Source organism: Salvelinus sp. IW2-2015, linkage group LG20 (assembly GCF_002910315.2).
Source record: "Salvelinus sp. IW2-2015 linkage group LG20, ASM291031v2, whole genome shotgun sequence".
In the NCBI taxonomy this organism is placed as follows: Eukaryota; Metazoa; Chordata; class Actinopteri; order Salmoniformes; family Salmonidae; genus Salvelinus; species Salvelinus sp. IW2-2015.
The window spans coordinates 29,249,664-29,321,752 of record NC_036860.1 but is presented as its reverse complement, the minus strand read 5'-3'; positions in this window follow the sequence as shown (position 1 = coordinate 29,321,752).

The window sequence follows — 72,089 nt, the reverse complement described above, 5'->3', positions numbered from 1 at the left end:
TGAAGGCATTTTCTTCTGTAATGAGGCCAGTGTCTGAATTAATTTGTTGTGGCAGAGAGGAGGAAGTAGAAAACCCTTCAGGGATTTGACAGTTTTCCAGAATTTTGCTGGGTTCCCATTACAATCCGAAAAAGCGGTTACATAATAATCAGATTTAGCCTTTCTGATTTGTCTTACACAATAATGTGTAGGAAAACCAGATTGGTTATATGTTTGTATGTCAAGTCAAAGATTTTATAGCTCAATGTTCTATCTGTGGTATAACATTAGCTAGCTAAGTTCGAAGGGAGACCAACTTGGATTTTAGCTAGCTACCATTAGGATTGCTAGCTATTGTTGACGAACTTTGTTAGCTAATGACAACATTGCCATCCATTTGACGACATGATAATGATTGCAACGTTGTTTCCTACTAAATATTTGCCTACTTTAGCAATGTCATATTTCAAATCAAATGTTATTTGTCACATGCACTGAATACAACAGTTGTAGACCTTACAGTGAAATGCTTACTTACAAGCCCTTAACCAACAATACAGTTTTAAGAAAAATACAGATTTTTTTTAAATAAAAAAGTTACAAATAATTAATAGGCAGTAGTAAAACAACAATAGCGAGGCTATATACAGGGGCTATCGGTACAGAGTCAATGTGCGGGGGCACCGGTTAGTCAAGGTAATTGAATTCATATGTACATGTCGGTAGAGTTATTAAAGTAACTATGCATAGATAATAACAAGAGAGTAGCAGCAGCGTAAAAGGGGTAGTCAAATAGTCTGGGTATTCATTTGATTAGATGTTCAGGAGTCTTATGGCTTGGGGGTAGAAACCGTTTAGAAGCCTCTAGGACCTAGACTTGGCGCTCCGGTACCACTTGCCGTGCAGTAGCAGAGAGAACAGTCTATGACTACGGTGGCTGGAGTCTTTGACAATTTTTAGGGCCTTCCTCTGACACCGCCTGGTATAGAGGTCCTGGATGGCAGGAAGCTTTGCCCCAGTGATGTACTGGGCCGTACATACTACTCTCTGTAGTGCCTTGGAGTCAGAGGCCGAGCAGTTGCCATACCAGGCAGTGATGCAACCCGTCAGGATGCTCTCGATGTTGCACATGTAGAACCTTTTGAGGACCCATGCCAAATCTATAGTGTTATTTAGGAGGATGATTCGAGGGGGGGGGGGGCTGCTGAGAAATGTTGATGGCTATATCGGTCCGCTAACACAAGACTAGTAAAGGCAGAGTGCACTACTATAATTTTTTTTTAAATGTATTATTAMAATTATATTTTTACTCCGATTTTTCAGGGGGTGCTGCACCACCCTCAGCACCTCTACTTCCCGCAGCTATGACTGTGTGTGTGTGTGTGTGTTTGTGTCTATCTGGCAGGCTGTCTGCCAGCCTGTATTGGAGTTCCAGATGTGACTGGAGGAGTGGTGGTGGCCATTGGTAGGAACTCATCATCATGAAGTTCATCTATACTGAATACAAATATAAACGCAACATGTGATGTGTTGAAATAAAATATCCCAGAAATGTTCCATACGCACAAGATKCTTATTTCTCTAAAATGTTATGCACAAATTTGTTTACATCCCTGTTAGTGAGTATTTCTACTTTGCCAAGATAATCCATCCAGGATTATCAGGTGTGGCATATCAAGAAGATGATAAAACATCATGATCATTACACCGGTGCACGTTATGCTGGGGACAATAAAAGGCCACTCTAAAATGTGCAGTTTTGTCACAACACAATGCCACAGATGTCTCAGGTTTTGAGAGAGAGAGCATGCAATTGGCATGCTGACTGCAGGAATGGCCCCCAGAGCTGTTGCCAGAGAATTGAATGTTAATTTCTCTACCATAAGCCACCTCCAACATTGTTTTAGAGAATTTGGCAGTACGTCCAACCGGCCTCACAAACACAGAACATGTGTAAACACGCCAGCCTAGGACCTCCACATCCGGCTTCTTCACCAGCAGGATCGTCTGAGACCAGCCACCCGGACAGCTGATGAAACTGAAGAGGATTTCTGTCTGTAATAAAGCCCCTTTGTGGGGAAAAGTCATTCTGATTGGCTGGAGCTGGCTCCCAAGTGCCACTCATGGCTGCGCCGCTGCCCAGTCACGTGCAATCCATAGATTAGGGCCTAATAAATTGTGTATAGAGCTGACATAATCCACTTTCCTGCATTAGAGTTGTCTGTCCTTCACAATAAATTTCTATCTGAACGTTCTATAGCGTTGCACCCTCTTGAATAAGTCCCAGATGTGCCAAAGAAGACTTCACCAGGGTCATAGAAAGATTGGTTGAATGCCATGTCGGCAAGTATCAATTGAATTCGACAGTTAAAGATACTGATGAATATGTTCGAGTTTATTCAGAAAAGCATATGCCTATTTTACAAACACAGAAACAGAGGGATTGTCAATCATCATACAAATGGAACAGTGGTTGTTAACATTTACAATCATGCAACAAGACAAGTGAAAGATTTGCAATGGCATCCTACTTCTCCTGGGAGACAGACCGTTAAAGGGTTATTTTTGGACCCAAGTGTTTTGAGCTGGAGAAAACCATCCACCATTACTGACCCACATGAGAGGGAGAGATCAATATGATCTGAACAACAATGAATCTTTCTTCAAAGAAAAGCAGGTTGCAAACTGTAATGGAACGCACAGTATTCAGTTTATATGGGTCACCTACACTGAAAAATTAAACAATCAAATTAGTAAATTGTGAGGGCAGATGGATGAAAAACATGAGAACTTCGTCAGGGTGGAATTACCCTATTACCTGCCCAATTGTTGAGGTGCAGTTTAATATGGCATATATTCAGTTACCTGTTGGTAGGAATGCTGAGGTGAAGATAAAGAATGCATGTTGGGACAGAGGGGGAAAATGTGAAACGTGAATATTTTCAACAGATGTTTTTTTTTTTTTTACAGCAGTTCCACAGGAGAAAAGTTTTTGTCATCTTTACCTTTGACCCTCATCACATTTAAACATACAGGGATGGTGCAGCTGGTTAGTGCAAAAGGCACAGAAGTGGTTGGATTGTTTCTTCTATGTGCGACTAAGATTTGATGAAAAAGAAGGTGAAATGGTTGCCATGTACAGTATTGCGGCACATAACATTTAAGTTCAGGGTGAGAAAACATAACTGATCTCCTGTGATGTGAGAATAAGGTCAAATTCATATGTAACATACCTCCTATACCATAATACAAATGTTGGTGATCGTGTGGTCTACTATACTAAGGTATAATACCAGTAACACCAATGTGAAATGATATCTACTCCTCTATAATCTGTACTTTGAACACAGCCAGTCATCCAAAGGCAATTGACCACATGAAAACGACTCTCTCACTTACTAAGGTTGCATTTACACAGGCAGCTCAATTCTAATATTTTTCCACTAATAGTTTTTTTTGACCAATCAGATTAGCGCTTTGCCAATAATTGGGCAAAATATTAGTATTGGGCTGCGTGTGTAAATGGGGTGCTATTCTGGTATTCTGATTTGAGAGCTGTGCTCTTAAATTCCTGGAAGTTTAGTGATGCCCATGCAAATCTTAACTCAGAATGCCGCCCTAAGGGCCCATAGATACACACAGCCCTGCTGCTGTTCCCATAATACTAGACAGACGTTCTTTATGAACCATAAAGAATGATAGAGGACTCGATGGCCCAAAAAATAGTTTTAGCATGGGCAGCGCCATTGAGGACTTTCACCAACTGGATGGGACAACTTATGGGTAAAGGAAGGAACACATAATTCCATCTAGGTCATCAGGAGGGATCAGCCAATGTATTATAGTTAGTGCTATCTGAGATCCTTACCTAACCTTAACTGTTTTACATTTGAACTTTAATGAAGTGACAGAGTTGGGACATCCCAAGGATACCGTTTAGACATTTCGGATGAATTGTACTCATGAGTAAACATTCCATAACTGCAGGTGGCAGTAAATCACTAACATTGGATTTATACAAACTCCAGGGGGCAGTATGCACCCTTCCAGATTATTTACCAACTCATAGTAGTAAAATTAGAAAATGGATTACTTCAAAATGGAGATGGCCTCACTGGCAGTGCCTGTGTGCACAGACGCCATAATGGGACAGAAATGATGAAAAGTGCTCTATTGTTCTCTTTGCCATGAACTGAAAACAAAACAAACAGATACAGTGCATTGGGAAAATATTCAGACCCCTTGACTTTTTCCACATTTTGTTACATAACAGCCTTATTCTAAAATGGATTAAATATTTTTTTCCCCCCTCATCAATTTACACACAATACCCCATAAATGACAAAGAAAAAACAGTGTCCTATACATTTTGGCAAATGTATTAAAAATAAAAACTGAAATATCACTTTTACATAAGTATTCAGACCCTTTACTCAGCCTCGAGTCTTCTTGGGTATGATGCTACAAGCTTGGCACTACTGTATTTGGGGAGTTTATCCCATTCTTCTCTGCAGATCCTCTCAAGCGCTGTCAGGTTGGATGGTGAGCATCGCTGCACAGCTATTTTCAGGTCTCTCCAGAGATGTTCGATCGGGTTCAAGTCCGGGCCACTCAAAGACATTCAGAGACTTGTCCCAAAGCCACTCCTGTGTCGTCTTGGCTGTGTGTTTAGTGTCATTGTCCTGTTGGAAGGTGAACCTATGCCCCAGTCTGAGGTCCTGATCGCTCTGGAGCAGGTTTTCATCAAGGATCTCTCTGTACTTTGCTCTGTTCATCTTTCCCTCATCCTGACTAGTCTCCCAGTCCCTGCTGCTGAAAAACATCCCCACAGCATGATGCTACCGCCACCATGCTTCACCATAGGGATGGTGCCAGGTTTCCTCCGGACGTGAAGCTTGGCATTCAGGCCAAAGAGTTCAATCTTGCTTTCACCAGACCAGAGAATCTTGTTTATCATGGTCTGAGAGTCCTTTAGTTGCCTTCTGGAAGGTTCTCCCATCTCCACAGAGTAATTCCAGATGTCTGTCAGAGTGAGCATCGGGTTCTTGGTCACCTCCCTGACCAAGGCCCTTCTCCCCTGATTGATCAGTTTGGCTGGGCGGCCAGCTCTAGGAAGAGTCTTGGTGGTTCCAAACTTCTTCCATTTAAGAATGATGGAGGCCACTGTGTTCTTGGGGACCTTCAATGCTGCAGACATTTTTTGGTACCCTTCCCCAGATCTGTGCCTCGACACTATCCTGTCTCGGAGCTCTATGGACAATTCCTTCGACCTCATGGCTTGGTTTTTGCTCTGACATGCACTGTCAACTGTGAGACCTTATATGGACAGGTGTGTGCCTTTCCAAATCATGTCCAATCAATTGAATTTACCACAGGGGGACTCCAATCAAGTTGTAGAAACATCAAGGAGAATCATTGGAAAGAGGATGCACCTGAGCTCAATTTCGAGTCTCATAGCAAATTGTCTGTTTACTTAGGTAAATATGGTATCTTTTTTTTTCAAACATTGTTAAAAACCTGTTTTCGCTTTGTCATTATGGGGTATTGTGTGCAGATTGATGAGGAAAATGTTTTATTTAATCCATTTTAGAATAAGGCTGTAACGTGACAAAATGGGGGAAAAGCATTTCTCACAGGGACGAAAAGGACACAACATGATAGGTAGGAAATGATAGGCATTTCAATTAATGGTTGCTGGGCTTAAAACTCAATGCCTCTCTTTTCATCTTTCTCTTAATTCATATCACCCTAGGACACTGTCCTTACTCTGTAATGAAGTGACACACTACAATGTGGTTAAAATGCAATATATTCAGCCCCAACTGTAAATGCACTAAACCAGGGCTGTCAATATAATTTTGCCCCATGGGTGGTATTCGGCCATCACTGGGGGCTGGAGGCCCGCACTGAAAATTGGTTACATTTCCTCAGCGTCCAAAAAACACAAAATAAATAGTCCTCTATCCATCGTTCGATGATCCCTGACTGCCTAGCTTTCGTTTTGGTGATTAAGCTAGAAAGATTAGAGAGAAGCATAAATGTAGGTCCAATATAATTTCTATACAGTTTTAATTTAGTGTCTTTTTTTTTTTACTCAAGCCAACGATTTCAATGCTGCTCGTGGGTAGTTTGAGTATAAATAAATAAAAATAACATTTAAACCGCCCGTATGTGTCACGTTCCTGACCTGTTTTCTGTTGTTTTGTATGTGTTTAGTTGGTCAGGACGTGAGCTGGGTGGGAATTCTATGTTGTGTGTCTAGTTTGTCTGTTTCTATGTCCAGCCTAATATGGTTCTCAATCAGAGGCAGATGGTAATCGTTGTCCCTGATTGAGAATCATATATAGGAGGCTTGTTTTGTGTTGGGATTTTGTGGGTGTTTGTTTCCTGTCTCTGTGATTGTCTACACCAGATAGGTCTGTCTCGGTTTGTGCACATTTGTTATTTTGTATTGTTTATAGTGTTTAACTTGTTCTTTATTAAACATGTTTAACACTAGCCGCGCTGCACTTTGGTCCTCTCCTTCACCCCTGGAAGAAAACCGTTACAGTATGATTGACACACCTGCACTAGACAAAAAGGATACCTACAGCTTAGCTGCATACTCTCAACCTTAACATGAAGACTTATGAACTTCAGAACTATCAAGACAGAGAGAAGATAGTGGGATTATGCAGTGCTATGGAGGGGTTGATGACCTGGCCTCCACAATCACCTGACCTCAACCCAATTGAGATGGTTTGGGATGAGTTTGACTGCAGAGTGCACAAAAAGAAGCCAACAAGTGCTCAGCATATGTGGGAACTCCTTCAAGACTGTTAGAAAAGCATTCCAGGTGAAGCTGGTTGAGAGAATGCCAAGAGTGTGAAAAGCTGTCATCAAGGAAAAGGGTGGCTACTTTGAAGAATCTAAAATATAAAATATATTTTGATTTGTTTAACACTTTTTTTGGTTACTACATGTTTCTACACGTGTTATTTCATAGTTTTTCTTCACCACTATTCTACAATGTAGAAAATCGTAAAAAATAAAGACCCTAGAATGAGTAGGTGTGTCCAAACTTGACTGGTACTGTATATATTTTTTAGAACACAAGGCATAAGGAACACTGGAAACACTGGAAAAAAAAATGTGCACATGTATCTATATGCCAACAGATGCAACAATGCCTAATTTATAACCATTACAGATAAATCCTAAATTGCCCTACGCGCGCACACACACACACACACACAAAAAGATGGTGCCATTTAAGATGAATTCATTGAAACCGTAATATCAATTTATATATCGTGGAACACAATCTTCAAAAAAGGCAGTGACCTCAGCAGTAACCTTTTTTTGTAGAGGCCTATGGCTGTGCAATGGCATAGCCTTGTTTTGTTAAATTTAGCAGGCAAGACCCTCTTATTTCCCAAACCCTTATCACAGTCAATACAGCAATTTTATAGTAAAAGAACATGTAATAACAGAAGTTATTCTTAAAGAGTGATCATTTGCAACGGGGCTGAATTTGTAGATTGAACAAGGGTTGCAAACCAAAATCGGTCTTCTTTTCGAAATGCAGACGTTCAATTTAGTTTATTCTGTCTATTCTTTGGAATTTTTTTAAATTGATGAACAATTCCACATTGAACACTGCATGGTGATGAATTATGACCACGACATCTGTTTGGTGAGTAGGCATATGCTTAATGATTCGGATGAAAATACATTGTCTTTATCAAACTAATGTTTTGGGATATTTTCAGTGTGGAACAACTCTATGTTTAGGGGGATTATAGCCTTGGCTAACCAATTCTCAATGGCACTAGCAGTTCGCAAAGTAAAATAGACGGGACGCAATTATTACAAAACTGCAGCTTGTTGTTATTTTTACACATTTTCCTATTTCAAATCAACGAATGTAGCTTGTGTATCCCAACAGCTAGATACGTTTTTATAGCCATTTATTTCTCTAGGCCTAACGGGAGCTTGTGTGCACACCCAGCAAGCGTGTTTTGGGAGCGGTCAGAACGCAATTGAGTGAATGAGACACTGACAGGAAAGGACATTTAGGATAGAAGAACAGTGTGTCAGTGTTGCCAACTTGCGATTTTGTCGCTATATTAAGCGAGTATTCAGACCCCGCTAGCGACACATTTTCAAAAAAGTGACTTGCGACAAATCTAGCGACTTTTTCTGGTGTTATTGGAGACTTTTGGAGAATGACGTGAAAGCACGTATCGTTCTTACTCATCTCAACGAGCAGCCTGGGCCCCACCCCCGTCCCAAAGCACTCACAGGCGGCCCAGTCCTCGCGCTGCAGTCAGAGCCGGAGATGTTCATCCCTCCGCGTCCAGACTGCAAATGAATCGCGCATGCGGGAATCCGCCGCTGGTTGATCCCGCCCTGGTTTACATTTAAAAAAATCTATTAACCTGAATTAGGGCCAGACTAGTTACCATCATTTTCTCACATTGCCATTGACAGTTATTTCTATTGTCTCTTGTTGGTCCATTTAGATTGTTAATGTAGATTGTATACAAAAAAAATGTTAAAAATGTTCATGTTTTACTGTGACTTGTTGTAGGCTCCTAAGTGGACCATAAGGTTAAAAACCAAACCAAATTAAGAATACTAAACTAAAAAACTAAAAAATTAAATGCTAAATTAAATAAAAAACGTAGTAACTCTGCCAGAGTGTCTCTTTTGGGTCACTTTTGCCGGTCCCAAGCCCGGATGAAGGAGGAGGGTTGGAATTGTGACATTTAAAAAATCAAGAATCGATAGAAGAAAGTTCATTTGTAGTTCTAAACATACTTAGGTTTTTTTTTACTCTCTTTTTGTCTCTCCCGCGACGTTATTCCTCTCTCCTACAGCGTCCATCACAATTACATGCACATGGCCAATTATGCAAATTATGTGATGACGTCATTTAGCGACTTCTAGCGACTTTTAGGACAGCCAAAAGCTACTTTCCTTACTGAGGAGTTGGCAACACTGAGTGTGATGCTTGGTTTAGATTATTTTTTGTTTTACTCCGCAAATGCATATGTAGAAATGGAACACCAGAGTCAAAGAAAATTAACGTCACAAAGCACATTCCATCCAAAAGTTTTACAGTATTAAAATTATTTGTCGCTCTGGTTAAAGCTTGAGTCCTCAATTACTCATGCCAATCCCTAATATGAAGTCATTTAGTCATAATAAAACGAAAATAGAGCCTATGTCCAAGCTGTGTACCAAAAAACAGTACTTTTCTTGTACAAGGATGTGGCGTTGGTGTACGTCTCTGGGATGCAGTGGGACGGCTGCCTGGAAGGCAACATTTAATACACTTTAATACCAGGCCCTGTTCCATTCTATTTTGTTATGGTCAGGTTACGTGGTCATGTAAAAACTCTGGGTCCTGTGTTAAGACTATTCTATTTGTACCATGACGTTTCACACCAATGCTTAGTATTGAGTTTGATAAAGCTCTGTGTTGCCTTGGACCATAGGACAACTGATATTCCAGTGTTTTCCATAAATACATGGAGTAGCCAACCAAATAGAACAAGTAGCCAGCCAGGGAGTTCCAGGCTGGGGGTGGGGTTCTGCAAAAAAAATAGCAGGATGAGCTCTATTTTGGTGGCATCTGGTACATTCTAATGCCTTGAATCAATCCGAAATACACAGCTAAATTATAAAATACTTTAATGAATTTACCTCCCAGATTGGTATAATGTGTTGTGGTATTGAGTAGGAAGACATGACTTTACAATTAAAATGACTGAAAATCTATGAATTTAATGTGGTGTTAGTTGTTTTGAATATGGTCTAGGCCTAGCCCTATATGATCAGAGGGGTATACTACAAAGCAGGTTCAATAAGCTAGCCAGCTAACTTTGAGAAATAGTCCTAAATAATTGATGATTTTCCGGTTCGGGGGGGGGCAGGATGTTTGGGTCTGAGGGTTTCAGACCTGCCAGTCAATCACTGTGGGTGGGATTTTGAGAGAAGGCAGTGGATTAGTGTACTAATGTAACGGCGTTCCTCCTCCTCTTCATCCGAAGAGGAAGAGCAGGGATTGAACCAAGGCGCAGCGTTGTGATAATACATGATTTATTTAAACAAGGAACGAAAACACGAAGAACACTTGATAACTAACAAAATAACAAAACGGAGTAGACAGACCTGGACATGCGAACTTACATACAACGAAGAACTCACGAACAGGAAAATGACTACACAAAACGACGAACGAACGAAACAGTCCCGTATGGTGCAAACAAACACAGACACAGGAGACAACCACCCACGACAAACAATGTGACAACACCTACCTTAATATGATTCTCAATCAGAGGAGATGAAAACCACCTGCCTCTAATTGAGAACCATATTAGGTACCCATTAACCAACATAGAAACAGAAAACATAGACTGCCCACCCAAACTCACGTCCTGACCAACTAACACATACAAAAACTAACAGAAAACAGGTCAGGAACGTGACAACTAATGTGTCTAGTGTACTTTCAATTAGAATTTATTGTGGCAAAAAAACAAAATCTAGTCTACGCTTTCAATTTAGTTTTTGGGAAAAATCTAAGGAAAAAAATGGTTGTTCTGTTAGGTAAGTATGGATTCCCTGTTGAGAAACAACATACAATTGCAAGAAAATGGTTTTTAAAATGCTTGATTCAGTCAGTTCGACACCCTTTATAAAAAACTAGTCACACAATCAAAGCACAGAAAATAGCCTATGCGCCCCGACTCGAAGGCTGTGTAGGCCAATAAAACACGCAAAAGAAAAATGGGAATGTGACACAAAGCAATAATTAAGTGGATTTCAACTCTCGTTACCACTTGCGTTCGGATAGTACTCAGATCCATTGACTTTTTCCACTTTGTTACATTACAGCCTTATTCTAGAATAGATTAAGTACATTTGTTTCCTCATAAATCTACACACAATACGTGGGGTATTGTGTGTAGATTCATGAGGGGGGGAAATTATTGAATCTATTTAAAAATAAGTCTGTAACGTTACAAAATGTGGAAAAAGGGGTCTGAATACTTTCCGAATACACTGTACATTACATGGGACGTGTAAATTCACTCACAGGAGACGATGAATAAGTATCATGCTCTCCCTCCTCCATAAAAATGTATTTGACTGATAGACAGCAGACTGACAAACCAGCAGTTTTCCTGTCATCACTCACTTTGTGACTGACAGGCGCCTGTCCTAACAATAGATCACTAGAAGACGCATATCGTTCATTCTAACGGGAGAAGGCTATACAGATTTTTCTGACCAGCAAATTGAAACTTTTAAATGAAAAGAAGCCTAGTTGATTTATGAAGTGGAACAAGTAGCCGGCTTATAATGAGTCGCGACTGCTATTTAGCCGACGTCCGAAAAAACACTAATATTCTACTAACAGTGTGCACTTAGTTGTCACGATGTTACTGACGTGAGGTTATTCACAGTCATGAGCAATTGACTGATACCCATTAGTCTTATTCAAAACATTTTATTTTCATTTTAAATCAGGCCTCGAGTGGCGCAGCGGTCTAGGCGCAGTGCTACAGGCGTCACTACAGACCCGGGTTCGATCCCAGGCTGTGTCGCAGCCGGCCGCAACTGGGAGACCCAAGAGGCGGCGCACAATTGGCCCTGCGTCGCCCGGGTTAGGGAAGGTTTGGCCGGCCGGGATGTCCTTGTCCCATCGCGCTCTAGCAACTCCTTGTGGCGGGCCTGGTGCATGCATGCTGACTTCAGGCACCAGTTGTACGGTGTTTCTTTTGTACGGCACCAGTTGTACGGCTTGGCAGGGTCGTGTTTCGGAGGACACATGGCTCTCGACCTTTGCTTGTCTGCGTCTGTACGGGAGTTGCAGCGATGGAACAAGACTAACTACCAATTGGATATCACAAAATTGGGGAGGAAAAAGGCGTACAAATACCAACTCTATATATATATATATATACACTGCTCAAAAAAATAAAGGGAACACTAAAATAACACATCCTAGATCTGAATGAAGGAAATATTCTTATTAAATACTTTTTTCTTTACATAGTTGAATGTGCTGACAACAAAATCACACAAAAATTATCAATGGAAATCAAATTTATCAACCCATGGAGGTCTGGATTTGGAGTCACACTCAAAATTAAAGTGGAAAACCACACTACAGGCTGATCCAACTTTGATGTAATGTCCTTAAAACAAGTCAAAATGAGGCTCAGTAGTGTGTGTGGTGTCCACGTGCCTGTATGACCTCCCTACAACGCCTGGGCATGCTCCTGATGAGGTGGCGGATGGTCTCCTGAGGGATCTCCTCCCAGACCTGGACTAAAGCATCGGCCAACTCCTGTTTGATTTGAACATACGGATTGTTTTAGTTTTGTAGGCTACCTATTTAATTTATGGATCAAGCCTTCGCAGTCATTCTGATCTCGTTCCCAATGATCACTGCTTTAGTTTATTATGTTGCTCTCCAGTGGTTCTGAATTTGCTATGCACCCTACTGTCCACATTCTTTTGTGCAATAGCCTTTTGATTTTAAAAGTTTGTGTGTACTAAACTTCCCCACCTACTCAGCCAGTCAGGAGCCGCTACTGCGTTGTGGCTGTGGCATAGTTCTTACTAAACGGTACGTGCTAAATACGACGATGAGTACATAGTATGCAGTTTAAGTATGTAGTATGGATAATCGGACACAGCCACTGTACCATGTGGAGGAAGTAGGGACTGAAGAAGCAAGTGGAATCACCGACCAGGCCGACCTGCCCCCCAGCACCGTGGCATAGAGGTGGGTGATGTTGCTCGAGTAGCCCCCGAAGGGCCTCAGTGGGTCCAGGGTGAGGGTGATGGGAACAGAGATGTTGATGGGGTCCGGATCCTCCAACAACAGCGGGGCCTGGGTGCTGGAGCCTGTCTGGCTGCTGGTCACCATGCTCTCCGGTGTGGTTGACTCGTTCAGGCTGTGCTTGAGCGTCTCCTTCTCCAACACTCAGAAGTCGATCTCGTTGAAGCGCAGCAGGAAGGTGTTCCAATCCTGGAAAAGAATGGGAGGGGACAGAGTCATACATCTATCCATCTGTGGCTCTGGTCTTGAATAGCAAAGCTTATAGCTGTTGATTCTTTTAAAAATTAATCATCACCAATAGTATGGTTAAGTTAATTGTGATGATCACGTCACAATTCATTAAATGAGCTTGGCTAAATGAGCCAATAACTTTGACGTATGACAGCCAGGTATAGTTCAGCTTCAGAAATCCTCCTACTCCATGGGTTTTGTCTGTGTTCCTGTAATAAACGGCAGCATTGATGTACCAGTGGGAGGTGAGTGTCCCTCCTACCTCAGTCATCTCTGGGGATTTGATCTCCTTGATCTTAAAGAAGTAGCCGATGGTGAGGAAGGCTATGGCCACGGTGCTGACGCTGGCCGTAAAGATGACCATCGGTGGACGGTTATTAACGTAGCTCCTCAGGTTCTCCAGAGGATTCAACAAGTACACCTGCCCACAGACAAGCCATGCATGCTTAATTTGATTTCATCCTCACACAATGCCAGGTCTTAAATTGTCAAGCTTGATGAAAAGTGTCACAATGACAACAAACAATGGACACAAACACTTAAATAGCCTTTGCTGTGTGGCTTACTGTGGAAAATAATGAACTCGCGATACGGAAGTCGTTTTCACGGCTCAAGAAACATATTGCTGCAAAGAGGGAAGAAACAGTATTAGAGCTTGGCCATCTGTGTCAGCAAGCAAACTAGTTAAACGGCGTGAGGTAATGAGGTAACCTTATTCATCAAATACATGAACACACATCTGATATAACCCCATAGTAAAGTGAGTGAGTAAATCAAACCACTATGCATGTTGACAAAGAGAAACTACTATGCTGCTTCCCCCTTCTTTGCATACAGGGAAAATAGTTGCCTGAAAGTCAAGCTTACACTAAATGGGGTGCCATGCAACCTTGCATAAGACCTGAAAGACAAGGGATACTGCTGTTGAAACATGTTGCACACACGTAGATTGTTGTTGTTTATTAGGATCTATTTTACCCTCATCACAGACTGCTTGTTGACTTGCCAGAAGATTCCGCCCCTACCGTTACTCTTGTTTGCACTGAGCTGCGCTGGGGTCAGAAAGCAATCATGGTAAACATTAAGACACTGTGGAGCTGGCGCGAGATATGGGTCTTAAAAAGTACCTCAATACAGGGATGGGATATGCCACTGCACACATTTTACCTTTACCCTCATCACAGACTGCTTGTTGACTTGCCAGAAGATTCCGCCCCTACCGTTACTCTTGTTTGCACTGAGCTGCGCTGGGGTCAGAAAGCAATCATGGTAAACATTAAGACACTGTGGAGCTGGCGCGAGATATGGGTCTTAAAAAGTACCTCAATACAGGGATGGGATATGCCACTGCACACATTTTACCTTTATCCACACTGCTCCAATTGAAACACTTCTAGTTTTCCCGGAAAACTGCCCTTTCCCCCTCATGCTAACTAGTATTAGCCACAGCAGCCATTCTGGAATGGCACGTTGCGTTGAACAAAGGAGCCGATTAGCTGACACTGCCATTTCAAAATTGCTGCGGTGGCTACTGCTAACTAGCTACTGCTAACTAGGGGAACCTAGCAGTATTTCAATATTCTTGATGGTGCAGTGTGGTTAAAGATCAAATTTAAAGTGCAATATTGACGTACGTTTTCCAACCCATATGTCACCCAGGCTCCACAGTGTCTTAATTTAACAATGATTGCGTTCCGACCCCAGTTCAAACAAGCGTAGCGGTAGTGTCGATATCTTCTGGCAACTTGTTGGCAAGGTTTTCGGGATCCAATTTGACAGAATATAGCCTAAGCAGGGGTAGGCAACCCTGGTCCTGGAGTGCTGCAGGCACTTCATGTTTTTGATTTAACCAACCTGGAATATCAGGTGTGTTGAATTTAGTCAATCAATTAACTGATAAATTAGCTCAGTTGGTCTGGTGTGGTGCCTAGTTGGGACAAAATCCTGCAGTACCTGCAGCACTCCAGGAACAGGGTTGCCTGGCCTAAAGGCATGACAGGCACACCAATCTACCTTGGTACAATTCTAGTTGAGCTGGTTTACATAGCTAGCTAGTTCCCTATGCCAAGTAAAATAACGAGCTAAGCAGCTAAGAAGTAATTAGCCCAATAATTTTTTGTAAACAACAGCTGGAGCACGATATCTAAGGAAGTCTCGAGCTATTGCTCGCCTGAGGTAGAGTTTCTCATGATAAGCTGTAGACCACTGTCAAGGTTGTGTGCGGAGAATTATCGGAGTCAAGCGCAGGACACAGGTGTTGAGCGAAACCACAGTGTTTTACTCACGATTAATGGCAAAAATTCCACAAATGGAAATAATCACAAACACAACGGATAAACCACAACCACTAACGCACAAACAATCACGGACAAAACAGAAATGAAAGCCAGAGGGTTAAATAGGGAACATGATAGGGTAATTGGAACCAGGTGTGATTAATACAGACAAAACAAAACGAAACTGAAAAATGGATCGATGGTGACTAGAAAGCCGGTGACGTCGACCGCCGAACACCACCCGAACAAGGAGAAGGGCCGACTTCGGCGGAAGTCGTGACAACCACACTACCTACCGAGAGAGTTCCATCTGTATTCTTTGTAGCTGTTTTACATACCACCACAGTCAGAGGCTGGCACTAAGATAGCATTGAATGAGCTGTATTCTGCCATAAGCAAACAAGAAAACGCTCACCCAGAGGCGGTGCTCCTAGAAGCCGGGGACTTTAATGGAGGCAAACTTAAATCAGTTTTACCAAATTTCTATCAACGTTCCAAACTTTTACGAAAGTTGAGTCACTGTGTAAGTTAACATTAGACCTGGCTCCATTAACAGACAGTTAATCAGATAAGAGAGATCGGTTTCCAATTTAGCCTAACATTATGTTTACATCTGTGCTAGTAATACACACATATACTGTGCAGTGTTGTAAGTTACAGTATACAAATGTTTAGCTAATGTGGGGCAACTAGTAGGCTACATCTGTCATTGTTCAGCAAGTTAACATTCAGCAATTTGAAATCCATTCACTCAGATTTTCGTACTTGAACTCAAAACGAACAATTGTTATTATCAATCTGTTAACGTTACTCAAAAGATTACCACAATTTGCAGATAGCCTGATTGCTATCGTAAAGGTGGGTGTAAGAAATTATAGCTAGCTAAGTTACTTACTGCAGAGTAGGGCTAGCCATGATCTAACTAGTAACTTAGGCTGGTAGTTGATTTTAAGGTACAGTTATGATAATGGGGATTTGTAATTAAGATTGAGATTGTACTAAAATGTGGGTAATTGGATGCTTAACCATAGATCCCTTAATTATAAATTTCCATAGAGATATGACACATTATTTAACGTGTATTTTAGACATTTCAAGATCCAGAGAAGAGGGTCCTGTACAGCCGTGTTTGAAAACATTTCCCAGAACTCAGCATGGTACTAGGAAAAGGGCTTTCAACAGCTCCTGGTATAAGGATAATTCATGGCTTGAATATTCTGTAAGTCAAGACTACTTATTGTTTCACCTTTAGACATTTTTCTCTGCCCAATACACCCGAATCTGCCTTCACATCACAGTCAAGTTTTTGTAACTGTAAAAAGGCGCTGTTTAAAGATTCTGGGTTTAAGCTCCATTCGAAGTCAGAGCATCATATCAATGCTATGTATGCTTGGAATCAGCATAAAAGGGCTATTGCAGCAACTCATCAATGTTAGATGTCATAAATGAGTACTGGAAGAAGAAAGTGGAGGAAAACTGTACTTCCATTAAAACAATTGCAGATGTTCTCCTATCAACTGCCACTCAAAATATAGTGCAGAGAAGTCATCGAGAGTCTGATGACTCTCACAACAAGGGTAATTTTTTGACAATCTTAGAAGAAATAGCAAAGCATGACCCTCTCATAGAGAAAATGATGAATGCATGTAGCAATGCTAAGTACACATGCCACCAAATCTAGAACAAAGTTCTTGAGGGCTTAGCTGAGGTGGTACAAAGTGAAATAATAAGAGAAGTAAAATAAAGTTAAATTTTTAGTGTAATTGCAGATGAAACCAAAGATTTAAAGAAAAAATAACAAATGCCTTTAGTTGTGAGGTACTATTACAACGGGGCCATCCACAAAAGCTTTTTACGCTATCAGTCAGCTGAAAGCTTAGATGCAGCAGGTCTCACAAAAATGATAATTGATTTAATTGAAAAACATGGTCTGAACTACAGAAATAATATTGTGGGGCAAGGCTATGACGATGCATCCGTCATGAGCGGAAAGCATTCTGGTGTTTCTGCACGGATTAAAAACAGTGCAAGATTTGCATTTTATGTGCACTGTAATGCACATTGTTTGAATTTGGTTCTTGTCGATGCTGTAAAATCAGTGCCTGAGGCAGTTCACTTTTTTGCTCTCCTGCAGAAGCTTTATAACTTTGTATCAGGCTCATACATTCATCTTATGTGGCTTGCAGTTCAGAAAGAGCTGTATCCACAGCAGCAGCCCAGGGAACTGCAGAGACTTACGGATGTAAGGTTGTCACGTCCTGACCATAGAGAGCCCTTATATTCTATGGAAGAGTAGGTCAGGGTGTGACTGGGGGTTAGTCTAGTTTATTATTTCTATGTGGGATTCTAGTTTTGTTTTTCTATGTTGGTGATTTTGTATGATTCCCAATTAGAGGCAGCTGGTAATTGTTGTCTCTAATTGGGGATCATATTTAAGTAGCTTTTTTCCACCTGTGTTTTGTGGGATATTGTTTATGTGTAGTTGTATGTCAGCACTCCATTGTCGTTTCGTTATTCTTTATTGTTTTGTTATGTGGTTCACTTACTTTAAATAACGATGTGGAACCCAGATCACGCTGCATGTTGGTCCGAGTATGCTTCCAACGATCGTGACAAAGGTGGGCATGCAGATACATGGTATGCCGTAATCTGAGGGACAGGCTTCCAGCAGTTCTGAGAGTGCTACAGTATATCGCACTTGAAAATAGTGGTGATAGATCAGTGGAGGCAAGGGGCCTTCTTTAGATTTACATTTCATAGGGCTTTTGGTAACCTTTTGTAAAGTGCTTGGTGATGCCAAATGTCTTTCTGACATGCTCCAATCAAGCTCTCTTGACCTATCAAGGGCTGTGGATCTAGTAGATGCCCTTACAGATACATTACAGGACTACAGAAGTGACGGTTACTTTGGAGAACTATGGAAAGAGATTGCAGAGCACTGCAAAATAAGTGTACAAACAGTGTGTAAAAGACTCATTGATGAGCACTGTAGGACAGATAAATTGTGACCAAAGTGATGGTGAGAGCTTCCAAGGAGCTATCTTTTATCAGGTGCTTGACAGTCTCACAGGCGGTTTTCAAAGAAGAATTGCGAGATAATGCAAGGGGTCCAGTCTCTCAACCCAAAGAGTACAACAGTATTGAATGAGGAGCATCTGTTTGCCTTTGTTCAGACCTTTGAGTCAGATTTAGAGGACCTCAAACATGAGGTTCATCAAACCAAGCGGCTTCTTGATAGGAGAGAGAAAAGTGGAAGGGACAGACCGTCTACTCTCCTTGACTTTGTTGTGTTTCTAGAACCTTATAAAGAGGTCTTCCATGAGCTATTTTGACTTCATAAGATTTCTGTTACACCAGTCAGCAGTGCTTCTTGTGAGAGAAGCTTCTCAGCTTTAAAACTCATTAAAACCCACCTTAGGACAACATTAGCTAATGACAGGTTAAATTGCCTCGAAATTCTCAGTGTTGAGTCAAGGAGGGCACGCTCCCTCAACATGAATGAGTTTGAAACATTTAGCCAGTTCTCACCAGAACCGTAGAATTATGATGTTTTAAATCTACCTAGGATAATTTGGCATTTTGGTAGTCCCGCTGGTCATGATTAAAACCTGCACTGTGTACTAGCTAGTACACTGACATTCTAAAATGATAAATCCAAAGTGTATTATGTTACACAGATTTAATTTGGTCTTGATCACTGCCTTCCTGAAGACAAACAATGTATACGAAATGCTTCAGTCTGGTTTTAGACCCCATCATAGCACTGAGACTGCACTTGTGAAGGTGGTAAATTACCTTTTAATGGCGTCAGACCGAGGCTCTGCATCTGTCCTCGTGCTACTAGACCTTAGTGCTGCCTTTGACACCATCGATCACCACATTCTTTTGGAGAGACTGGAAACCCAAATTGGTCTACACGGACAAGTTCTGGCCTGGTTTAGATCTTATCTGTCGGAAAGATATCAGTTTGTCTCTGTTGATGGTTTGTCCTCTGACAAATCAACTGTAAATGTCGGTGTTCCTCAAGGTTCCATTTTAGGACCACTATTGTTTTCACTATATATTTTACCTCTTGGTGATGTCATTCGGAAACATAATATTAACTTTCACTGCTATGCGGATGACAAACAGCTGTACATTTCGATGAAACATGGTGAAGCCCCAAAATTGCCCTCGCTGGAAGCCTGTGTTTCAGACATAAAGAAGTGGATGGCTGCAAACTTTCTACTTTTAAACTCGGACAAAACAGAGATGCTTGTTCTAGGTCCCAAGAAACAAAGAGATCTTCTGCTGAATCTGACAATTAATCTTGATGGTTGTAAAGTCGTCTCAAATAAAACTGTGAAGGACCTCGGCGTTACTCTGGACCCTGATCTCTCTTTTGACGAACATATCAAGACTGTTTCAAGGACAACTTTTTTCCATCTACGTAACATTGCAAAAATCAGAAATKTTCTGTCCAAAAAWKWTGCAGAAAAATTWATCCATGCATTTGTTACTTCTAGGTTAGACTACTGCAATGCTCTACTTTCCGGCTACCCGGATAAAGCACTAAATAAACTTCAGTTAGTGCTAAATACGGCTGCTAGAATCCTGACTAGAACCAAGAAATTTGATCATATTACTCCAGTGCTAGCTTCCCTACACTGGCTTCCTGTTAAGGCAAGGGCTGATTTCAAGGTTTTACTGTTAACCTATAAAGCGTTACATGGGCTTGCTCCTACCTATCTTTCCGAGTTGGTCCTGCCGTACATACCTACACGTACGCTACGGTCACAAGACGCAGGCCTCCTAATTGTCCCTAGAATTTCTAAGCAAACAGCTGGAGGCAGGGCTTTCTCCTATAAATCTCCATCTTTATGGAACGGTCTGCCTACCCATGTGAGAGACGCAGACTCGGTCTCAACCTTTAAGTCTTTACTGAAGACTTATCTCTTCAGTAGGTCATATGATTGAGTGTAGTCTGGCCCAGGAGTGTGAAGGTGAACGGAAAGGCTCTGGAGCAACGAACCGCCCTTGCTGTCTCTGCCTGGCCGATTCCCCTCTCGCCACTGGGATTCTCTGCCTCTAACCCTATTACAGGGGCTGAGTCACTGGCTTACTGGTGCTCTTTCATGCCGAACCCTAGGAGGGGTGCGTCACTTGAGTGGGTTGAGTTACTGACGTGATCTTCCTGTCTGGGTTGGCGCCCCCCCTTGGTTTGTGCTGTGGTGGAGATCTTTGTGGGCTATACTCGGCCTTGTCTCAGGATTGTAAGTTGGTGGTTGAAGATATCCCTCTAGTGGTGCGGGGGCTGTGCTTTGGCAAAGTGGGTGGGGTTATATCCTTCCTGTTTGGCCCTGTCCGGGGGTATCATCGGATGGGGCCACAGTGTCTCCCGACCCCTCCTGTCTCAGCCTCCAGTATTTATGCTGCAATAGTTTATTTGTCGGGGGGCTAGGGTCAGTTGGTTATATCTGGAGTATTTCTCCTGTCTCATCCGGTGTCCTGTGTGAATTTAAGTATCCTACCTTTAATTCTCTCTCTCTTTTTCTCTCTCTCTCTCTTCTCTCAGAGGACCTGAGCCCTAGGACCAGGACTCAGGACTACCTGGCCTGATGACTCCTTGCTGTCCCCAGTCCACCTGGTCATGCTGCTGCTCCAGTTTCAACTGTTCTGCCTGTGGCTATGGAACCCTGACCTGTTCACTGGACGTGCTACCTTGTCCCAGACCTGCTGTTTTGTACTCTCTCTCTACTGCACCTGTTGTCTCTGAATGATCAGCTATGAAAAGCCAACTGATATTTTCTCCTGAGGTGATGACATGTTGCACCCTCTACAACCACTGTGATTATTATTATCTGACCCTGCTGGTCATTCATGAACGTTTGAACATCTTGGCCATGTTCTGTCATAATCTCCACACGGCACAGCCAGAAGAGGACTGGCCACCCCTCAGAGCCTGGTTCCTCTGTAGGTTTCATCCTAGGTTCTGGCCTTTCTAGGGAGTTTTCCCTAGCCACCGTGCTTCTACTTCTGCATATTTGCTGTTTGGGCTTTTAGGCTGGGTTTCTGTACAGCACATTGTGACATCGGCTGATGTAAGAAGGGCTTAATAAATACATTTGATTGATTTATTATATATTCATGAAAACAGAGTGACCCAAGTCTCTCCAGTATGTAAGTACAGTACAGTGTGTGTGTGTGAGAAAGAAATTGAGCTACAGTTCCCGAGGTAGAGACACTGACTATTCATAGTATGTTAAAGAATTCTAGTGAAGTTAACCTTTTGGACCACACTATCAACCAATTTGACAGAGCTTGAAGAATATTTTAAAGAATAATTGGGAAATGTTGCACAATCCAGGTGTGGAAAGCTCTTAGACTTCCCTAGAAAGACTCACAGCTGCAATCGCTGCCAAAGGTGCTTCTACAAAGTGTTGACTTGGGGTGTGAATACTTATATAAATAAAATATTTCTGTATTTCTTTTTTCAATAAATTTGCAAACATTTCTAAAAACATGTTTTCACTTTTTCATTATGGGGTAGTGTGTGGTGAGAAAAACATTCTATTGAATCCATTTTGAATTCAGGATGTAACACAACAAAATGTGAAATAAATCAAGTGGTATGCTTTCTGCAGGCATTGTAATCCCTATAAACAATGGCTTGCTTGTGTGATGATGTGACCTCTGTACTGCTCTCTCATCACGTTGAACCAATGTTCCCCATTCATGTGTGCCAAGTATAAACATATCTGGTTCTATGCACTCCATTACTGCCATTGCATTAAACTTATGAGTGCACCATTTGTGTTTTATTTCACGAGTTTCATGAATAACAATAGGCCTACCTGTTTGTTTGAGAGCTCAGTATCTGCCTCAAAGTGTTTCTAGAGCGCGCCCGCTTCCCACCTTGCATATTATGTCATTTTTCATTGCATTGGTTTGTTCCCTCTCGGATTCATTATTATATTCATGCAACTATTTATTGTATTGCTTTGCCAGTAACTGTAGCAAGTGTGGTGTATGTTTATTGTGTCGACGTCTATTCGATTTCCTTTCATTGTCTAAAACAATGATCAATTGATGCGCCTATTGAAAGGCCACATTGGTACGGTTTCTCCTAAAATGGGTTTGCAGGTTACTGTGGGTATACAATGAGTGTACAAAACATTAAGAACACCTGCTCTTTCCATGACATAGACTGACCAGGTGAATCCGGTTGAAAGCTATGATCCCTTATTGAGGTCACTTGTTAAATCAACTTAAATCTGTGTAGATGAAGGGGAGGAAGGATTTTTAAGCCTTGAGACAACTGAGACATAGATTGTGTATGTGCCATTCAGAGGGTGAATGGGCAAGACAAAAGATTGAAGTACCTTTGAACGTGGTATGTGTCAATAACTGAAACGCTTCTGTGTTCTTCACGCTCAACAGTTTCTCGTGTGTATCAAGAATGATCCACCACCTAAAGGACATCCAGCCAACTTGACACAGCTGTGGGGAGCATTAGAGTCAACATGGGCCAGCATTCCTGTGGAACACTTTTGACAACCATTTTCAGATCTTGCCATATTTTTTGTTCTTTTTTTACCCCCCAATTTTGTGATATTCAATTGGTAGTTACAGTCTTGTCCCATCGCTGCAACTCGCCTACGGACCCAGGAGAAGCGAAAGTCGAGAGTCACGAGTCCTCCGAAACACGACCCTGCCAAGATGCACTGCTTCTTGACAGACTGCTCGCTTAACCCGGAAGCCAGCCACAATCAATGTGTAGGAGGAAACACCGTCCAGCTGGCGACCGAGCGCGATGGGACAAGGAAATCCCTGCCGGCCAAATCCTCCCCTATCCCAGGCAATTGTGTGCCGCCTCAGTCAAAACTGTAACTCTGACATTCAGGAACATTCACCGTCTTCTTGGTAAGCAACTCCAGTGTAGATTTGGCCTTGTGTTTTAGGTTATTGTCCTGCTGAAAAGTGAATTGATCTTCCAGTGTCTGGTGTAAAGCAGACTGAACCAGGTTTTCCTCTAGGATTGCCTGTGCTTAGCTCCATTCTTTTTCTTTGTATCCTGAAAAACTCCCCAGTCCTTAACGATTACAAGCATACCCATAACATGATGCAGCCACCACTATGGTTGAAAATATGGAGAGTGGTGCTCACTAATGTGTTGTGTGGATTTAATGCTTTGTATTCAGGACAAAAAGTCATAATGCTTTGTATTCAGGACAAAAAGTGAATTGCTTTGACAATTCTTTTGCAGTATTACTTTAGTGTCTTGTCGCAAATAGGATGCATGGTTTGGAATATTTGTATTCTGTACAGGCTTCCTTCTTTTCACTCGGTCAATTAGGTTAATATTGTGGAGTAACTACAATGTTGTTGGTTCATCCTGTTCTCCAATCACAGCCATTAAACTCTAACTGTTTTAAAGTCACCATTGGTCTCATGGGGAAATCCCCGAGCGGGTTTCTTCCCCTCCGAAAACTGAGTTAGGAAGGATGCCTGTATCTTTTTAGTGACTGGGTGTATTGATACACCATCCTAAGTGTAATTAATAACTTCATTATAATTAAAGGGATATTCAATATACAGTACCAGCCAAAAGTCTGGACACACCTACTCATTCAAGGGTTTTTCTTTGTCTTCACTATTATTCTACAATGTAGAAAATAGTAAAACATTAAGAAAAACCCTTAAATGAGTAGGTGTGTCCAAACTTTTATAGGTACGACCCAACCTTAACTTGGCGATACTATCTTTGTTCTCGATTCGGCCAAACATGGATCTTCTAAAATGTCTGTGTTCAGTTGCAGGTGGTTTGTTGACCTTAGAAAATGCTGTTATTAAAATAAATAAATGTTTTGCTCCATGATGTAATCCAACAATGTGTACGCCACCGTCTTGTCTATTTCAAATCTTCTCTCATTGATCGAGACTGGTGAGTGTCATCAAGTGGCACAGCAGTCTAAGCCACTGCATCTCAGTGCAAGGTCCCTACAGTACCTGGTTTGAATCCAAGCAGCATCACATCTGGCCGTGACTGGGAGTCCCATAGGGCGGTGCACAATTGGCCCAGCGTTGTCTGGCTTTGGCCAGGGTATGCCGTCATTGTAAATAAGAATTTGTTCTTAACTGACCCACCTGTTTCAATCAATGACAAGATGGCTGCATACACATTTTTTAATTAATTAACAGCATTTTCAAAATCCAAATGAACCACCTGCAACTGGACATTTTAGAGAAAAACATGTTTTGCAGAATCAAGAATGAAGATGGTAGGTGGTGGTGGTGGTAACTGGTGGTAACTTTTATTTTTTATTTTATTTCACCTTTATTTAACCAGGTAGGCAAATTGAGAACACGTTCGCATTTACAATTGCGACCTGGCCAACTTAAGGTTGGTCGAAAATTCTCTGTGCTACGCCAAACAGTATCTATCCTGTAATGCAAGGATCACCAACTAGATTCAGCCGCGGGACAATTTTTGAGCGGATGGTCAGGGAGCTGGAACATAATTACAAATAATTTGTAGATTGCAAATTGACCGCAAGATGCCCAAAGAGATATATTTGACTATAACATAATAATAATTTCATGCTTAGGGTTGTTAGGTTTTTATTTTTCAGAGTAAATATCCCACAGACACTAGAAGCTTTAACTTATAGCTTTAACCAAGTTTAATTCTAGTTTAATTCTATCCCAAAAGTTCTGTACAACTTTAATCAGACAGTCCCATAGGGCGTATTCCACCCCCACCCCCACCCCTTTCCGTCACCCGGCACTCATTCTAGCATGTCTTCCTAAGATATCGTTTACAGTTCATTTTTCCAACGTCACATGTAACTTTTGCCTGTCACATTTCATGGCCCTTGATAATGTCCCGATTTTAATATCCAAGTAGATACCTCTTTCTCCCAAGTACACGAGTCTCTCACCTGAGCTTGTTCTCTCTCCACGCTCACTTCACACGCGCTGTCACGGCCGTCGTCTAGGTGGAAATGACCGGACCAAGGTGCAGCGTTGTAAGCGTACATTTTCTTTTATTTAGAATGTCGCCAACAAAACAAGAAACAAAGGAACGACCGTGAAACTTACTAGGGCAATAGTGCCACTAACAAAGATAACTACCCACAAAATACAAAGGAAAAAAGGCTGCCTAAGTATGATTCCCAATCAGAGACAACGATAGACAGCTGTCCCTGATTGAGAACCATACTCGGCCAAAACATAGAAATATAACAGATAGAATGCCCATCCTAATCACACCCTGGCCTAACCAAAATAGAGACTAAAACCCTCTCTATGGCCAGGGCGTGACACGCACTCTCAGCACTCTGGCCCTGTTTTATGGCTCGGACTCAGATAGGAGTGGTAAAAGTCACTGTCTCTCATAGCACGCCTTCGTCGCTCTTTCTTCAGCCATTAGGGAGGGTTTTGAGGTTGACACACACTGTCTATGGTCAAATGATTTCTACCATGCATTGAAACACGATCTGACGTCACCTTCCATGATAACCTAAAAAACCACAGATCATAACAACAGTTCATTACATTTCTGTTTCAGGAAACTAGACACACATTGGCTATATGACGAATTATGACATTAACCTTTTCTTTATACCATCTCTAAGACAAATGTCAAAAAGCATAACATAATGTTACTGCTAAAAAAAACATTTTCTAAATTAGTCAATACTCCCTTATTTTACTGGCGACCTCTAGGAAGAGTTACCAGATCATGAAGATAGCAATACATATATCACAGKCCATTTCAAGATACTGTCATCCCTTATTAACATATATTTTCTTTTTATATGCAGCCTGAACACAGTACCACTGTATAGGTACCCCAAAAACCAGGACCTCAGGGAACTGGTAATTTACCTCTTTCAAACACGTGATTAAAAAAAACATGTTAAATCAAAAATAAACAATTTAGAATTACAACTCTTTATAACTCCTTACAGAAATAATAATAATCTCCTAAAGTAATGGTACAATTTTGATAGAGAATGGTGTTTCTCATGAATTTTATAATGAAACCCCCCCGTCTATTTAATTCCTAATGAAGTTGATCATTCTTCATTAGGACATTTTAATATTCAGGGCTTTCGCCACCATTAAAATGTTTCCTCTCCCTTTCTTTCCCTGTCCTTTGGAAACCATTTAAATACCTCTTCAAAACATTTCATCCTCCTGCATACCCATTTTAACTAAATTGAAAAGACTCCTTCCAATAAATCCAACAACACGGCGATAGTATCTCTCCACCGAGTCTAACGATTCACTGGTCTCCTTTTCCCCATGATTCTCCATAACCATCATTTGGTACCCCAATGCTAAATCCTCGTGACCCCTGGACCCTTTCGTCCATTCTAGAACCCCATTTCAGAATAAGATGACCTCAAATGTAAATGTATTTAAAAATAAAACCACATAAACTGTCTAATGATTTAGACAAACCCTTAGGCCTTCTGCATTTGCAATGAGTGTTCGGTCATATAATTTAAATGTGTTAGCCTTTAGAATCCATTCCCCTGGCATTTTGCCTAGAATCTTTAACCCAAAATACGTTTTCCTGTGGAAAATTTAGCCAATGTCTCATCGTAAGGAATCCGCAATATATGCATGTGGATCTATAACACTCTCTCTCACCAAGGCAGCCGCCTTAGCCATTTCGGCTGCTTTACGATTACCTATGGCGATTTGATCTGTACGACTTGTATGAGCTTCATATTTCACCACTGCTAATTTACTGGTTAACTGACATTATTCTAATAATACATCTACCTCCAGACCATTTTTATTGGTGTCACTGCTAACATGCCCCGTGGTGACCACAATGTACCGAAATCATGAATCACTCCAAATGCTTACCACACACAGCGTACCCCTTTACGCTATTCCCTTCTGTGTTCATGTAACTAGAGCCATCTGTATACAATACTTTTCCTGATTCCAATGCTGTCTCTTGCAAATCAGGCCTAGGTTTTGGAGTAATCTTATCTGGGTCACATGTATGCGATTCACCCTCCCCATGCAACGGCATTAACAACGCAGGGTTCAAAGCACCAATCTTATGAAATTGTAGATTTTCCCCATTTAACGATAACTCCCAGTTTGTCCATCTTGCACTAGTAACTTGTGCTTTGTCATACGTGCTTTATGACCCTGTTTCGCCAAAGTGTCTACCAATGTGGTGCGGTCTCGCATATGAGTTTCTTCGTCTTTTGACGCTAATAACAAATCCTCCACGTATTGTACCAATACAGAACCTACAATTGACACCCTTTTAACGATTGTTTCAATGCAAAATGATACCACGTGGGACTATTTGTAAATCCCATCGGTACTCTACTAAAAGTTAGGTAAAACGTGATCTAACACATCTTCCATCACATAGAAACTGTAATCTCTATGAACCACTTATCGATCGAACAGAAACTATACACCGCTAGGTGAAAGTTCCATTCTTGCTAACCTCAAAACGATTAGTTGATGCTCTTTTGAAAAAGATGCAAACTCTTGTATAGCTGCATTTCCTGCTAATGCACTAGGTTCCAGTATCACCTTACACTCATTCTTCCAATGCCTGATAGTCCCACATCTAAAACAGGGAGTCATCTCCTTACGTTTTGATGTTTTTTCACTACGTTTCTTAGTTTTATCCTGGCCATTGAAACTATTGTTAGTGATTTCCTCTATGGCTCTACTAACCCTTCGCACGTCTGCGAAGCGAGGGGAGTCATATTCCATGCTCAAAACATTGTCTCGAATTACATCTACTACCCCGCAATTATCGTTTTGATCACAGGGTTCAACCCCGTCATTAAAGCAGAAGCGCAAATTCTATCAATACACTCCCGTTCCCAGTCCTTCTGTAGTAAAGTACCGGTGTTACACTTTCTGAGTTTATCGTTATGCATTTTCTGTTGATAGAATGCTGACATCAAAACGCTGGTATATTGAGCTTTTGAATCTGGTTTTATGTCCTTGTGCCAAGTCATAATTGCCTCCCTGAATTCTTTATTTGATTTGAATTCTCCGTCAGCAGGAAAATGTTGTCAAATATTTTCTAATTTGCTAATTTTTTTCCACATTCCATCCGAATTGGTAGAATGCTTGTGCGCTTCTTTTAGCGCCTCCATGGCTTTATTAAATTCTGCTATCTCTATATTACAGGGAGAAACGGGGACGTTTGTCGCCATATCAATAGTTATTATTCCCTAAACACTCCCATCGGTGTTCAGGGTATTTTAGAATTCTTCAATCCAGTCTATAATACACACCTTCTATGAACTATTTTCTAAGATAGCACTACACACTTCCCCGGATAATAATTAATTGGACACGGCACTTAATACCTTGTAAACGTAACGTTTGCGAATGTATTACTGGAGAATACGGATTTCTTAATGTCTTGTGCCGTATCTCCTCCAATATCCCTATTATTGATAACATACATCACCAAAATGATTCACACTTGTCTTCCTATTTCCACATAATCAGCCATGGTTCACCACCCCAACAGGGCACACAACTAACCTCCAATACAACTAGGCTCTCACCCCGTTATAGCTATGCAGGGAATCAACCTCGCTGGTATTTACCCCCTAGGACTCACCCTTCGCAGGTTCCAGCCTGCGCGGGTTTACCTTCCGGGACTCACCCTATATTAATAGTAATCACAGGTATTAATCCACTGGGATTTACTATTGACTTTATAGTAATAGCAGGAACCAACCTACTAGGGAGATACCCCCTAGGATTTACCCTACAGGTACCAGCCTGTATGAGTTTACCTTCCGGGCCTTACCATTTACTATAAAGCTACGACCGGTCGTTACACAATGGGCTCATATAATTAAACTCAGGCTCTCCAGGTCCGTATCCCATAATTAGTTCAGCCAACAATTCTCATCTCCCCAAGATGTCAAAATGAGTGTAAACAGATATAGGAACTAGCCTACCTTATTTGTCGCCAGCTCTGCTCCACTGATCTGGCCTCTTTGGTTTGACTACAAATTGTGGTGAACCCTGCTCGCAGCGCCATCTGTTAGGTTCTTATTTTTCAGAGTAAATAACCCACGGACACTAGAGAACCTTTAACCAAGTTTAATTCTATCCCTAAGGTTCTGTACAGCTGTAATCAGACAGCAAAACATTTCTCTCCATTGGTTATATACATCCCACTTAAGACACTCCCTCTCTCTAATCCTTAGTTTATGCCCAAGAGAAAGAAGGTAACCAGATACTAACCCTGATTACTCCCTTAAGGGGAACTGTCCTCACCCCTCACCTCCTGATCTCAACCCCTCCTACATCTAATCCACAGATGTCCATCTGTCTTTCCTGTATCAACACGGTGCTCTGCTCCCGTCCCCCAACACATTCCAACACATTCCACAGCTATCTGTCCTTCTACAGAGAACCATTAACTTTCTCCTTTGATTCTATCATTTATTTAATATCTCAATGTTCAAAGTTTAGCCGATTCCAACAGGGTCATGTATAAAAATGCGGGGCAGGCCATTATCTTGGCTACACCCCTATAGGATGACAATGCCCCCATCCACACACTTATGGGAGATTCTGGAGCGGTGCCTGAGACTGCGTTTTCCACCACCATCAACAAAATACCAAAATATGGAATTTCCTGTGGAAGAATGGTGTTGCATCCCTCCAATAGAGTTCCAGACACTTGTAGAATCTATGCTAAGGTACATTGAAGCTGTACTGGCTCGTGGTGGCCCAACCCCTCAAGACACGTTATGTTGGTGTTTCCTTTGTTTTGGCAGTTATCTGTTTCTCTATACGTGGGAATACTTTGGAACAAATTTCCAAAATGTAAATCACTTGGACCTGATTTGCCAGTGTTTCTTATGTTTTACATTTGATATTTTAATAATTTAGTACAGCGACTTACAGTAGTGGGTGCATACATTTTCATAAGCTCAAAAAACTTGGAGGGCCAAATAAAATCACCCGTGTTTGGCCCACGGGCCGCCAGTTGGGGAACCCTGCTGTAATGGCTAATGGAGCATCACATTAGCCTGTTACAAGAAAACATTTCTGTGTGTATATGAATGACAAAAACCATTTCACTTCTGCTTGTGGAACTTAATCCTGCTACATTGACGAGAATATATAAACGTTGTACCTCCAACAAGTTTGTTGATTAGCACCTTGGCCTCATCCAGCAGCTCCTCCCAGCCCCCCAGGTCTGTGATGTCCTCGATCTTCTTAGTGATGGCCCGGGCCTGCTCCAGCTTCTCAAAGATACACCTTACCTGGTACCACTCCATCTCCCCGGCATCTCACGGAACGGGTTAGGCACAATCTTCTAGATTACATCCCGTAGTGTCACGTTTGGCATTCTCCACACAGTATCTCTGTTCTGCCATGTCTGGCTAGTTAGTACAATAATGACACCAGGATACATGACATAGGCAAAGATTACATGATAGAATAAGATTATTCTAGATTCTGACTCCAAGTCATTATTAGGCTACTTCAAACACTGGCTGCACACACACACACACACACACACACACACACACACACACACACACACACACACACACACACACACACACACACACACACACACACACACACACACACACACACACACACATTGCACAATCCATGTGTGCAAAGCTCTTAGAGTTTTACTAAGACTCACAGCTAGAGTGCCTTCGGAAAGTATTCAGACTCCTTGATTTTTTCAACATTTTGTTACGTTACAGCCTTATTCTAAAATCAATAAAAAAAATCCTCCGCAATCGACACACAATACCCCATAATCACAAAGCAAAAACAGATTTTTTGATTTTTTTGCAAATGTATTCAAAATTAAAAACAGAAATACTTTATTTACATAAGTATTCAGACCCTTTGCTATGAGATTCGAAATTGAGCTAAGGTGCATCCTGTTTCCATTGATCAGCCTTGAGATGTTTCTACCACTTGATTGGAGTCCATCTGTGGTAAATTCAATTGATTGGACAGGCACACACCTGTATATATAAGGTCCCACAGTTGACAGTATATGTCAGAGCAAAATCCAGCCGTGTGGTCGAATGATGGAGATCTGGGGAAGGTTACCAAAATATGTCTGCTGCATTGAAGGTCCCCAAGAACACAGTGGCCTCCATCATTCTTAAATGGAAGAAGTTTGGAACCACCAAGACTCTTCCTAGAGCCTGCCCGTCCAAACTGAGCAATCGGAGGTCAGAGAGGTGACCAAGAACCCGACGGTCACTCTGACAGAGCTCCAGAGTTACTCTGTGGAGATGGGAGAACCTTCCAGAAGGACAACCATCTATGTAGCACTCCACCAATCAGGCCTTCATGGTAGAGTGGCCAGACGGAAGCCACTCCTCAGTAAAATGCACATGACAGTCCGCTTGGAGTTTGCCAAAAGGCACCTAAAGGACTCTCAGACCATGAGAAACAAGATTCTCTGTTCTGATGAAACCAAGATTGAACTCTTTGGCCAGAATGCCAAGTGTCACATTTGGAGGGAAAATGGCACCATCCCTACGGTGAAGCATGGTGGTGGCAGCGCCTTGCTGTAGGGATGTTTTTCAGAGGCAGGGACTGGGAGACTAGTCAGGATCGAGGCAAAGATGAATGGAGCAAAGCAGTGGTGTAAAGTACTTATGTAAAAATACTTGCAAGTACTACTTAAGTAGTTTTTTGGGGTATCTGTAATTTTACTTTTACTTCACTACTATCCTAAAGAAAATAATGTAATTTTTAATCCATACATTTTCCCTGACACCCAAAAGTACTTGTTACATTTTTTATTGTATTTTATTTGAATTTATTATGGATCCCCATTAGCTGCTGCCAAGGCAGCTGTCACGCCCTGGCCTTAGTATTCTTTGTTTTCTTTATTATTTTAGTTAGGTCAGGGTGTGGCATGGGGAAAGTATGTGTTTTTGTATTGTCTAGGGGTTTTGTATGGTAAATGGGTCAGTGTCTTGTCTAGGTGTTTGTAGTCTATGGCTGCCTAGATTGGTTCTCAATTAGAGGCAGCTGTGGTTCATTGTCTCTGATTGAGAGCCATATTTAAGGCAGTCATAGGCATTGGGGTTTTGTGGGTAATTGTCTATGTTGTACGTTTGTAGCTTGTGTGTGCACTAACGTTTATAGCTTCACGATCGTTTGTTGTTTTGTTTCGTTTTGTTATAGTGTTCTTTACGTGTTTTTTTCCCTTCTCTAAAATAAAAGACAATGTATTTTGCACACGCTGCGCGTTGTCCTCCTCTCACCCATAGACGATCGTGGACAGCAGCTGTCAAGGCAGCAGCTACTCAAAACGAAGGCAGTTTATACAATTTAAAAAACAATACAATACATTCACAGATTTCACAACACACTGTGTGCCCTCAGGCCCCTACTACACCACTACCACATATATATATATATAGTACAAAAGTATGTGTACGTGTGTGTATTGTGTGTATGCATGTGTCTGTGCCTATTGTGTTGCTTCACAGTCTCGCTTGCAGGACAGAAAATGTTCCAATTCACACACTCACAAGAGAACATCCAGCGACGCTTCGTTCGTTGGAGTGTGCCCCTGGCTATCCAAAAAAAAACAGAAAATAATTGTGCCGTCTGGTTTGCTTAATATAAGGAATTGTTATTATTCGTACTTTACTTTTGATACTTAAGTATATTTAGTAATTACATTTACTTGCTCCAGAGTGCTCAGGACCTCAGACTGGGGCGAAGGATCACCTTCCAACAGGACAACAACCCTAAGCACTGTATAATGGAGGCCCAGGAATGGCGGCCCATCAGTTAGTGTATGGTCGCTCTTGCTGTGACACCTATTTGTTCATTTGTGGTAAGAATAACACTTTACTATTGTTCTTGCCTTTCTTGAACTTGCACCTGTCCTTCTGACTATCACTGATTTTGCTTTGAGAAAGTTTCAAAATAAAAATGTAGTAGTTATGTAACGTGCACCGAATAACATGGTGTGAGAATTGCTTTAATAATAGTAACACAAGAGGAATAAAATATCCAAGAATTAAGCTATAGTTCCCAAGTCCAAAACAGACTATGGAAGCCGCACAGTACTACATAGACTAGAGTCATGACTACATAGACATAGTCATGACTACATCAGGTAACTGATGCAAGCATACCTATGGAACAAAGGGAAATGTGAAGAACACACACAAATTACAGACACATGCATACGCACACATTGTGATATGTTGTATGGTGATACAGAACATTTGTGATGTAGATATGCAGTGATGTAGGGACGTTATATGATGTACTGTTTATCTTTAGCTCATTCAGTACAAACATAGTTCACTGGTCGCCTAGTGTTAGAGCGTTGGACTAGTAACTGAAAGGTTGGAGATCGAATCCCTGAGCTGACAAGGTAAAAATCTGTCGTCTGCACCTGAACAAGCAGTTAACCCACTGTTCCTAGGCCGTCATTGAAAATAAGAATTTGTTCTAAACTGACTTGCCTAGTTAAATAAAGGTAAATAAAAAAAAAATGTCATGTGGGTACTTCGGTGTGTTGCACCCAGGAAGAGTAGCTGCTGCCTTGCAGGCCAAAAGATGTATGAAGTGAATAGGGTATTCCACGTCAAATGTATATGGTATTACTTCTTTAAGCATCTGGTACAAAGGTTGCCCCCGGCGATTCTTTTCTCCCCTTGTCACATACAGTGGGGAAACAAGTATTGATACACTGCCGATTTTGAAGGTTTTCCTACTTACAAAGCATGTAGAGGTCTGTAATTTTATCATAGGTACACTTCAACTGTGAGAGACGGAATCTAAAACAAAATCCCAAAAAACACATTGTATGATTTTAAGTAATTAATTTGCATTTTATGTCATGACATAAGTATTTGATCACCTACCAACCAGTAGAATTCCGGCTCTCACAGACCTGTTAGTTTTCTTTAAGAAGTCCTCCTGTTCTCCACTCATTACCTGTATTAACTGCACCTGTTTGAACTTGTTACCTGTATAAAAGACACCTGTACACACACTCAATCAAACAGACTCCAATCTCTCCACAATGGCCAAGACCAGAGAGCTGTGTAAGGACATCAGGGATAAAATGTAGACGTGCACAAGGCTGGGATGGGCTACAGGACAATAGGCAAGCAGCTTGGTGAGAAGGCAACAACTGTTGGCGCAATTATTAGAAAATGGAAGAAGTTGAAGATGACGGTCAACCACCCTCGGTCTGGGGCTCCATGCAAGATCCACCTCGTGGGCATCAAGATCATGAAAAGGTGAGGATCAGCCCATAAACTACACGGCAGACCTGGTCAATGACCTGAAGAGAGCTGGACCACAAGTCTCAAGAAACCATTAGTAACACACTACACCGTCATGGATTGAAATCCTGCAGCGCATGCAAGGTCCCCCTGCTCAAGCCAGCGCATTTCCAGCCCGTCTGAAGTTTGCCAATGACCATCTGGATGATCCAGAGAGAGGAATCGGAGAAGGTCATGGTCTGATGAGACAAAAATAGAGCTTTGTCTAAACTCCACTCGCCGGTGTGGGAGGAAGAAGAAGGTTGAGTACAACCCCAAGAACACCCTCCCAACCGTGAAGCATGGAGGTAAACATCATCTTGGGATGCTTTTCTGCAAAGGGGACAGGACGACTGCACAATATGATGGAGGAGGATGATGGGCCATGTATCGCGAGATCTTGGCAAAAACCTCCTTCCTCAGTAAGAGCATTGAAGATGGGTCGTGGCTGGATCTTCCAGCATGACAACGACCCGAAACACACAGCCAGGGCAACTAAGGAGTGGCTCGTAAGAACATCTCAAGGTCCTGGAGTGGCCTAGCCAGTCTCCAGACCTGAACCCAATAGAAAACTTTGGAGGAGCTGAAAGTCCGAATTGCCCAGCGACAGCCCCAAACCTGAAGGATCTGAGAAGTCTGTAGAGGAGTGCCAAAATCCCTGCTGCAAGTGTGTGCAAACCTGGTCAATAACTACAGGAAACGTATGATCTTTGTAATTGCAAACAAAGGTTCTGTACCAAAATTAAGTTCTGCTTTCGATGATGTAATCATATACTATGCCATGCAATAAAATGCAAATTAATTACTTAAAAATCATACAATGTGATTTTCTGGATTTTTGTTTTAGATTCCGTCTCTCACAGTTGAAGTGTACCTATGATAAAAATTACAGACCTCTACATGCTTTGTAAGTTGGAAAACCTGCAAAATCGGCAGTGTATCAAATACTTGTTCTCCCCACTGTATCTGATAATATCAGACATAATTGGCATTATTAAGCTTTGCAGTCAGAGCTCATAACCTGATTGCATCACTCGATTTGATATTGACAGCACATATAACAAATCCTGATTGAGCCTAACAAGTAACTGACAAAACCATTACATTCATTACATTACCTAAATAGCTTAAAGACAACATATGATCTCAATTCAAACAAAAAAAACACTGAAGTAATTCGTTTTAAAGCCGCAAAAGCCAGTCTCAGTGGTTAACGATTCCGAGACCCACTGTTTCACCATAGTGCAAGTCAAGACTGCAGTAGTAATTTAATGCCAGGCAGCAGAGGGCTAATATGGCTAATGTCTCACACAGTCAAACGGGTAAACATTTTAACAAGATTAAGGGAACACAGAGAGCACCACCTATCAGGGGGAACAGAATTGCATTGCTATCAATTTGTTGTCCATTAATTAGCAGAGAGGACTTTCAAGTCAAAGAGGATGCTGGAGGCTGAGATTTCTCAAGCAGACCAGGACTGGGCCTTGTATCACTCTGTTTACTTCTTAAAAGTATTCTCCAGTACTTTTGTATACTTTTTAGCCAGTACTTTCTAAAAGTAGAGCTCATGAGCAAAAATTGGTCCCTGAACATTGCGTACTAAGTCACATATGTGCAGATAAGCGGTCTAAGGCACTGCGATCGCAGTGCTAGAGGCGTCACTACAGACACTGGTTCGATCCCGGGCTGTATCACAACCGGCCATGATCAGGAGTCCCATAGGGCGAGGCACAATTGGCCCAGCGTTGTCCGAGTTAAGGAGAGGGTTTGGCCGGGGTAGGCCGTCATTGTAAATAACTGACTTGCCTCGTCAAATAAAGGTTAAATAAAATAAAATATATGTGTACCACATCATCTCTCGCTCTGCTGTGTGTGCATGATGTGCCTCTTGCTAGTTCTCACTCAAATGGTGAGGGGCTGAAGCTCATTGGTTGAACTGGTGCTAAGGGGCTGGCCCATGCAGGGGAAAATTGCGCAGCAAAGCATTCAACAATTTACATCCCTGTTAGTGAGCATTTCTCCTTTGCCAAAATAATCCATCCACCTGCAAAAAGCTGATTAAACAGCATGATCGTTAGGCAGGTGCACCTTGTACTGGGGACAATAAAAAGCCACTCTAAAATGTGCAGTTTTGTCACAACACAATGCCACAGATGCCTCAAGTTGAGGGAGCGTGCAATTGGTATGCTGACTGCAGGAATGTCCACCAGAGCTGTTGCCAGATAATTGAATGTTAATTTCTCTACCATAAGCCGCATCCAACGTAATTTTAGAGAATTTGTACGTCCAACCGGCCTCATAACCGCAGACCATATGTATGTCGTCGTTTGGGCGAATGGTTTGCTGATGTCAACGTTGTGAACAGAGTTCCCCATGGTAGAAGTGGGGTTATGGTATAGGCAGGCATAAGCTACGGACAATAAACACAATTGCATTTTATCAATGGCAGTTTGAATGCACAGATACCGTGACAAGATCCTGAGGTCCATTGTTGTGCCATTTATCCGCCGCCATCACCTCATGTTTCAGCATGGTAATGCACTGCCCCATGTCGCAAGGGTCTGTACACAATTCCTGGAGGCTGAAAATGTCCCAGTTCTTCCAATGTCTGCATACTCCCCAGACATGTCACCCATTGAGCATTTTTGGGATGCTCTGGATCGACGTGTACGACTGGATGTTCCAGTTCCCGCCAATGTCCAGCAACTTCGCCCAGCCATTGAAGAGGAGTAGGACAACCTTCCAAAGGCCACAATCAACTTTAAGGAGATATGTCGCACGGTAGTCACACCAGATACTGACTGGTTTTCTGATCCACACCGCTACTTTTTTTAAAGGTATCTGTGACCAACAGATGCATATCTGTATTCCCAGTCATGTGAAATCCATAGATTAGGGCCTAATTCATTTATTTCATTTGACTAATTTTCTTATATGAACTCTAACTTAAAACTTCTTACGGCTGAGATCCCGTTAACGGGATCGACTTGACAACAGACAGTGAAAGTGCAGGGCACCAAATTCAAACAACAGAAATCTCATAATTAAAATTCCTCCAACATACAAGTATTTTACACCATTTTAAAGATAAACTTGTTGTTAATCCCACCACAGTGTCCGATTTCAAAAAGGCTTTACGATGAAAGCACACCACCTGATTATGTTAGGTCAGTACCTAGTCACAGAAAAACACAGCCATTTTTCCAGCCAAAGAGAGGAGTCACAAAAAGCAGAAATAGAGATAAAATTAATCACTAACCTTTGATGATCTTCATCAGATGACACTCATAGGACTTTATGTTACACAATACATGTATGTTTTGTTCGATAAAGTTCATATTTATATCCAAAAATCTTAGTTTACATTGGCGCGTTATGTTCAGTAATGTTTTGCCTCCAAAACATCCAGTGATTTTGCAGAGAGCCACATCAATTTACAGAAATACTCATAATAAACATTGATAAAAGATACAAGTGTTTTACATGGAACTTTAGATAAACTTCTCCTTAATGCAACCTTTTGTGTCAGATTTCAAAAAAAAATTATGGAAAAAGCACACCATGCAATAATCTGAGTACGGCGCTCAGACACTAAAACAAGCCATACAGRTACCCGCCATGTTGTGGAGTCAACAGAAGTCAGAAATAGCATTATACATATTCACTTACCTTTGATGATCTTCATCAGAATGCACTCCCAGGAATCCCAGTTCCACAATAAATGTTTGTTTTGTTCGATAAAGCTCATAATTTATGTCCAAATACCTCCTTTTTGTTCGCGCGTTTAGTTCAAAAAATCCAAACTGATGACGCGCAGGCCAGACTAAAAGTAAAAAAATTCCATTACAGTTCGTAGAAATATGTCAAACGATGTATAAAATCAATCTTTAGGATGTTTTTAACATAAATCTTCAATAATGTTTCAACCGGAGAATTCCTTTGTCTTTAGAAACGATAAGGAACGCTGCTACCTCTCACGGGGGCGCACCAATTGTGCTATTTTGTGTGATTTTTCGCATTGTTTGTAACTTATTTTGTACATAATGTTGCTTCTACTGACTCTTATGACCGAAAAGAGCTTCTGGATATCAGAACAGCGATTACTCACCTCAAACTGGACAAAGGTGTTTTTCTTTAATTAATCTGACGTGAAGGATATACTGTTTCGCACGGCACGGACCAGGCCCAAATCCCCTTAATTCGCATGAAGAAAAGACGGAGATACAGGGGGCGCAGATCCGGGTCCCTTGTGAGAATTTGTGGGTAACAAGTGGGTAACACTCCTCTACCATCCGTTCTATTGGCCAACGTGCAAACACTGGAGAATAAACTGGATCAGCTCCGGTCGAGACTATCCTACCACCTTGATATTAAATGCAGAACTATCTTATGTTTCACCAAGTTGTGGCTGAATGACGACATGGATAATCTACAGTTGGCTGGGTTTTCCATGCATCGGTAGGACAGAAGAGTTACGTCCGGTAAGATGAGGGGTGGTAGTGTGTGACTATTTGTCAATATCAGATGGTGAACAATGTCTAATATTAAGGAAGTCTTAATATTCAACATCGTGGTCATGGCTCACATCAACACCCTCATACCGGAAACCCTAGACCCAATCCAATTCCTGTACTGCCCCAACAGATCCACAGACGATGCAATCTCAATCCTACTCCACACTGCCCTTTCCCACCTGGACAAAAAGGAACACCTATGTGAGAATGCTGTTCATTGACTACAGCTCGGCGTTCAACACCATAGTGCCCACAAAGCTCATCACTAAGCTAAGGACCCTGGGACTAAACACCTCCCTCTAAAACTGGATCCTGGAATTCCTGACGGGCCGCTCACAGATGGTAAGGGTAGGCAACAATACATCTGCCACACTGATCCTCAACACGGGGGCCCCTCAGGGGTGCGTGTTCAGTCCCCTCCTGTACTCCCTGTTCACCCACAACTGTGTGGCCAAGCACGACTCCAACACCACCATTAAGTTTGTTGACGACCCAACGGTGGTAGGCCTGATCACCGACAACGATGAGACAGCCTGAAGGGAGGAGGTCAGAGACCTGGCAGTGTGGTGCCAGGACAACAACCTCTCCCTCAATGTGAGCAAGACAAAGGAGCTGATCATGGACTACAGGAAAAGGAGGGCCGAACAGGCCCCGATTATTGTTGATGGGGCTGTAGTAGAGTGGGTCAAGACTTTCAAGTGGGTGGGTATAATTTGTGGAACGTTCCAATAGGAATCTGTTCCAAAAACGTTGTAAATAATAAGGTTGCCAACAAACAACGCATAAAAAGTTGTATAGCGGCAGAATAAGATACCGGGTAGGGAGTGGGMTATTYGATTAAGTTTTTCCACCACGTTTATTATTCCGAAAAATGTCTGTCCTCACTCTGGTAGCCTATGGACAGACATTAAGAATAAGCTATGTGGTGAGTTGATGCCTATTCGGCAGCTAGTTAGCTAGGTGAATTGATCATGCTACTTTGTATGCGTTGTTTTTTGGCATCTTTGTACTTTACAAAGTTTTTGGAACAGATTCCTGTTGGAACGTTCCACGAATTATACTCACCCCTTTCAAGTTCCTTGGTGTCCACAACACCAACAAACTATCATAGTCAAAACAAACCAAGACAGTTGTGAAGAGAGCATGACAACATCTTTCCTCCTCAGGAGACTGAAAAGATTTGGCATGGGTCCCCAGATCCTCAAAAAGTTCTACAGCTGCACAATCGAGAGTATCCTGACCGGTTGCATCACCGCCTGGTATGGCAACTGCTCGGCATCTGATCGTAAGACATTACTGAAGGTAGTGTGTACGGCCCAGTACTTCACTGGGGCCAAGCTTCCTGCCATCCAGGACCTATATACTAGGCGGTGTCAAAGACTCTAATCACCCAAGTCATAGACTGTTCTCTCTGCTACCGCACGGTAAGTGGCTCCTTTACAGCTTCTATCCCCAAGCGATAGGACTGCTGAACAATTAATCAAATGGCCACCCGGACAAATTACATTGACCCCCCCTTGTTTTTCTAATGCTGCTACTCGCTGTTTATTGTCTATGCATAGTCACTTTACCACTACCTACATGTACAAATTAACTAAACTAACCTGTACCCCCGCACATTGACTCGGTACTGGCACTCCATGTATTTAGCCTCGTTATTGTTATTTTGTGTTACTTTTTATTTAATTTTTTACTTTAGTTTATTCATATTTTCTTAACCAACAATGCATTTAAAGAAATAGAGTTAAGGGCTTGTAAGTAAGCATTTCACAGTAAAGTCTACACCTGTTGTATTTGGCGCACGTGACAAATACATTTGATTTGACTTATAATATATTGAGCTGGTGTCACACCCTGGCCTTAGTTATCTTTGTTTTCTTTATTATTTTAGTTAGGTCAGGGTGTGACATGGGGGATGTATGTGTTTTGTATTGTCTAGGGTTTTTTGTATGTTTATGGGGCAGTGTTCAGTCTAGGTGTATGTATGTCTATGGTTTCCTAGATTGGTTCTCAATTAGAGACAGCTGTCTATCGTTGTCTCTGATTGGGAACCATATTTAGGCAGCCATATTCATTAGGTAGTTTGTGGGTGATTGTCTATGTGTAGTGTTTAGTGTCAGCACTATTTGTTATATAGCTTCACGTTCGTTTGTTGTTTTGTATAGTTTGTCAAGTGTTCTTCGTTTATTAAATGTGTATTCATTTCACGCTGCGCCTTGGTCCTCCTCTCTTCAATGTTACGACGAACGTGACAGCTGGTTGACAAAACAGACCATGTGATGCCTTTTCACACTGAGATTTATTTGTCTACGGTCCGTGGTGGGTCTGTGTAAGCTACGCAATTATATTGGAGACAGGTTTATAACAATGAATGTGTCACAGGTGTGACCTATTTGCATGCAATGAAGATGAAGATTTTTGTAGGATAATTAATTGATGTGATTTGGATTCTGTGTATTTAAAACCACCGGATTTTGTGTCCTAGGCAGCTGCCCACAGGAAGTGAATGCAGTCTGAAAGCATGTTGGAGCCTAGCGTTTGCGAGTGCATCGCTAATAGAGGTTGTTTAAGATGACTAGGTACCTTTCCCTTCCCTTACGATAAAAGTCTTGAGAAGATGAATACCTGCCTCCCTGGCTGCTCTGCTTCCTGTGTCCCTTTTGTTTTGCATGATTTTTAACTAGCATGGTTTTAGAGTAAAATAAATAATATTTATGGAAACAAAGCAATTGAATAAAAATGAGTAACTGAAATGTGTTTTGAAATGGAAAACCCATGTCTTAATAAATGTTCCTTTTGCTGTTTGCTTCACTCTGCCTGCTCAACCCAGACCTAGAAGCTGTAACCTTCCTTGTGACAAATGTATTCTATTAATTAACTGCTATAGTATTTCTAAGTAGCAGCCAGGGAAATTAATTATTCTCACTTTGATAGAACATTTAGATGTTTCTGCCTGTGGCGTTTTTAACCTGAATTGTTCGGATTTATTACACACATTTTGCTCAAATAGAATTTAATTGCTTTCTTTGAAAGATGTGCCTTGCTGACAAATACATTAAGGGGAAAGGATCAACAGACAGAAGTTTCTTTCTCCACATCTCTATTTGCAATGCTGGCTGCAATGGTTAACACAAACGCAGGACATTGAATGCTAAATGAATTGACTCTAAAGTAACATAAGTAGGCCTACAGTATTAGTGCGGTCAAACGGGTTTGTTAGTAAGATTATCCTGTGTCCACAGCAGCACATATTCTCTACCCCAAATCAAATTTTATTGGCCACATACACATGGTTAGCAGATGTTAATCCGAGTGTCGCGAAATTCTTGTGCTTCTAGTTCCGACAGTGCAGTAACATCTAACAAGTAATCTAACAAATTCACAACGACTACCTTATACACACAATGTAAGTGGATGGAATAAGAATATGTACATATAAATAAATGGATCCGCGATAGCGGCATAGGCAAGATGCAATAGATGGTATAAAATACAGTATTTTCCCCACATTTTTTTCACCTTTATTTATTCATATACATATGAGATGAGTAATGTAGGATATGTAAACGTTATTAAAGTGGCATTATTTAAAGTCACTAGTGATACCTTTATTAAATCCATGTATTTAATGGCCAGTGATTTGAGTCTGTATGTTGGCAGCAGCCTCTCTATGTTAGTGATGGCTGTTTAACAGTCGGATGGCCTTGAGATAGAAGCTGTTTATCAGTCTCTCGGTCCCAGCTTTGATGCACCTGTACTGACCTCAACTTCTGGATGATAGCGGGGTGAACAGGCAGTGGCTCGGGTGTTTGTTGTCCTTGATTATCTTTTTGGCCTTCCTGTGACATCGGGTGCTGTAGGTGTCCTGGAGGGCAGGTAGTTTGCCCCCAGAGATACGTTGTGCAGACTGCACAACCCTCTGGAGAGCCTTGCGGTTGAGGGTGGCGCAATTGCCGTACCAGGCGGTGATACAGCCCGACAGGATGTTCTCGATTGTGCATCTGTAAAAGTTTGAGGGTTTTTGGTGAAATTTCTTCAGCCTCCTGAGGTGACGAGCCACTGTTGCACCTTCTTCACCACGCTGTCTGTGTGGGTGGACCACTTACCCCCAGTGCATGTGGTGTAGTATAGTCTTAGCCATGCTCTTACTAAACCCCATTTTCTGTCTCCTCTTACCAGGGGCTGTAGGCTCTAGGACTACGACTGATAGAGGGCACGAAGGAGGGATGGAAGAGGATATTAGGCCCTGAGCTTTCCCTACAAGTCCCAAAGATCATTGTCTTCCTCTCTTATTCATAGGATCCGTTTACTGTGTGCAGGCTGGCATGCCTTGGGAGGATGGGAGCGGCGACCATGGCTTAGTCCAAATTCAGAGAACAGCAGTCGTAGCGAAGTCTTGGCCCTTATCCATCTATACCTTCCTCTGTATTTCTTGATTGGTATGTATTTGAGTGTTGATAAGAATGTTAATATTATGTGATACCTTGACGTGATGAGCACTGACGACGCAGCTGCGATGATGTAACCATGTGCTTGTTGTTAGCAATGATTGTCTGGAGGGCTGAAGATGCTGGGTCTTCGAACATTTATAGAAAATAACATTTATTTTGGTATCTGATGTCTGGCGATCATTCCCCTGCTCCACTTCTTGATTTAAAGAACCTGTGTATTGTTGGTGGCATAGTATAGCTACAGGAATTGGATGTTTAAATCCATGTTATATAAGCATTACTTAACACGCAAACTCAGGGGTTCCTTAGGCTGGAAATCGATCCGTGGAGCACTATAGCGCAGGTCACTGTGTAGCCGACAGTGCAGCTTTTAAAAGCATTTTCCCCAACGTTCACAATGATTGCACACTGCATGTCGACTCAATCATAAATGATCTTTAAAGGGTTGTTATAGTGTGCAGCACCATAAAGCGGCTTGCATTGAAGCCTGGCCTAGAATCTCTAAAGCTGTCGTAATTACAGACTTAGAGTCCACGGTTAGCTCAGGCGAGACTCCTTGGTCAGCCAGGCCAAGCAGTTTACAATGTTCAAGTATTGTGTTGGTAACAAAGACAAAAAGATGGCATGCCAAAACTAAAGCTTTATTAACCAAACAAACTCAGGGAAGGCCCTGCCATGCCGAGAGGCTCCTGTCCACCTCTCTCACTGATTGCCCATTACAAACACATGTGCACTCAACACTTATCAAGCTTGGCACAGCACCTGGTCTGGTTGTTGCTGCCACCTAGTGATGGGGTGTGGAAGTATAAAGTATAGTGACTACCTGCACACCTAAACACCAACTAAACTACCCACAGGAGGTTGGTGGCACCTTAATTGGGATGAACGGGCTCGTGGTGATGACTGGAGCAGAATTAGTGGAATTGTATCAAACACATGGTCTCCATTATGAGCCGTTCTCCCCTCAGCAGCCTCCTGTGAAACTAAACTAACCTCCATTAGTAACACTAGCAAACTAGGTCACATACAGTAAGAGTTCATTACTATGTTCAAATAACATAACATTACTTCAATGGGAAAAGTGTTCCATTCCACATTGTACTAATCGTATTATTTCAACTGGCCACGTGCCAAAACATTCTCACATTGACAAATCAATACTGTACATGCTGTAACTGAGGAATGTCTAGTTCACCCAAATTAAAACATTCTTAATACAAATGGATGAGGGAGTCTTTGCCAGTATAAGCCAGAGTCACATTTATCCCAAACTCTGAAAAGTGTTGAGCTGTTGAGTGGATTAGTAGCTCAAATGTGCTATTTAATTCAGTCCAAATGTGCGATATACCTAACCTGTGGGGAGACTGATAGTGGGGTGTAGTAATGATCTTAAGAGTCCACCTGCTGAATGAATCAATAGCCCAGTACCAGGTGTGCATTCTACTCTTGATCACATACATGTTCATACATTCTGCCTACAGCTTAGCCAATAAGGAGGAGTTTGTCAACACAATACAACCCCAAATTAGACATGGGTCAAGTACACTTTCTATTATGGATGACATTACTTTCAACTGCAGAAAGAGATCAAGATAAAACACTACGAAAAAGGGRCACCTCTTTTTAAAATACAGATGGCCATCTTTATTTTCCAAAGAGGCAGTTTTGAACTGGAATGATATTTGAAAGGTCAACAATCTGCACACTTGAGCTTGAGGTGTACATTAATAATAATGTGTAATTATCAGGACAGACAAAATGGTGAAGAATCACTCCATTGTACGGACAAATATGACCTTTTAGTTGCACTAAACAGCCATCCATCAGCATTTTACCTCTGGTTCTTGCAGAAATCGCTCACAACTTGCATTTGCCGCTATATTATCAGAGAGCCAAGATAAGGAAAAGGGGAACGGAGGCTAAATGGGATTGAGGCACACAGTAAGACACCAGTGATGTGTAAACACAGCCAAATGAGAGCTTTACCCATTTCCCTGTTTATTAGTGATGGGGCGTTTGTGAACAAACGGCTCTTTTTACTGATCTTTTTGGTGAATGTTGGGAGCCAAATCTCATCGGTGAAAGAGCTGTTCATTTGGCTTCCTGATTTGCATACTGCCACTACTGCTTTTGAGTTCAAAACAATGTTTTTCTCCAGATAAATTACAAAATAATTCTCTAAAGAGGGTGAATCCTCAGAGCAGAAACAATAAATAGTGTGGCGAGCCCGTCAATCTGGTCCAAGCTGATTTTTTTCAGTGCGGAAAATTGGATCAATCTTACATAATGGTAGCCTACCTTTTGGACTTTAAATTGGAGATCTCCAAATTTTTGTCATGGTCCTAGGTAGATTTATAACGAAGAGTATTTTTAACGAAGAGACGTTTGGTTACCAAACGAGCCGGCTCTTTTAAGTGAACAGAGCCAAATGAGCCAGCCCACCGAAAAGAATGCCCATCACTGCTGTTTATTCTCACCTGCTGTACACATCCTCTTTCAAAGTACTATCTTCTAACCTTTTTTCTTTCCCTAGGGGACCCAGGTGCTTAAAAAAAATAAAACGTTGTTATAAGATTGTGGGTGCACCAAGGGACTTTTGAACAGAGGCAATAACACAGCACTGTTTTTTGAAAAAAGGATAGTCGATAGACAGACACGGATAACCTCTGGGTTTGTAATCTTTAATCCTACTGACAGGCAGGTGACAAACTAACTTGGTGCTGTAACATTGTGCTGGTAATAAAAAGGGGTATACATAATGAAAACTGTGTGGTTTCCTCTGGTGAAAATCATATCTAAACTGTTTGTATAAAATATATCAAAGAGAGTAGCCATGACACAACAGAAAATTATCTACGAACAAGAGGATTCTGCTGCTGTGTTGTGAGGCGCTTACTTGTTGAATTTCTCCCTTATACAATGCAGGCGCAAGGGGAACGTGGTCTAGGTGGGAGAAAAACAATAACAATGGAAGGGAGATAGATGAGCGAGCGCTAAAAGAATGTACAGACGGAAGGGTTGGGATGGGTTCTTAATAACGTTAGATTAGGTAGGGAGGTTTGCAGATAGTGAACCTGAAAAAGCCCGGCAACGGCTCTAAAGAAGCACACAGAGCCTTGAAGATATTGTGATAGAAGAGACATGATGCACAGGTAGGTAAGGAGAGATAGCTGAGATAGCGCTTTGGAGAAACAAAGGTGGTTAATGAGAAAATTTAGATTATAGGAGAGATTGGGTGGATGCTAGGGAGGAGGTGGGAGAGAAGTTTCAAGTGAATGTACGTTTATCTGTGAACGAGACAGACAGGAGACAAATTGCCTTCAAAGTGGGACCATGGAGTAGACAAAAAAACATAACTTTATGACTACAACTACTGTTCCCTGAAGGAGGGAAATGAGGTACAACATACTATGGGGAGTTGCATGTCGCGACTTCAGTTGATCACGCTTGACAAGGCCAATGAAATCTGCGCTTTGCTGGAAGCCCCACCTTCCACAAGTGTTAAGTCTGAGGCCATGATTCATTCCTTCAATTGAATCACGCTCTTTAATACCACTCACAGTTCGATGAACGATGTGTTGGATACCAGTGTTTCCCCTTCTACTCCCGTAGCGTGAGGAGGTGGGTATCCCGGAACTAAGTCCTCTTCGTCACCTGAGAAACCCCCTAAGCGATCTAGAGACACCAAGTCGTCATCCGAACCTGGGCCTTGTACGTCACCGTGAGAGACTGAACCAGCCAGCTCACTATCTTCCTACCGCGTGGGGGCATAATCGTGACCCGAACCCGGCTTAGCCATCGTTGTCTCGATCACTTTCTTATCCTTCTTACTCAGCAACCTGAAGTGTAACTAATTGTTTGTGATTAGGAAGCTTTATGAGAACAAAAATAAACTTCAGCACACAACGTCCAGGGGGTGAGCACGCTCTATCATTATGGGACAGTTAAGGACAGTAGAACGTAAGACAGTCTAGTTTTCCAATTGTTTGTTTTAGTAGCGTGAATCGTCCCTGTTCACAAAGAGGTAAAGAGTGAAATAATTGAAAGAATGAATCTGGGCCTCACGCTTATCCCCTGTGGAAGGCGGGGCTTCCAGCGAGGCGCAGATTTCACTGGCCTTGTCAGGTGGGATTGTAGGTCCTTCAACTGAAGTCACGAGACGGCGACTCCCCGTAGTATGTTGTACTGAAGTTGACTGCCTGAAAGGTAAACTAGTTTACTATTGTTTAGATTATAGGTAAGGTGTGTCAGCAAGTGAGAGAAAGCCAAAGCAAAGAGTATGTTTATACGCACACTAATCATTTTATATTATACTGATTAAACTGCCCCCAAGCGGTACACTAAACTTATGTTCCAAGATGGTGTAGCAGTCGGACGTCTGTTTTGTATTGTCCTGTCCCGTCCCGTGTATATATTGTTTTCTTCGTATATATTTGGTATATATTTTTTATCTCAATTTCCATCTGCGGACTGAACGTACTCTCCTGCAACCCGCCTCACCCGATGTGGTACGGATCTGCAATTTTTTACACTAGAACCGGAACCCCCATCAGAAGCTAGCCAGCTAACTAGCTACTATCTAGTAGTCAGTTAGCCACTGTTAGCGGTCATCACCGTTAACTCAGACATCAGCCAGCCTCAGCCCGGTCAATTCCTGCCAGTCTGCACAGCGCGATATTAACCCAGAGAATAGCGGACTGCTTTTTCTACCGCAAGTTCTGAACCTTTACACCGGATCATTGCAGCTAGCTAGCTGCTATCCGAGGGGCTACTACTGGCTAACGTCTATGTCCCGAAGCAAGCACCAGTTAGCCTGGCTAGCCGAAGAGGTCCATCAGCCAATTTGTGGGCTACAATACCTATTTTGCCAATTGGCCTGGACCCTTTTACTGCCGACACGTAGCCTCGCCGATCCATCACGACTGGTCTGCCGACGTAACCGTCCGAGGGGGTTTCAACCAGGCTCTTCCGTTGCGATGTCCCCCGGAGGCCCATCTGCTAGCCTGCTATCCCCGGCCCGCTAGCTGTCTGAATCGCGTGTCTCCAGCTCGCCTAGCTACTCACTGGACCCTATGATCACTCGGCTACACACGCCTCTCCCTAATGTCAATATGCCTTGTCTAATGCTGTTTTGGTTAGTGATTATTGTCTTATTTCACTGTAGAGCCTCCAGCCCTGCTCAACATGCCTTAACTAGCCCTTTTGTTCCACCCCCCACACATGCCTCTAGAGACAAAACCTCTCCCATTGTCACTCAATGCCTAGGTTTACCTCCAGTGTACTCACATCCTACCATACACTTGTCTCTACATTATGCCTTGAATCTATTCTTCCTCGCCCATAAATCTGCTCCTTTTACTCTCTGTTCCAAACGTACTAGACGACCAGTTCTTATAGCCCTTAGCCGTACCTTTATCCTACTCCTCCTCTGTACCTCTGGTGATGTAGATAACCCAGGCCCTGGAGCCCCCAGCACCACTCCCATTCCCCAGGCGCTCTCATTTGTTGACTTCTGTAACCGTAAAAGCCTTGGTTTCAAACATGCTAACATTAGAAACCTCCTCCCTAAGTTTGTTTCATTCACTGCTTTAGCACACTCCGCCAACCCGGATGTCCTAGCCGTGTCTGAATCTTGGCTTAGGAAGGCCACCAAAAATCCTGACATTTCCATCCCTAACTATAACATTTTCCGACAAGATAGAACTGACAAAGGGGGCGGAGTTGCAATCTACTGCAGAGTTCTGTCATACTATCCAGGTCTGTGCCCAAACAATTCGAGCTTCTACTTGTAAAGATCCACCTCTCCAGAAACAAGTCTCTCACCGTTGCCGCTTGTTATATACCCTCTTCAGCCCCAAGCTGTGCCCTGGACACCATTTGTGAATTGATTGCCACCCATCTATCTTCAGAGTTCGTACTGTTAGGTGACCTAAACTGGGACATGCTTAACACCCTGGCCGTCCTACAATCTAAACTAGATGCCCTCAATCTCACACAAATTATCAAGGAACCTACCAGGTACAACCCTAAATCTGTAACCATGGGCACCCTCTTAGATATCATTTTACTGACCAACTTGCCTCTAAATACACCTCTCTGTCTTCAACCATGATCTCAGTGATCACTGCCTCATTGCCTGATCTTCGTAATGGGTCTGCGGTCAAATGACACCCCTCATCACTGTCTAACGCTCCCTAAAACCTTCAGCGAGCAGGCCTTTCTAATCGACCTGGCCCGGTATGCTGGAAGGATATTGACCTCATCCCGTCAGTAGAGGATGTCTGGTTGCTCTTTAAAAGTGCTTTCCTCACCATCTTAAATAAGCATGCCCCATTCAAAAAATGTAGAACTAAAAACGATATATCCCTTGGTTCAACCCAGACTTGACTGCCATTGACCAGCACAAAAACATCCTATGGCGTTCTGCATTAGCATCGAATAGCCCCCACGATATGCAACTTTTCAGGAAGTCAGGAACAAATTATTGTATACTCAGTCAGTTAGGAAAGCAAAGGGTAGGACCCCCTGCAGCAAGTTGCCCAAGCCCTCCCCCACCACTTCTCCTTCACCCAAATCCAAACAGCCGATGTTCTGAAAGAGCTGCAAAATCTGGATCCCTACAAATCAACTGGCTAGACAATCTAGACCCTCTCTTTCTAAAATGATCCTCCGAAATTGTTGCAACCATTATTACCAGCCAATTTAACCTCTCTTTCGTATCGTCTGAGATCCCCAAAGATTGGAAAGTTGCCGTGGTCATCCCCCTCTTCAAAGGGGGAGACACTCTAGACCCACTCTAGACCCATCCTGCCCTGCCTTTCTAAAATCTTCGAAAGCCAAGTTAACAAACAGATCATCGAACATTTCGAATCCCACCGTACCTTCTCCACTATGCAATCTGGTTTCCGAGCTGTTCATGCGTGCACCTCAGCCACGTTCAAGGTCCTAAACATATCATAACCGCCATTGATAAAAGACAGTACTGTGCAGCCGTCTTCATCGACCTGGCCAAGGCTTTCGACTCTGTCAATCACCACATTCTTATCGGCAGACGCCAATAGCCTGTGCTTCTCAAATGACTGCCTCACCTGGTTCCCAAATACTTCTCAGATAGAGTTCCGTGTGTCAAATCGGAGGGCCTGTTGTCCGACCTCTGGCAGTCTCTATGGGGGTGCCACAGGGTTCAATTCTCGGGCCAACTCTTTTCTCTGTATACATCAATTATGTCACTCTTGCTACTGTGATTCTCTGATCCACCTCTACGCAGATGACACCATTCTGTATACATCTGGCCCTTCTTTAGACACTGTGCTAACAAACCTCCAAACGAGCTTTAATGCCATACAACACTCTTTCCGTGGCCTCTAACTGCTTTGAAATGCTAGTAAAAACTAAGTGCATGCTCTTCAAACGATCGCTGCCCGCACCCTCCCGCCCGAATAGCATCACTACTCTGGACGGTTATGACTTAGAATATGTGGACAACTACAAATACCTAGGTGTCTGGTTAGACTGTAAACTCTCCTTCCAGGCCCACATTAAGCATCTCCAATCCAAAATTAAATCTGGAATCGGCTTCCTATTTCAAAACAAAGCCTCCTTCACTCATGCTGCCAAACATACCCTCATAAAACTGACTATCCTACCGATCTTGACTTCGGCGATATCATTTACAAATTAGCCTTCCAACACTACTACTCAGCAAACTGGATGTAGTCTATCACAGTGCCATCTGTTTTGTCACCAAAACCCCATATACTACCCACCACTGCGACCTGTATGCTCTCGTTGGCTGGCCCTCACTACATATTCGTCGACAAACCCACTGGCTCCAGGCCATATATAGGTCTTTGCTAGGTAAAGCCCCGCATTATCTCAGCTCACTGGTCACCATAGCAACACGCTCCAGTAGGTATATTTCACTGGTCAACCCCAAATCCAACATTTCCTACGGCCGCCTTTCATTCCAGTTCTCTGCTGCCAATGACTGGAACGAATTGCAAAAATCACTGAAGCTGGAAACTTATTTCTCCCTCTCTAACTTTAAGCATCAGCTGTCAGAGCAGCTTACCGATCACTGTACCTGTACACAGCCAATCTGTAAATAGTGCACCCAACTACCTCATCCCCATATTGTTACTTATCCTCTTGCTCTTTTGCACCCCATTATCTCTACTTGTACATCATCATCTGCACATTATCACTCCAGTGTTAATGCTAAATTCTAATTATTTTGCCTCTATGGCCTATTTATTGCCTTACCTCCCTACTCTTCTACATTTGCACACACTGTACATATATTTTCCTATTGTGTTATTGACTGTACGTTTGTTTATGTGTAACTCTGTGTTGTTGTTTTTGTCACACTGCTTTGCTTTATCTTGGCCAGGTCGCAGTTGTAAATTAGAACTTGTTCTCAACTGGCCTMCCTGGTTAAATAAAGGTGAATAATAATAATAAATATAAAAAATTATGGCAGTAGGCTGAGTATGGCAATAGTCATGTAAAACACTTTACTCTGCTTATCATAAATCGGTGTAAGATCAAAATCGAAGTAAGCATACCCCGAATAAAACACTTGGTTTTCTTTTGATTTATTATCTTAATCAGCTTCCCAAATCATCAAAATCTAATATTATTGGTTGCATACACATATTTAGCACATGTTACTGCAGGTATAGCGAAATGCTTGTGTTCCTAGCTCCAAAAGTACAGTAATATCTAACAATACACAACAGTACACAGAAATCTAAAAAGTAATAGAATGGAATTAAGAAATATATAAATATTAGGACGAGTAATGTCGGAGTCCGGAGTATGAATACTTATATTAATGATGGGATGTATAAACAATATAGAGTATAATGGATAGAATATGTAATATATGTAGTATACAGTGTCTTCGGAAAGTATTCAGACCGCTTGACTTTTTCCACATTTTGTTACGTTTGTTAGGTTCTAATTCTCAGAGTAAAAAAACTCTACGGACACTATGAAAGCTTAACCAAGTTCATTCTGCCCAGAGGATCAATACAGCTGCATTAGACAAAACATGTTTCCACCCCCACAAGTATATATACTCAAATTCAGGCACTCCTTCTCTCCAATCCTTACATCTATTATGGTTTGACAGGAAGATGAAATAATAGGGTAATAAACTATAATTTCTCCGTTAAGGGGATCTGACCTGACCTCAACCCCTCATTTGCCTAATCCATCTGGCTCCTACAGATAACCATTAACTTCTTATGTAAAAACCAGTCTCTGGGATAGCAATGTTCCAAGTTGATTTGGAAGGCACACACCTGTCTATATAAGGTCCCACAGTTGACAGGCATGTCAAAGCAAAAACCAAGCCATGAGGTTGAAGGAATTGTCCGTAGAGCTCCGAGACAGCATTGTGTCGAGACACAGATCAGATCTGGGAAAGGGTACCAAAACATTTCTGCAGCATTGAAGGTCCCCTGCAGCACTCCACCAATCAGGCCTTTATTTTAGAGTGGCCAGACGGAAGCCACTCCTCAGTAAAAGGCACATGACAACCCGCTTGGAGTTTGCCAAAAGGCACCTAAAGACTCTCAGACCATGAGAAACAAGATTCTCTGTTCTGGTGAAACCAAGATTGAACTCTTTGGCCTGAATGCCAAGCCTCGCATCTTGAAGAAACCTGGCATCATCCCTACAGTGAAGTATGGTGGTGCCAGCATCATGCTTTGGGGATGTTTTTCAGCGGCATGGACTGGGAGACTAGTCAGGATCAAGGGAAAGATGAACAGAGCAAAGTACAGAGAGATCCTTGATGAAAACCTGCTCCAGAGCGCTCAGGACCTCAGACTGGGCCGAAGGTTCACCTTCCAACAGCACAACGGTCCTAAGCACACAGCCAAGACAACGCAAGAGTGGCTTCAGGACAAGGTTCTGAATGTCCTTGAGTGGCCCAGCCGGAGCCCGGACTTGAACCTGATCAGACAGGTCAGGTTCAGGAGAGAGACCTGAATATAGCTGTGCAGCATAGGTGTCTTTCAACCTGACAGAGCTTGAGAGGATCTGCAGAGAAGAATGGGAGAAACTCCCCAAATACAGGTTTGCCAAGCTTGTAGCATTATACCCAAGAAGACTCAATGCTTTAATCGCTGCCAAAGGTGCTTCAACAAAGTATTGAGTAAAGGGTCTGAATACTTATGTATGCTTTGTCATTATGGGGTATTGTGTGTAGATTGATGAGGAGAAAAAAAAAATGAAATCAATTTTAGAATATGGCTATAAAATAACAAAATGTGGAAAAAGTCAAGGGGTCTGAATACTTTCCAAAGGCATTGTATCTGAAGATTAGTATATGTACAGCAATAGTTAAATAGGATAGGCCTTGACTAGAATACAGTATATACATATGAAGTGGGTAAAACACTATGTTAACATTATTTAAAGTGACCAGTGTTCCATGACTATGTACATATGGCAGAAGCCTCTCAGGTGCATCGTAGAGTAACCGGATGGTAGCCCACTAGTGACAGTGACTAACGTTAAGGACAGTACAGAACGGGGGCCAGCTAGTGGTGTTACCGGTAGCGCAAGCCTTCCTCCTACGTGCGAGTGAAGTGAATTCGGAAAAACTGAATCTATGCATCTTAGAAATAGTTCTCACATACAAATTTCATGTCTGAAGTCAGAATCAAATATGCTTCTCAAAAATAACATTGTCGCTGTGGTAGAACGTTTATTTTGATTGACGATTTTCTGCATTTATTTAAGAGGTAGCCTGATTTCAGATGTATCCATGTAAATAGGATTATTAGGGAAATCGTTCTTCTTGCAAAGCATGCAAACCTTTAAAACAAGCTATTATATTAATCTGGCTGTCATATCTGTACTCATTGAATCACAATAATTGAAAGAGCTGAGAAAGAAGTGGAGTGGCACCCGGTGAAATTCATTGTTGGTTGGGGAATACTTTGTCAGAGTCTATAGATTTCAGCATTTTGTCTGAGGTATCCCTAAACTCTTTACCTTTTTTTGCATTCCATTTAATTCTGAACTTTGACAACATTAAAATTCACATGATGAAAACAGATCTGAACAAATCTTTAAGGGATGACTAGGGCCAGGAGTTCTGCCTGATCACATGACCCGGAGTAACTCCAATCTTAGACCATAGGGCCCCAGAGTATTTTCTTGGGGAGGTCTCCTGCTTCTGGTCTTGATTACTAGACTTGGTTGTTTGCTCAGTTTCCTTTTAAGCCACAAGAGAGCACTAAATGCTCAGTCAGTTTGTATGCTGTGTACATGCAGGCTGGGTTGGCTGACTCTAAAGGAATATATCAAGTTTGATTATCATATAAACGCAGCAAAAAAATAAACGTCCTCTCACTGTCAACTGCGTTTATTTTCAGCAAACACGTGTACATATTTGTATGAACATAACAAGATTCAACAACTGAGACATAAACTGAACAAGTTCCACAGACATGTGACTAACAGAAATAGAATAACGTGTCCCTGAACAAAGGGGGGGTCAAAATCAAAAGTATCAGTCAGTATCTGGTGTGGCCACCAGCTGCATTAAGTACTGCAGTGCATCTCCTCCTCATGGACTCCACCAGATTTGCCAGTTCTTGCTGTGAGATGCTACCTCACTCTTCCACCAAGGCACCTGCAAGTTCCCGGACATTTCTGGGGGGAATGGCCCTAGCCCTCACCCTCCGATCCTGTGACACATCGCCCCAGACCATGACGGACCCTCCACCTCCATATCGATCCCACTCCAGAGTACAGGCCTCGGTGTAATGCTCATTCCTTCAATTATATACACGAATCCGACCATCAACCCTGGTGAGACAAAAGGGACGTTTTTATTAATAATTATCAGGAAATTTCACAACAATGGGCATACAGCAAAAATCATATAGTACTGTTTTGAACATCTTAATCAAATTCAAGTTAATGTTTACTTCTGAGATTGATTGATTGATGTCATACTTTACACTAGATATGTAGAAATGTAATCAAAAGTCTTTCTGTCTCTAACTTATCATAAAAAAGGTTCTTTAGAATATGCCCCACTGAATTCAGTGGTGGCATTTCATCACGTATTGCCATTGTATCTGTGCTACTGTGGCCGGTGTAGATTGCCTTTGCGTTGTTCTTTGATTGTCTTACATATGACCAAAGGATCAGGGTTGGTGTTGAACTTTTATTCTCTGACAAAGAAACAAACATTCATAAATGTAGTGGTCTGCTGTTCTTATGCACCAACTCCTCTCTTCCACATGGGTACAGTATAGAGGGCTATAACAATCTCATGAATAACATAATGTAATACAAATGCAATTTACATTAAGAGAAATGTACAATATAGCCTATAGGCCTAGGCTAGCCAACATTCTCAATAACAGCCAGGCGTTACGTACAGTACATGACGTGCACTTGCAAACGAATAGTTAAATATTGTCAAAATAGAATTAAACAAAAACACATGACATACCTGATGAAGAAACAAACATCCGTAAATGAAATGTTGTACTGCCCTTAGGCACCAACTCCTCTGTAAAGTAAAAATTACCAGGGAACATGAATAATCATGCTAGCCCAATGACAACATGCTAGCCCGATGTCTACAGTAGAAAGTACAGAAGCTAGCTAGCATGTACAGCATTCACAAAGCAACAGATAACTTAATGAATGCATAAATATCACAATATACTGGTAGAAGACCATAATTTTACAATATCAGTGACAATATAAACTCAATATCTGCATTTTAACATACATGATTGATTATGATTTTCCTGGAAAAAAATCAGTTACCTACCTCTTCCATATGGGTACAGTAGACAGGGAGGTAGGACAGAGAGGTAAGGGGTGCATGGGATGTTTATAAGGGGGAATGCAGAAGGAGAAGGAAGTGTGCGACATTAAAAAGGGCACTTACAACAAAATGAATGTACAGTAATATTAGGCATGGGAACTATACAGACTGTGTAATTATACAACATGAAATTAAACACTTATTACACTACCAAAAAATACTCAGGGGCAATCTGAGATTGGTAGGCTACATCCACTTTTTGACTTTTAAATGAATGATGTACAGTGGATATTTTCCATTTTTGTTGTGTTACAGAGTGGGATTTAAATATATGTCACGTTCCTGACCTGTTTTCTGTTTTGTATGTGTGTGATGGTCAGGGCGTGAGTTTTGGGTGGGCATTCTATGTTGTGTGTTTCTATGTTGGTTTAGGGTTGCCTGGTATGGCTCTTAATTAGAGGCAGGTGTTTTGCGTTCCTCTAATTAAGAGTCATATTTAGGTAGGTTGTTTCACTGTGTTCGTTGTGGGTGGTTGTTACCTGTCTCTGTGTTTGTGTTCTGCACCAGATAGGTCTGTATCGGTTTTCACGGTTTGTTGTTTTGTTTGTTGTTTGTAGTGTTCACTTGTCGTCAAATTAAACATGTTGAACACTAACCGCGCTGCACTTTGGTCCTCTCCTTCACCCCTGGAAGAAAGCCGTTACAATATATTTAATTTGTTTTTGTCATTGATGTACACAAAATACTCCATAATGTCAAAGTGAAAATATATTTTTGGGGAAAAATGTATAAAATGTTTAAACAACTATAGTTGATGTATAAGTATTCACCCCCTTTGTTTAGGCAAGCATAAATTGTTTACCACAGTATGATTCATAATACCCATAAAACATAGCGGTCAAACACAGAAATGATTCCAATCTTTTTTCCACTGTTAATTTTATCCATTGTGGATTTTAGAAGCACTTTAAATAAGGGCTGTGTTTCGTGTAGGCTTACCTTATGCGTGACGTTTTTTGTTTATTAAAAAAAAAGTTTTACCCCGTTTTCATAGTATCCAATTGGTAATTACACTCTTGTAACTCCTGTACGGACTCGGGAGAAGCGAAGATCGAGAGCCGTGCGTCCTCTGAAACACGACCCAACCAAGCCGCACTGCTTCTTGACACAATGCCCGCTAAACCACGGGGAAACACCGTACACCTGGCGACCGTGTCAGTGTGCATGCGCCCGGCCCGACACAGGAGTCGCTCGAGCACGATGGGACAAGGACATCCCTTCCGGCCAACGTAAATAGTTAGCTAAATATCCCTACCCTGGTGGGCTAGCTAACATATCACCATGTGTGGGGTCTGGGGAAAAGTCTGACGACACGAACAGTAAGCTAATGTTAACTAGCTAGAAAAATATCCCTCCCAGCTAACTTTAGCTAGCATGTCACCACATGATTTAGGATTGGGTGTTGAGGGATCACTTGTCACATTGTCCAAGGTGTGTTTGTGTTATGATAAACAATGCATTTTCTGTCCAGATAAAGATGGTGATACAGCATTGAAAAAGACCCAACACTGACCAAATGTCTCTTTGTTTTCCAGTCCAACAGGAGTGCATCCCTCAGCCCATCCGGTGCATAGATATCCTGTGCCAGAGTGATAGGAGTGCGAACGTCCAGTTGTAGACACTACAGAAGCCTATGGACTGACAGATCAGTAACTCAAACATGATATAACAGTGTAAAACATTGAATTTGTAGATGCATCAACATTTTGACTCTATGTCCCCTTTTCCACATGCTTTAGACAGGAGGCCTGACATGCAGAGCATTTTCAGGCTCACGCCACGAGAAGCAGTGCATGGTGTTCAATGCCACCCTCAGCAAGTATATCTGCTGGAAGTGATGGTTCACCCATCCTCAGATGTAATCTCTCTCGTTAAGCAGGGCAGATGATTTTTGTAGGGTGTGTCCTATCCAACTCTACTTACTTCTTATTTGGAGTTCAAGGCACCTCCAACATGACATAGTTACAGAATGTTCTCACTGAGATGCATCTTGTGGGCTCAATGTTTTTCCCATACAAACCACAGAAACGGCTCTACATGACTAATCAAATGATCTGTGAAGTCAGTTAGACATCAGTCCCTTTCAGACGATCGCTCAACCACTGTTAGTGCTCTTCAGTGACCTCACGGCTCAGAGGGTTTTAACTTAATCACAACTTTTGAGTGAAACTTGTATGTAATATAACTTATTCTAGGAGCCTATTGTTTGTGTATGATCTTTATTCACTGTTCACTTGTTTTTCAACAATATCAGGTACAGGCAGGGATGAGGGGGCCTTCAGTAAGTAACACACATGGGGTTAGAAATAATTGAATCACAGTATTCACACCCCTTTGCTATGACACTCCAAATTGAGCTCAGGTGCATCCAATTTAATTTGATAATTCTTGAGCTGTCACTACAACTTGATTGGAGTCTACCGGTGGCCAATTCAATTGTTTGAACATGATTTAGAAAGAAATACCCCTTTTTATATAAAGTTACCATAATTGATAGTGCATGTCATATCTGACATTATACCATGAATTCCAAGGAACTCTCCGTAGATCTCGGATTTGAACGTTTCCAAGAGCACAGTGGTCTCCATCATTGGGAAATAGGAACTACCCAGACTCTGCCTGGAGCTGGTCGTCTTACCAAACTGGGCAAGAAGGACCTTGCGTTCTTGATCAGGGTGCTGATCAAGAACCCAATGTCAACTCTGAGAGAACAACAGAGTTCCTTGGCTGAGAAGTGAGAACTTGCCAGAAGGACAAGTCTCAAAAGCACTTCACCAATTTGGGCTTCATGGGAGAGTGGCCAGACAGAAGCCACTCCTGGGAAAAGTCACATGACGGCACACCTGGAGTTTACAAAAAGGCACGTGAAAGACCGAGCGCATAAGGCAAAAGTTTGTGGTCTGATTAGTTTGTGGTCTCTTTGTCTTTTGACCAATAAGATCTGCTCTGAAAAAGATTTGATGTGAAAAGATCTGATGTGATTGGTCAAAAGACCAATTAGTGGAAAAAATATCAGAATTGGGCTGCCTGTCTAAACGCAGCCTTGGAGTGCCATGACCCTTCACAATAGGACTCAAAAGTGTTGTATATCGTATTGGAATCGATATGAACGAGTAGTGCAGGTGAAAGCAATATTTGAATGTTCTCATTTTATTATTACATTAGCCACTGAGGCATTTAGGTGATTGATCATCTGCACAGGCTACAATCTGTAGATACCGCTGATCTCCCTCGTACCTACTGTATCAGCATGAGACAAAGATATACATGTGCCAGCCCTGTTAGCTGCCTGTGCTGTCCTGCTAGGCTCACACAGCTGGGTGGAGAGGAGATGGGGCCTCTTCCAGAGATGGAGCTTAAAACAAACAGGTACCCCTCAAGGTTGCATTTTTTCTCCCCCTACTATTTTAAACATCACCAAGACAACCCCAAACCCCCGTTAAGAGAAACCATTTTCTCAAAATGTCCTGATCTTGGGTTCAGAATCATCCAACTCATTAAATTAAATTGGTTCTCGGTACAGACTGTTTTGATTACCCTCTGTGGATGTGACTAGTGTTGCTTTTCTTGTATCTAGCTACTCTTTGTTCGCTCTTCCTATCCACCCCATTAGTGTGTTTCTACAGCACTCTGTGATAGAAGACACACAATCATGGGGTAAATGCAGTGGCCCATGATAATTCTGACTGTGTATGTGTCCCAAATGATACCCTATTCCCTATGTAGCTATTGGACCAGGTCTTTCTTGGAAAAGAGATGTTATGTCAATGAGAAAAAACCTGTATAAATAAAGGTCAAATAAAAATTAAATAAAAAAATATATAGTGCAATACTTTTGAACAAAGCCCTAGGGCTCCTGGTCAAAGGTAAAGCAGTATGCAGGGAATAGGGTGGCATTTGAGACATGTCCTGTCTCTTGATCAATATTGATAATTGAGCCTTATGATATGGCCATAAGACTTTTACTGCCATATACTGTAAGTTATCAACATAAGCATTTTATGTAGTGTCCTACCGACAACACCTTCGTATTTTCTATTCAACGGTCCATTGTGGCGTCTTCGTCTGTTTTTAATGGGTTGATGCAGAGATATTTCTGAAGTGTTGCCCCCCCCCCCCAACACACACATTTTTTGATTTGCCACAAGTTTTTTATCAAAAGTTCATACATAGGTACGTATTTTTGTGGGCATGCTGAATAACTGTTTTATAAACCAATGTACAATGTTAACATAAATAGATACCAACTGTTTTAATTTGTGTTCTGTTGAAATGAAAGAGTACACAAAATAAAATACATTGATTTATTTTCTTTTTTTGGCCACCTACCGTTTTTATAGGATGTGTTTTAACAGCCTGTGCAACCGACCGGGGGTTTAATTATACACAAACGGAAAGAACCCCAAAAATAGTTCTAGACTGCAATACACCGTATAGAGAATGGGGTCCCATTTGAGACACATCCCTTGTTAGACTCCTCAGGGGCTGTTAAGTGCAGTGTTCCATAATACCGTATTTTAGGCTTATTTTCTGGCAGGGTTCTTCAACAATACAATAGCAACGATGGCTCAACTCCCTTATCAAACAATTACAGTGCGATTTAGAGTCACAGATACTTGAACAACAATTCATCAATATGACATATTTGTTTTGTTTGGCTCTACACAGCCAACATTTGAGATTTTTCTGGTTAATCTCATTATTTGATGTATGTGGGTGGCTGCACAGTCTTCAACTGATTAGCGCTCGTTGTAATGCACTCCACTTTGGCGTGGTTGAACTAGCTTTATTACTTCATTACCGCTGTTGAGGTTGTATACCTAGATCAGGTTGTCTAAAACAATTATGCACACATAACGTAATACCAAGGCTTTGTTGAATGTTTGATTCTGGTTGCCTGAAGGGTGTTCTAAAACTAGTTCCAAAAGATAATGCCTTATTACCCTACCGTTCCATATCACTACACAAAGCACACCCTACTGGCAACAAAGTTACAGGTATTGTTGGCAACCTCACAAAATAAATGACATTTCATATCCCCGGTGTTGAGGTGGAGAGAGACGTACTCGTGTGACCTAAGAGTGAGGATGGCTAAGTGTAACGTGAACTCCAAGTGCCACGTACYCCTGTACATCATCTCACCCTTTTACTATTGGCTCCTTGCCTCATTAGGTGGCAAATGGCCCTCTCAGTGATTCACCATTGTAGCGCACTCTCATTTCTCTCTGAAAATGTCAACGCTATTAGGTACATGATGTGCTTGTTTAAGTACTCATAGCAATGTTTAACGTTAGGTGGAGAAAATAATGAATGAAAATTAGAGCGAGGGTAGAGGCCTTCCTTGGATGGGTGGGTATCTGCCACTAATGCTTGGTGGGCCTTTGCTACATCTATGTTTTTCAATTTACAGTAGCCACTAAGGCACGAGCAGCACTGCTTCCTCTGTTTGATGTATCAATCCCTATATCTGTTCGATCATGTGTTTCATAGCGATTGTGTTTCAAAACACACTGTGCCCCCGCCATTTGAGGTATGGAACGAGATTTGTAACAAAACACCAAAAAATGTCATGAATGACATTTGTTTTTTGTCATTCATTAGGTCTACACTTGTAACCTGAATTGATTAATTGCCATGCAGTTGACTGTAATGATAAATAATGGTGTAATGGCCTACAGTTTTCTTGGCATCTTTGTTTTAATTGTCATAGGCTCATGTTCAACCGGTAAGACGTACCCCCACTATTTCTGGACAGTACCGGCTTACTTTCACCCCTGCTCCCAGCTAGCCAGAACCCGACTTGACGCTTATTTACTTCTCTCATGTCTTGAATGGTTCTATGCTATAATATGGACATAAAGATTCTGTCCGATAGCTCATTCAGGGACCCCATAGCAACGTCCGGAAAAAAGTGGATTTTCAGCACTAATTAAGGGTGCTGCTCGGGCTCCGAATGACCTATCGAGGCGAAACTCATTCGGGGTYGCCTCAGCCAGGCCTACACATAATGTCAGAACTGGACCCGCAGCTACAACGTAACTATGTGTTTTAAGTATTTATTATGGTTTAAACAGAAGGCGCTGTGAATTTTGGGCCTGCTCTGAAATATGTGATAGTTGGCTTCTAAACAAGTTGGACAAAGTGGGTTTGGTGTCAGTATGTATCAGTTTGGTGTCAGAATGATATCTTATTGACTGATGGACGCTGACTTGATGGCTGACTTTTGTCCGTTTAAACTTATTGCAAACAGTGATGAACCATCACCAAATTGACATGCTGAAATCAACACCAACGAGCGATGGAGAGGAACCACTATCACTGCCCGGCCATCCCGAGTTCAACGGGCCAGTCAAATGGGCATTTCTGCAGTATATTAGAGCATGTCAAATTCGTGACGGTAAAATGCCCATTGTAAGAAATTGCAAATCGACAACCGTGCACCTGGAATCTGAACGGTGTACCAGGAGCAAATCTGTCAAATGTTTTTTAATGCCTTTGGGGGTGCAAGGGGTCACTCCCCAMCCGTGCCCATCCAACATTTTAGTTTCATCTGACCAGATGTTTGGGGAGTCTCCCACATGCCTTTTGGTGAACACCAAACGTGTTTGCTTATTTTTTCTTAAAGCAATGGCTTTTTTCTGGCCACTCTTCCGTAGAGCCCATCTCTGTGGAGTGTACGGCTTAAAGTGGTCCGATGGACAGATACTCCAATCTCCGCTGTGGAGCTTTGCAGCTCCTTCAGGGTTWTCTTTGGTCTCTTTGTTGCCTCTCTGATTAATGCCCTCCTTGCCTGGTCTGTGAGTTTTGGTGGGCGGCCCTCACTTGGCAGGTTTGTTGTGGTGCCATATTCTTTACATTTTTTAATAATGGATTTAATGGTGCTCCGTGGGATGTTCAAAGTTTTGGATATTTTTTTATAACCCAACCCTGATCTGTACTTCTCCACAACTTTGTCCCTGACCTGTTTGGAGCGCTCCTTGGTCTTCATGGTGCCACTTGCTTGATGGTGCCCCTTGCTTAGTGGTGTTGCAGACTCTGGGACCTTTCAGAACAGGTGTATATATACTGAGATCGTGTGACAGATCATGTGATACTTATATTGCACACAGGTGGACTTTATTTAACTAATTATGTGACTTCTGAAGGTAATTGGTTGCACCAGATCTTATTTAGGGGCTTCACAGCAAAGGGGGTGAATACATATGCACGCACCAGTTTTCTGTTTWAATTTTTTWAATTTATTGAACACATCCTTGTCTGCGTGATCAAAACAATCCTGAAGCATGGATTCCGATTGGTCAAACCAACGTTGAATAGACCTTAGCATGGGTACTTCCTGTTTGAGTTTCTGCCTATAGGATGGGAGTAGAAAAATGGAGTCATGATGAGATTTGCCGAAGGAAGGGCGGGGGAGGCCCCCGCAGTGGTCCAATGAGTAGCAGTGGTCCAATGCATTACCAGCGCGAGTACTGCAGTCAATGTGTTGGTGGAACTTCGTTAGCGTTTTCCTCAAATTTGCTTTGTTAAAATCCCCAGCTACAATAAATGTSGCCTCAGGATTTGTTTCCAGTTTGCATAACTTCCAGTGTAGTTCTTTGAGTGCCGTCGTGGTATCGGCTTGAGGAGGTAATACGGTCGGTATTTGATTGTAAGGTATTCTAGTTTGGGTGAACAAGAAGACTTGAGTTTCTGTATGTACTGAGAACCCAGATGGCTGTATGGACRGGAAGGTATATACCGAGAGAGCCATTCTTCCGTGAAACAGAGTATGTTACATTCCCTGATGTCTCTCTGGAAGGAGTTTCTCGCCCTGAGCTCSTCTACTTTATTATCCACAAACTGAACATTAGCGAGTAATATAACCGGATGCGGTGGATGGTGTGCAGGCCTCCTGAGTCGGAACAGAAGTCCACTTCGAATACCTCTTCTCCGCAGGCGGTGTTTTGAAGTTCAATTGCCCTGGGGGGTACGAACAAAGGATCCAATTCGTAAAAGTCGTATTCCTGGTCGTAATGCTGGTGAGTTACCGTCACTCTGATATCCAAAAGTTATTTCCAGCTGTATGTAATAACACAAAAAAACWATCTGTGCTAATAATGTAAGAAATGACACACAAAAAAAACAAAATACTGCAAAGTTGCTTAGGATCTAGAAGCAGAGCTGCCATATCTGTCGGCGCCATTGGCGTCAAAATAAGGTCATAATGCCTTGCAATGATGATAAGATTAACCGTTGTACATTCATCTCTAGTATCTCCCAAGAAGGGTTTTCCACAAATGCTCTCTGGGCCAGCACGGTTTAACCATCCTGACTAATAAGGTGACTCTGATCAGTGCACCCCTCAGCTAACCAACCTCGAAATGGAGAGAAACCCCAAAGAATGTAAMAAATTTCAACTCCAAATTCAGGTAAATATATAATCAAAAGGAAATCCCTCAAATAAGGCAAAAAATATAATCCAATGCAATCCCAGGTACAAACTAAATTGTCCAACAGAAATCCATAGGTTCCAATAGAAACAGATGGTTCTGATCTTTTATGTAATCAAAACAAGTAAAACGCTAACGATGTATTAATATGTAAATTTTTTTAACTACACCTCGCATGCCTTTGAAGTCTAGCTAACAGGCTTAGTTTACCTTATCAGAAGGACCCAAAGTCTCCTTTGGACAACATTGTTCGGGAACCAATAAAATGAGCACCTTACCGCTGAAGAGATATGGTTGCAGCCTGGAACAAAACAATATACCATCCTTGTGTTTTCGTTTGAGCTGGTAAGCAGAAAGCTAACTAAGCTAACTCGCTTTTTGGCAGAGTAGAGTAGTGTAGACTAGTTTGCATGGTCAGAGTAGTGACGTGAACATTTTTGTGACTGTGGTAGCTCCATTTCTTTGACAGCGACTCGTTAGCAACTGACTTATTTTGAGCACATAAATGTTTCATAATTCATAAAGGTCATGTTAACTGACTGATATTATCTCATAGAACAAAACGTATAAGATCTACTAAGCCTGTGTTAAAGAGATTCTCCGGTACTTTTGTATACTTTTTAGCCAGTACCTCTGAAACTAGCACCCAAGTGCCAAAAGTGGTCCCCCAAAAGTGCGTACTACATCACATACAGTGCAAACAGAAAGTCTACACCCCCCTTGGATTTCTTCAAATTCTATTGTGTTACAAAGTGGCATTCAAATTGATTTAATTGACATTTTCTGTCAACTATCTACACAAACTACTCTGTAATGTGAAAGTAGATAAAAAATTAAAAAACATATTTAAAGACGAATGAAAAATAAAACACTAATATACATGTGAGAAACATCTTTGGTTGCAATACAGATGTGAGTCTTTTTGGTTAAGTCTCATGAGAGCTTTGCACACCTGTATTGTGCAATATTTGTGTATTATTATTTTCAAACAATTCTTCAAGCTCTGTCAAGGTGTTGGGGACCACGGCTAAACAGCAATTTTCAAGTGCCAAGAGTGTGCAATGCTGTCAAAGGCAAAAGGTGGCTACTTTGAAGAATCTAAAATATATTTTGATTTGTTTAACGCTTTTATGGTTACTACATGATTCCATATGTGCTATTTCATAGTTTAGATAGAAAATACTAAAAATAAAGAAAAACCCTTAAATGAGTAGGTTTGTCCAAACTTTTGACTGGAACTATACAGTATGTGCACCACTTCATTCCTCCTCTCGCTCAGCTGTTTGGGATTCTTGCTACCCGCAACTCAAATGGCGAGGGAATCTCATTGGCTGGAATTCAAATTGCTAGAGGGCTGTCCCACTTGGGGGGAAATGTAGGGAAAATGGCACAGCACAGCATCCATACATTCTGCTCATAGATTATGCATGTATGAAGTAAACATTGACACATCCAGCCCAAAGCTGTATGTACTTACAAGTACCGGAGCATGTCTTTAACCTCAAACCTAATTTTCGGCATATGTCAAACCAGAGGTAGAAAATGTAAGCACTTTACTGTTTTTTAGGACTACAAAATGGCAACCACTATGGGCCTGAATTCAAGATGGAACCTGTAGGTTGGACAAGCCTCTTCCCACACCCATACCTGCAGCCTCAAATACCTACTGCTAAAAGTCACAAGAAGTCAAAAGTCAGATGAAGCATCTACAGGACTGTTTTGCTAGCACAGACTGGAATATGTTCTGGGAGTCTTCCGATGGCATTGAGGAGTAYACCACATCAGTCATTGGCTTTATCAATAAGTGCATCGAGGACGTTGTCCCCACAGTGACTGTACGTACATACCCCACCTAGAAGCCATGGATTACAGGCAACATTCACACTGAGCTAAAGGGTAGAGCTGCTCTTTCAAGGAGCGGGACTCTAACCTGGAAGCTTATCCCGCCTATGCCCTCCGACGAACCATCAAACAGGCAAAACGTCAATACAGGACTTAGATCGAATCGTACTACACTGGCTCCGACGCTCGTAGGGTGTGGCAGGGCTTGCAAACTATTACACTACAAAGGGAAGCACAGCCGAGAGCTTCCCAGTGACACAAGCCTATCAGACGAGCTTAATATGCTCTCTTCGAGGCAAGTAACACTGACACATGCATGAGAGCTTCAGCTGTTCTGGACGACTGTGATCACGCTCTCCGCAGCCGATGTGAGTAAGACCTTTAACCTGTTATGGCTGCAGGGGGCGTATTGGAAAAACTGGAAAATATGTGCCAATTTTCAAACGGCCTCTTAATCAATTTTTGCTCTTACAATATGCATATGATTAATACTATTGGATAGAAAACAGTCTCTAGTTTCTAAAACCGTTTAAATTTTTCTCTGAGTGGAACAGAAGTCATTTGGCAGCACTTCCCTGACCAGGAAGTAGAATGTCAGAAATCTCTGCTCTCTTCAACGTTATTGCCTTATACATGGTCATTTGACGTAGGACCCTACGGACACTTCAGACGCCTTCCTCTGGGTGTCAAGAGGGTGTGAGAGAAGGAATTTTGTGTTCATCTTGTTTAGGGTTGAATAATTAGCTATTTCTTTTGGCGTGACCGACCATTCCGGAAGTCTGAAACGCGCGACTTGGGAGTGACATTGGGTTCTGTTTTGCTGCCGTTTTGGACGGGAACAATCTCCGGCTCGGTTTTTAGTGATAAATGAGACCATATCATCGTAATGTATGTTTTTTCAATATAAGTTTATTATTTTTTTCGGAGTTTTGCCGTTGTTCCGTTCTCTGAATTTATTATGTTGGACAGATCCGTGCCAGTGGACCGGTACCCATGCTAAAATTAAGTGGGAAAGTTGCCATTATGAATCAAACAACGACTCATCTGGACAAAGGACACATTGATCAACATTCTGATGAAAGATCAGCAAAAGTAAGACCAATTTATAATGTTATTATATATTCTGTCGTGCATGTCAACTGGTCGTGGCGCGCCCAAGTGTGTCTGGCTAATGTGGCTATGCTAATATAGCGTACAATTTTGTTTTCGCTGGTAAAACATTTAATAAATCGGAAATTGTCTGGAATCACAAGAATCCTGTTTTTCAATTGCTGCACAGTATGTATTTCTCAGATATGTTTTATGAGGAGTAATTAGGTATTTGATGTTGGTGTCTGTAAATGTTATGGGCTGCTTTCGGTGCAATTTCTGATTGTAGCTGAAATGTAATTTATGATTTATACCATAAATATGCACATTTTTCAAAAAAAAAAACATATGCTATACAATAAATATGTTATCAGACTGTCATCTTATGAAGTTGTTTCTTGGTTAGTGGCTATATATATCTTTATTTGGTCGAATTAGTGATAGCTGGTGATGGAGGTAAAAACTGATGGTGTTAGAAAGTGGTGTCTTTTGCTAACGTGGTTAGCTAATAGATTTACATATTTTGTCTTCCCTGTAAAACATTTTAAAAATCGGACATGTTGGCTTGATTCACAAGATGTCTACCTTTCATATGCTGTATTKGACTTGTTAATGTGTGAAAGTTAAATATTTAAAAAAAAATAGCTTTTGAATTGCGCGCCCTGCACTTGAGCTGGATGTTGTCATAAGTGTACCGGTGTCGGGCTGCACCCCAAACAGGTTTTAAACAGGTCAACATTCACAAGGCCGCTGGGTCAGACGGATTACCAGGACGTGTACTCCGAGCATGTGCTGACCAACTGGCAAGTGTCTTCACTGACATTTTCAACCTCTCCCTGTCTGATTCTGTAATACCAACATGTTTCAAGCAGACCACCATAGTGCCTGTGCCCAAGAACACTAAGGTAACCTGCCTAAATGACTACCGACCTGTAGCACTCACGTCTGTAGCCATGAAGTGCTTTGAAAGGTTGGTCATGGCTCACATCAACACCATTATCCCTGAAACCCTAGACCCACTCCAATTTGCATACCGCACCAACAGATCTCTATTGCACTTCACACTACCCTTTCCCACCTGGACAAAAGTAACACCTATGTGAGAATGCTATTAATTGACTACTGCTCAGCGTTCAACACCATAGCGCCCTCAAAGCTCATCGCTAAGCTAAGGACCCTGGGACAAAACACCTCCCTCTGCAACTGGGTCCTGGACTTGACGGGCCGCCCCCCAGGTGGTAAGGGTAGGTAACAACACATCCGCTACGCTGATCCTCAACACGGGGGCCCCTCAGGGGTGCGTGCTCAGTCTCCTCCTGTACTCCCTGTTCACTCATGACTGCACGGTCAGGCACGACTCCAACACTATCATTAAGTTTGCTGATGGCACAACAGTGGAAGGCTTGATCACCGACAMTGATGMGATAGCCTATAGGGAGAGGTCAGAGACCTGACTGTGTGGTGCAAGKACAACAACCTCTCCCTCAACGTGATCAAGAGAACGGAGATGATTGTGGACTACAGGCAAAGGAGGACCGAGCACGTCCCCATTCAAACTAACATGGCTCCAAGCACACCAAGACAGTTGTGAAGAGGGCACGACAACACCTATTCCCCCTCAGGAGACTAAAAAGATTTGGCATGGGTCCTCAGTTCCTCAAAAGGTTTTACAGCTGCACAATCGAGAGCATCCTGACGGGTTGCATCACTGCCTGGTATGGCAACTGCTCGGCCTCCAACCGCAAGGTACTACAGAGGGTAGTGCATACGGCCCAATACATCACTGGGGCCAAGCTTCCTGCCATCCGGAGCGCAAAGTCTTTATCCAAGAGGCTTCTAAACAGCTTCTACCCCCAAGCCATAAGACTCCTGAACAGCTAATCACATGGCTACCCAGACTATTTGCATTGCCCCCCCCCCACTGCTTTTACTCTGTCATTATTTATGCATAGTCACTAACTACCTACATGTACATAATTACCTCGACACCGGTGCCCCCCCGCACATTGACACTGTACCGGTACCCCCTGTATATAGCTCCTCTATTATTTACTGCTGCTCTTTAATTATTATTTGTTATTCTTCCTGAACAGGGAGAGGATACCACCTTCGGTGGAAGTCGTGACAATAACAGTCTCCTCATCTGAACTATTGAGTAACTTTGTTTTAACATAGATTTATTTGGTGGTAACTTGTGGAATAGACACCAGCTGGAATGCGGTTTTAACCAATCAGCATTCAGGATTAGACCCACCCGTTGTATAAAAAGTGCACAACCACAAATTSCTGCTACATTGTTACGCACGCCTCTTGGAGGGGGGGAACGCAACACCCTGCTACACTCAACTCCCCGTGGAGTGAAAGAGGTATGTGACTGTAGGTGCAGGTAAGGATGACAGAGGCAGAATATATTACAGTTTACAGGGAATTTATTCCTTCACACTGCAATTTGTGGAAAAGGGTCTGGATGGAACCAAAGAAAGTAAACGTTAAAGAGCCCCCTCTCTTACCTTACAACTTACCTAACTAGCACCAACTGGTGCACTAACCAAAATACAGGGGATGGTCCGCCCAGGTCTTACCTAGTGTGCATAGACATAGTACATACTACGGGTATATGTATGCCCGCAGGCCTCTTGCCTAAGCACTCTCAAGGTGCCTTCCCCTTCCCCCCTGGGAACAAAAACAGAATAATACAAACTTAAGTAAACAAATTCAATAATCAAAAACACTGAGTCCTATTGGCACACACGTACCTCAAAAGTAGCGGTTACGAACTACTTAACAAAAGTGTCTCTGCACAACAACCAGCACAGTACATCCAAGAAGCTCTCTCCTAACAAAGGAACTCTGGCTTTTTAAACTGCAGAACTGATAAGTGATAACTCTGCCCTGACTTACTCCTCACTAATTCCTATCGAGTGCTTACCTCACAGCGAGACAATCCATAATATAAATCAGCTGCCCTCAAGAGATACTCTGACAACTTCTGCTCCTGCTCATCCATGAAGAATCTGTTTCCACTACGATAGCCTACATGAGGAAGCTCTCTCGACCCCTTCTCCAGTAGCTTCTTTCTCTCTTTGCAGAATCTGTACACCGTCACATAACATATGCCATACAACTTTGCAACCGATCTAATTGACTTTCCCTGCTCTGCTATATAATTTAATGTGGAGAGGTACTCCCGTCTTTCTTTTCCATGATCTAGGCATACATCAAATATCTCTACAAAGATAGGATGTGACAATAACCTYGATCTGTTTCACCTGTCTTGTGCTTGTCTCCACCCCCCTCCAGGTGTCTCCCATTTTCCCCATTATCCCCTGTGCTTTTATACCTGTGTTTTCTGCTTGTCTGTTGCCAGTACGTCTTGTCAAGCGGACCAGCGTGTTTTTCCGTACTCCTGTTTCTCTAGTTCCCGTTCTCTAGTCCTCCCAGTTCCGACCTTTTCTGCCTGCCCTGAGCCTGCCTGCCTGTCACACCCTGGCCTTAGTTATCTTTGTGTTCATTATTATTTTAGTCAGGTCAGGGTGTGACATCATGAAGTATGTGTTTTTGTATTGTCTAGGGGGTTGTATGGTTTAGAGGGTTAAGGAGTATAGATGGTTTAGTGTTGTGTGTAGTTGTCTAGGAAAGTCTATGGTTGCCTGAATGGGTTCCCAATTAGAGACAGCTGGTTACTGTTGTCTCTGATTGGGAGCCATATTTAAGACAGCCATAGGCTTTAGCTGTTGTGGGTCATTGTATATGTCTATGTCGAACGTAAGTAGTTTGTGTGTGCACTTGCGTTTGTAGTTTCACGGTCGTTTGTTGTTTTGTTAGTTTGAATAAGTGTTTCGTGTTCCGTCTTCTATATAATAAAAAGAAGATGTATTCATATCATGCTGCGCCTTGGTCCTCTCACTCATATCAAGACGATCGTGACACTGCCGAACTGTACCTGTCGGACTCTTGACCTGGTTACGAACCTCTGCCTGTCCTCGACCTGCCCTTTGCCTGCCTCCTGTGGTTTAATAAACTACTCTGTGTATTGAACCTTCCGTCTCCATCGGGGTCATATCCTGAGTCGTGTTAGGTTATAAATCTGATATAAGTTTGGTGAATGGAACTACAAAGCAGTTGATGTCATCACAAAAACTAAATTGGTCAAAATAATTACTTTCTTACCTCAAAATCAGATTTTTTTCAATATAATTTGTAGAGTTTATCACAGGGACTTCCTTTTTCACATGAGGGCTCAGGACTAAACTGAGCATATTCCCAGTGAATCATAT